At 43.7% G+C, this 60,948-nt stretch overlaps 1 protein-coding gene across 1 annotated transcript; it reads right to left on the bottom strand.

Moving 5' to 3' along the window:
- Nucleotides 1-5,244: 5,244 nt before the first annotated feature.
- On the bottom strand, nt 5,245-36,022 carry SLC1A4 (solute carrier family 1 member 4). Its single transcript, XM_040224030.1, has 8 exons — nt 35,175-36,022; nt 24,740-24,782; nt 22,746-22,808; nt 20,695-20,861; nt 12,018-12,251; nt 10,471-10,665; nt 10,037-10,171; nt 5,245-8,083 (listed from the first exon to the last, which is right to left on the bottom strand). The coding sequence occupies exons 1-8, from the start codon at nt 35,699-35,701 to the stop codon at nt 7,855-7,857; spliced, it is 1,593 nt and encodes a 530-aa protein (XP_040079964.1). The 5' UTR covers nt 35,702-36,022; the 3' UTR covers nt 5,245-7,854.
- Nucleotides 36,023-60,948: the final 24,926 nt, after the last annotated feature.

Below are 60,948 nucleotides of genomic sequence, written 5' to 3'. Positions count from 1 at the left end.
ATATTTTCAGGACAGACAGCCATTGGCCTGTCTGGAGAGGGGCTTCATAGACAATAAGTGGAGGGTTGGCTGCCAGTGTCACCTAGAGCCTGGAGCATAAGTGCAGTCATCTCAACTTGGGCCGCTGGCCACATTTGCCAAATTGTCAACACGTGGACTAGGCTTCTACTCCCTGATCCCCCACATGTGCCAACAGTAAAGTCCCCAACATGTAGGTGGTGACAGTGTAGGCCCTGTGCAGGGATAAGATGTAGCCTCCAGCCAGAGAAGCTGGTGTTGGGAATGGAGTAGGGAACAGGGGCAGGGCCATGTATGACTTTCCACCAGGGGCCCTGTATCAGATACCCATATTAAAGATTACAGTTTGTAACTGTGGTCTTATAAAGATAAATGGAATTCAGGCTGAACTATATGCTTTCCTTCTGTTTTCAAAATAAGTTAAAATATTTTCGTGGGCTCCTAAATGTACTGTGGACCCTAGGCCCTGTGTGTTCTGAGACTAATGGGTGAGCTGGCCCTGACCTGGGTGGATGGGGCCACCGATGCTTAGTCTCCTTGGCTGCTCTTTGTCTGTTGGAGCAATGCCCGAGGCCATACAAAAGCAAGAAGCAGGCTGGCTTTGACCTGGGGGCCACGGTTGGCTGACCCGCTGCTCTAGATGGTCAAGATTCAATTAGCTGAGAGCATTTCCCATGGGCCACAGGACAACTAAAAATAGACACGGTCACCCAGAGAGACTGGGAACCACTACAGAGAGCTGGATCTCCTGCCATGTCATGCCACCAACCCTGTTATTTTTCTTAATGAAGTATTCCTGACAAATGGAAAATGTATAAAACATATTCGGTCAACTTAGTACATTATCACAAAGTAAACACCCATTCAGATCAAGAAGCAGAACATAGCCAGCATTTCTGGAGGCCCCTCTAGTTCCCTTCCAATCATCACCCCTCTTTCCACCTGATCATGGCTACTCAACTGACTTGTAACCCTGGTCACTTTTGTTGATGTAAATGGAATAATGCCACACAGAGCATTGCACTCTTTAATGTCTGGATGGTTTCAGTCCTGGCCATTGTTGCTCTTGTTTCTGGAAGGACTGGATGGAGTGGATCACCACTCACAAGATGTGTTTGTCGTAAGATTGCTTCTCTTACATGGACACAGCTGGAGGTGAGGGGCATCTGGGAGCAACCTAAAAAGGCAGCCCAGGGTGCTCTGTGGCCTAGAGAGAGAAAGGGTACATTGATGCCACAAAGTGCCTGGCCTCAGACCCTGTGAAAGACACACCAACAGGAAAACCAACCTGACCAGGGAAGTTAATTAAGGCCTCTGGGACTCATTAGCCACCATTTACTAAAAAGACAAAAATTTTTACAGGGCAGACATTTTCAACAGGTTTTTTATTTGTTATTGTTCAGCTGCTCAGTTGTGTCCAACTCTTTGCCATCCCATGGACTGCAGCATGCCAGGCTTTCTTGTCCTTCACTATCTCCTGGAGTTTGCTCAAACTCATGCCCATTGAGTCAGTGATGCCATCCAACCATCTCATCCTCTGTCATCCCCTTCTCCTCCCTCCTTCAATCTTCCCCAGCATCAGGGTCTTTTCCAATAAGTCGGCTCTTTGCATCAGGTGGCCAAAGTATTGGATCTTCAGCTTCACCATCAGTCCTTCCAATGAATATTCAGCATTGATTTCCTGTAGAATTGACAGGTTGAATCTCTTTGCTGTTCAAGGGACAGTCTTCACCAGCACCACAGTTCAAAAGCATCCATTCTTCCACCTTCTGAGGTCAGGGCTGCACAATGCACAACTCCAGGGAGCATCGCTCACACAGAACACAGTGTGCACAATATCAGGCATGGAACTGCACAGTGCAGAGACCAGAATGTTAGCAGACTCGGTTGCCTGGATCCAGGCCACACGGTAACTTAGCATGTGGTCTAGACACCTAAACCTTCACCCAGCTACACCTGTGTGGGGAAGAGTTCTGCAAATTAGTTAAGTGTTCTGGTTATCCACTATTAACCTAGAAATTCAATCCCCTCTTCCCCGCCCCCATTAGGCTAAAATGACTGAATCTGTATCTGATGATAAAGAAGATCTTACATGGGACATCCCTGGTAGTCCAGTGGTTAAGAATCTGACTTGCAATGCAGGGTATGTGGGTTCAACCCCTGATTGGGGAGCCAAGATCCCACATGCTGCCGAGTAACTGAGCCTGCACACCACAACTAAGACCAACAAAGCAGTCAGATAAATAAATATTAAAAAAAAAAGAGAGAGAGAAAATATCTTATAGGCTCTCCTGTGGGTGTATGTGGGAAGGTGGGCAATGATTACACTTTTTTTTTTCCAAAGGTAATTTTTTTTTTTTTTTTTTTTGCCATGCCCATCGGCATGTGAGATCTTGGTTTACGGGCTAGGGATTGAACACGCCCCCTGCATCGGAAGTGTGGAGACTTAATCACTGGACCACCATGGAAATCCTAGTGATTTTAAACATCAGTTCTTTTTAATCTGGGGTGTATCTATAAAAGAAAATATCTATATCTACAAATACAAAATATCCAGAATAGGCAAATCCATAGAGATAGAAAATAAATTAGTAGTTGTCAGAGATTCTGGGTTTCTTTTTGAGCTGATGAAAATCTTATGGAATCAGATTGTGGTGATGGCTGCACAACTCTCTAATGTACTAAAAACTACTAAATCTTTAAAGTGAATTTTATGGTGTGTGGATTATTAAAAAAATTTTTTTTAATTCTATTTTTTTTTCCAAAAAATGAAGAGACACTGAATCTTCATTGACCTCAGGACATTTGCTGAAACTATTATGATTATTATTATTTTTAACAAAGAAGGACCACGTCTGAGCTTAATGCATGATTTTCTTTTTCCCCTAAAGGCAGAGCTAGGGGACAGTCATGAAGACCACTAAGAATCCCAAAACTATCATCTCAGTCTTGTGTGTCACTCCAAATAATCCTAAATCTGCTAAAAATCTAGCTCAACACTCTTCTGTATATTGTTTGTAGAAAATAATGTAGGTTTGAGACTCTGATAAGAGAAAATTTAGGATACTCAGTTCCAACTCTTTCAAAAGATGGGAAACAGTGGGGATCATAGTGCTCTTTCTTCCCTTGAGATAGGAAAGTTTTCTTCCAAATGACTCAAGATTTCCCTCTTGTTATATGCTCCCTCATTCTCATTCCCTGAGAGCCTCAAGAAGGGGGCCCAGGGCCCATGGCCCTACAATTGGGAGGTAGACCAGAAGCCTGCCTTTGTGTCCCCTGAACGTGAGGAAAAGGGGCTGAACTTGGGCCAGGAGAGCAACTTCCTGTGTAGAGGACAGGACCCTGCTGGATGCAGCTGTCTGCATTCAGAGTTGCAACTTGGGAGGATAATAGTTGAAGGAAGGAAAGCCTGAGTTTTCCAGATGTGGGCTTCTGTTATGAATAAGGGACATTCACGTGCATTCTGACAATCATTTATAAAGCCTGGTTTCTTTTAGGTAGTTATCCAAATATTTTTAGGACAAATGTTCAAAATGGGCATTTCTCATACCACACAGGCACAGATCTGCAGAAAGGCCCACGAGTTGAACTAGATCTTCTTTTCTGTCTTTCCAAGCCAGACAAGGAAATGCCACTCATTGGGCCTGATGCAAAGGGCCACAGGCTGGTTGGGAAGCTCTCCTGCCAGTGTATCTGACCTGAGAGCCAGCATGACAGAGGAACTTTCCTGGGCCAGGCACTCTTTTGAGCCTCTTAAATGTATCAACTCCTCTACTCTTCACGAGCCTATGCCACTGGCAGGATTATTATCCCCAATTTAAAGACGAATAGGCTGAGGCGCAGAGACGTTATCATGCCCAGGGTCATACAGCAAGAAGTGGCAGAGCTGGGACTGGACCCAGACAGTGCGCCTTCCTCCTTTCCACCTCATTCGTGTGTTCATGGTGTCACCAGATGTTCCTCTGTGCGGGCTTCGGTGACCCAGCAGATCAGCACCCTCTCTTCTCCCCTGGGAAGAGGTGGCTTATGGAACTACCACTCTTGATTTGTCATGAAAAGCTTAATCACTGAGTACTCACCCCAGTCTCCAAATACTGCACCCAGAGAATCAAGGGAGCCACACTCCAAGGTGGGAATCTATATGTCATTAGTAACAAGCCCCATCAGGCACTTGATCTGTGCAGGCTCTCCTCATCCCTTTGGGCCTTGCCCAGAAAGTAAAACTGGCTTCCATATTATGTGGAGGGCTGGATATGCCCAGGTGAGAGCAGGGTTCTCTTCCTTCTGAGGGCCCAGGGTCTGGAAACTAAGGCTGTCATTGGGAGCTGGTGGGATAATCCTATTGTGAAGGTGAAGTCACTCAGTCATGTCCGACTCTTTGCGACCCTGTGGACTGTAACTTACTAGACTCCTCCGTCCATGGGATTCTCCAGGCAAGAATACTGGAGTGGGTTGTCATTTCCTTCTCCAGGGGATCTTCCTGGCCCAGGGATCGAACCCGGGTCTCCCGCATTGGAGGCAGACGCTTTAACCTCTGAGCCACCAGGGAAGCCCCTGAACACGTGTGCTCGGTCATTTTAGTCGTGTCCGACTCTTTGCAACCCCATGGACTGTAGCCCGCCAGTCTCCTCTGTCTATGGGAGAGCCATGCCCTCCTCCAGGGGATCTTCCTGACTCAGGGATTGAACCCGAGTCTTTTACATTTCCTGCGTTGGCAGCCAGGTGCTTTACCCCTACACCACCTGGAAAGCCCCTACTGAACATGAGATGATATGAAAGAAGGTTCTGGGTGTGTTAAGGAGGATGGTAGGCACGGGCAACTGTTTTATGCAGGGACTTTCTCAGTGATTCTACAGACTGGAGCATTCTTCCAGCTTGGCTCTGGGTTTACACTAGATGGTCAATTAATACCTGTCAACCTACTTGTCCTAACAAGGCTTGGCTTAATGGAGGTATGTGGCCAAACCACTCACTGTTTCAAGGGTTCTGCTAGTGTTGAGTGGGAGGAGCCCAGGAGCCTGGAGCTCACCACGGCAAGCCACATCAGTGATGGTTTTGCAGCAGCTCTGCCACCTGAGTGGCCTGCCCTGCTACAGAGGGTCATGCTGGCTAAATGCAGCTAGAAAAATAACCCCTCAGTTTGTCACCCACAGGCCACCCCCCAGAAGAACTCCACCAGTCAATGCAACTTCAAAACACAAGAAAAAAAAATAAAGGAACATCGGATTCTAGTAGAAATCTTGTATTCGTTTTGCACACTGCTATGTTTTAAGGCAAGTGTCACATATTGAAAACAGAGATGAACAGCATTATGACATGTTAGAGCAGGGGACACATCATCAGACAGTGAGAGGGTGGCATTTCTCCCCAGCTGGCTCACTCCCAGTCTGATTCCTCTTTTGGACAGAAAAACAGGGAGAAGCCAGGGAGAGGGGAGTGATCATCACAGGGGTTTTACATGGAAGCACCCTTCCCTAGGCCACATGCTCCCCACACTGCACTCCCAGGTCCCGGAGAGAGTGTGTACAGCCCCTGGGTCAGACTGTCCATGGTGAAATTCACCTTTAGAAACAGGAAAATCAGGATGCCAAAGCCACACAACTTGCAGTTAATTCACCTCTGCCCCCAAATTCAAACTTGTTTGGACTGGAGCTAAAATACACAAACACACATGTAGATATAGATGCTAAACACATGTATGCCCCCCACATGCTACACATATGTGTGTACACACATAGTTACACAGATGTGGAAGAGGGAAAGATCAGATCTAGCGAAGGCTGAAAAATAATGAATGTTCACTTGCAGTTTGGAATCCAGCCATGTGATTATTTCTCCTTTAAAAATAGAAGGCCTCAACAACAAGCCAGAGGGTAAAGGCTTCCATGTACCGCTGAGGCCAGCTCCTGGTCACTCCTGCTTCACAGGAGTGGCTTAGCTTGTTTTAAAGAGGGCTAGAGGGAGGAGGGCCTGCCCACTGGCTGGGTCTTCCCTGTGCCCCTTGGCTCTTCCCCACCACTTCTGCTCAGGCCCATGCCCCGTAATTTTAAAACAGGGGAGCTTCACTGTCTCTGTCCCTCCCCCTATTTTAGCTGTGATGGGACACGTACCATAACGGTGTGCTCCCCTCCTGCAGGGCTTGGGTGATAGCAACAGAGAAAACGGGAATGAGCAAGGCTGAAAGTTTGGGAGTTTGAATAATGGCCAGCGTGTGGTGGCAGAAACGTGCCTGGGTCTGCGAGTCACTGGGAGGCCAGGGACCCAAAAGTGGGCTGGGAGGTTAATTCTCAAAAAGATGAAGGACAATAGGAAGAGGCTGCATTTGATGCTCACAAGAAACTGCCAAGAGCACAAGTGATGTGATAACAGTTGCTCCGGCACACAAAACAAAGCCCTGCTCATAACAGCCGTCATCCCCAGGAGAAGGAGCCTCCCGGAGAACTTAGGCATCGCTTAGGTAACAGTGAGGAAGGTACGGGGTTAAGTGTCAGCACTTAATAGCCAAGATGAGAAATGACCATTTTCCAGATTCACTCAGTTTGCCTCACCAGATTCCTCTGAGGTAGGTAAAAGGCAGGTGATGTCAGCCCCATTTTACTGATGGGGTAGAGTGAGGCCCCAGGACTTGCTGTAGGTCACCCCACACATACACACCAACAACTACATAGAAACAGCAGTCTTGTGCCTTTTAGATATTCCTTCCCTGCCCCTGGCAACACTGGTTCTCTCTATAAAGCCCCCTCTCCAAGGTTCAACCTGAGTCAGTAGGAATCAGGTAGACCATTTGGCTGATAATTTTAAACTCATGTGCTGCAGGAAAGGGAAACCAAGCCTATCAAAATTAGCCAAAGCCAGGACATCTGGCTTCATCCCAGTGAAGGGTGGGTTTGTGGTTTTTTTTTTTTTTAATTTGCTTTAAGGGAGGGTCTAGTTGGATTAAAATCTATTGCTAGACCAGTCAGGGTCCTGAATGCAATGACCATACCACACCTCCCCAGAGGCACAGGCCCCTCTGTGACCTGTTTGCCAAATCAGAGTGGAGGTGGATAAAGCTACAGTGTTGGCAGAAGTCCAGATCATGAAAGCAGAAACTTTCTGGGGCTGGGGCCAGACTGGGGACATTAATATATGTGTGTGTGCGTATGTGTGTGTCCTTACCCGTTGGGCTACTCCCCTTTCCCCTGCAGGCTGCACTCCCTCTCCTTTCTTTGACCTCAGAATGTATTATTTACCTAACGCCACTAACCAGAGACACCAGCAGTGCTAACACCATGGAGTATTTCTAACTTGATGGGCACGCAGTGCCTCCAGCCCAGTGACCCAGAAGCCAGCCATGCCTAGTCAGAGACTCTTAACACCTGAGTCCCAGCTCAGAGAATTCCAGCCAAGGACACGAATTTGGGAATTTTTCCAATTATTCTGGCTTACAAGGTGACAGATGACTGCCACCCGCCCAGGTCTGTCCATGAAGTATCCGAATGCTGAACTTGCCTGGGTGCAATGAAATAACATGTGCATCTTCCAAGCTTTAACTGCCAGGTCTCTATGAGTCTGTTACTCCCCACCCTGGCAGCTCGACGGTGTGTTTCCAGACAGAGCCAGCGTGCACACAGTTGGCCTGGACATGATCGAGTGTCAAATGTCAGAGTGTCTTGGTCCTCAAGAGTCAGTTCCCACTGGGAAACCCAATGCCTGTGCCGAGAAGTAACCCTCAAACTGGTGGCTGGGCCAGGGCATTGCTCGGGAGGCAAAAAGTTGGTGAGGGCGGTGCCAGGGCCAGGTGGCCAGACTGATGGGGTGGGCACCCCCAGTGGGTGAGCTGGAAGCCCAGCCCCATCACAGAACCGACTCCTTGGACTCTGGGGTGCTGGCTGCTGGGCCGGTGGGGTTTGGGTGTGTCACCAAGGGCGACGTCTCCTCCTCCGACTTGCAGTTAGGGATGGCCTCCACTTTGACCTCGCTCAGCTCCTGCTCCCCTCTCTTCATCGCCTTCTGATTCAGGTGGTGGAGGATGCCCGCACCCAGGGCATCACCCTCCACGTTCACCACGGTGGTGGTGCGGTCCCTGCAAGGAGAGAACAGGCAGGCGTTACAGTCGATGCCGCCTGGAGCCACCAGGGGGCGGATGTCACTACGGGCTGAGGTACCAGGAGGCTGTGACCCTGAGGGAGAGCAAGCTAAGGCCATGGGGTGTTGCTTGATGCTAAACTGATTTTCTCCAAATATGTTTCATTCTTATGAAACAGGCCCACTCATTGTAGAAAACTTGGGGAGAAGAGAAGTATAAAGGAAAAAACAAAAGTCACTCCCCCACATCCTCTGCATCCCTGAGTGAACCAGTAGTGACATTTGGATCTGTTTCCTTCCAGAAATCTTCCTATGTGTGCACTTCATGTGTGAGACACCATCGTGTAAAAGTTATAAGTAACTGGGATGACAAGGGCTTCCTGGTGGCTCAGATGGTAAAGAATCTGCCTGCAGTGCAGAAGACCTGGATTTGATCCCTGGGTTGGGAAGATTCCCTGGAGAAGGGAATGACAATCCACTCCAGTGTTCTTGCCTGGAGAATCCTCACGGACAGAGGAGCCTGGCAAGCTACAGCCCACGGGTCGCAAAGAGTCAAACACGACTGAGCGACTAAGTACCCACACACGACTGGTGGGTGGTGCAGATTCGGTCCTGGCTCCAGCTTCCCTCCCACTCACCCTTACCCTGTGGGAACCTCCCTCCTAGTCTCGTGTCCACACTGCATCTCGTGTAAGCTTCATGTGCTTCCCATGGCTGTTGGCAAATACCATCTCAGAGAGAACAGCACTGCCGTTTCCAGAAGCTTTGTCTTCCCAGAGCCCAACAACCAGCACCTCTCCCTGGGGCTCAGAGGAAGTATCATGCTCATTCTGAAGAAGGAGGGAAAATAGGAACTTGCCTGAGGTGCTGGAGAAGCTGAGAGTTGTGGAATCAGAGGTTGTGGGTGGTGGGGGTCTCACTTGGGCAGCTCGCTTGGTGCCTGACCTCCCTCATCCTGACCAATCACCCCTTAAACGCCTGCCTTCCCCATGGAGGGGAGCCGGTGAGGAAGGAGGCGGGGCCTCTGACACTGCCCTGGTCCCTCTTACTTGTCTGAACACTGCATCTCCAAAGCACTTTTCATCCCCAAGGAGCTCAAGGAATTCTGAGAAGTCCCTTCAAGTTTCCAGGGCTTAAAAATAAAGTTGGAACCCAGCACTCCTAACCAGCATGGGCAGATCCACCAGCCCGGGGCCAGGGTCTAGTGGTCAGGGTACCCATGCCCGGCTCTGACCAGCCTGGCCAGGAGTGAGTTCCCCAGGGCTGACTGAAGGCTCTTCCGAGTGCTGTGCATGTGCTAACTCGCTTAGTCTCCACTACACCTCTGCTGTAGGGCTCTGTTCCTATCCTCTTTCCACAGACTGGCAGACTAAATCACAGACAGTTCATATCACACGACTAGTAAATGACGTGAACCCAGGCTCCAGGGCTTCTTTTTTTTTTTCCCAGGGCTCATTTCTTATTCATATGCTCTACCTATTATCCAACATCAGTCCCTCAATGACCTTCCCTATGATTACAGGTATTGTTTGTATCTGAGAAAAGTATCATGGGACTCAAGGCAGCAACAATTAGAAACTGTTCTCCATCTTTACGGGAGCCCTGGTGATGGTTACCCAGATCACAGCTTCTTTCTAACTCTGCCCCTGAGCCCAAGCCCAGGCACTTGCATGAGCAGCACTCATCTTTTCTCCACTTACAGAAATCACTCCTTGGACATTCCAGGCCAAGGACAATCATTCCCGAAGATTCACTCCTCCAATGGTTATGACCCCTATGCAGCCAACAATCTCCACAGACACTTGGGCCTCTGACTTTTCTGAATGTTCTAAGCAAGTTCTCAGTAATGGCATGTTTTAAGTTTCTCTGCATGCCCCGGGCCAGTGCCAAGCTCCTAGGGAGCTCAATACAGACTTTCTTTTATTCAGTGCCCTTAGGACTTGCTACTTACACAATCCAGTCCACAGCCAGGATCAGAGAGAGGTCATGAGTGGGCAGCCCGATGGCCTCTAGGATAATGGCGATGGTGAGGACCCCTCCAGCGGGCACGCCTGCTGCTCCAACACTGGACGCCGTGGCGGTCACTCTAGGGGATGGGACGGCAGGATCAGCCATGAGCCCGGAGCACCGAGGGGACACAGAGACAGGCAGAACATGGCAGCCACGGCTTGGAACTGAAAACCACACAACCCTAGTCTGTCGACTGCACCCTCGAGAGAGGATCCACTTTCTTCAAGTAATGAATTCATGCTGTCCTCATTTACAAATGAGACGCCCGAGTCATGGTAAGATTGTATTCATGAAGTTTTTCAAAGGAAATCGCAATAAAAAAAACCTCAAAGTTTAAACCAGGCCTAGAGATGAAGGAAAGAATATGGAACTTACAGAATGGTGAAAATCTGTCCAGCTCTCAGCTCCACGTTGTTGAGCTGGGCAATGAACACTGCGGCCACGCACTGGAAGATGGCTGCACCATCCATGTTCACAGTGGCCCCGATGGGGAGGATGAACCGGCTGATCCTCTTGTCTACACCATTGTTTTCTTCAATGCACTTCATCATAGAGGGAAGGGTTGCCGAGCTGGGAAATGCAAACCACCAAATAAGAGAATAGTCCTTTGTGACCAGGCTAACCTATTACTCAGCTCAGACCCAGGAACAGAGCAATTAGCACCATCCTAGGTTATGGCACTCTCCCCTTGAAAGAAAAGAAAAATCAGAATTTTTGCAGAGTTTCTGTCACACATGGGGTTTTGTCAATTGCTTTCCCAAAGTGTTCAAAATTGGGCTTTCTAGACTTAGTTATTTTTCCCCTGGATACACCCGTTCCAGATTTCCCAAGAACCACACATTGTCTCACAGTGCAAAGTATTCTCAAGAGAACAGAGAACTATTTCCTCTACACATGCATCTCCTCTCTTGAACATGTTCCCCTCCAAAAAGTAAAAGGCAAACTATGTTTTTTCTTCTACGCCAAGAAGCAGAAATGGTTCTGACAGGATTTCCCTGGTGGTCGAGTGGTTAGGGCTCTGTGCTTCCACTGCAGGGGACATGAGTTCAATCCCTGGTCAGGGAAGTTCCGCATGCTGTGAGAGTGTGGCCAAAAAAAAGAGAGAAAAAAAAAATGGCTCTGAGAGTTTGGAAGGAGGAACTGCATCTCAAGATAATGAAGAATAAGACCTGGTCTCCACAGTGGGTTCTGCAGACTCTGTACATGTGGCTGGCATAGCTGAAGTAGGCTGGTTTCTGCCAAAGCCGGAGAAACTTACCTCCTTCATTCCTCCCACACCACAACCCAGTCATAGACGCTGCAGGGCAGGATGGTGGGAAACAGGCAGCAGAGAGGCAGAAACTAAATGTGTGAATCAAACGATGTGCCGCCATCCTTTCAAAGTTTTCTTTGTGTTTGGAAAGCCCAGTGTTTTTCTGGAAGAATATCAGCCATGACAAGGTCCATCTTTTGTGGTAAATTAGATAATCCCACAATATTGTGTACTCCTAGAGAGCTGAGCATACACCCCTCACCAGGATGCCTTATGTCTTGGTCTTATTTCCTAATTCACCCATCCAAAGGGAGAACTGAAGAGGTATCATTCTAGAAACTTTACTGCAATGCATTTTGAGTCAAGTGGTTGTCTTCTTTTACTCAGGCTGAGGTCTAGTTAGGGTGAGGACCCACAGCTGGGTAAAATTATGATCTAACTGACCTCTAAGAAGCAAGGAGGAGAAGGGAATGAGGCAATCTCTCATTCTGGCAATCCTAAAAATCTACTTCCCTAAGAGCTATGGGGCTGGCAGTGCAAAAAAAATCAGATGAAACCAATTTAGAGCTTTCAAGAAACTAAAATTTGTCAAGATGCTAGTTGTGCATCCACCGCGGGCTTATCTGGTTCCAAGCTCAAGGGCAGCCAAGGGCACCTGCAATCCACTCACCTGGAGCAGGTGGCAAACGCTGTGGCAAACGGTGTGAGGAGGCCCAGGAGGAACCTGAATGGGTTTTTTCTTGTGAAGATAAAATAAATTAGAGGCAGAACAATTCCTCCGTGAATAAAATGGCCCAATATAGACGTGAAGATGTATTTCCCCAGGCTGGTCACCAGCATGATGATGTCCTTCATTTCTACAATCTTGCTTCCAACCAGGAACATGATGCCCACAGGTACATACCTAGGATGTGAGCACAGGGCACAGGTAAGCAAGGGTGAGGATGCTGGGGCTGAGAGATGCAGGCCCTTCCTGGCATGGGACTTGTGGACTCTCAACCAGGTGGTCTTCATCTCTCCCTGGGATGACCCTGAGAAATAGAAAAGGATGGGGGGTATGCCGTGCCTATTTTACAGGCCATGAAACTGAGTAAAATTAACAGGATCACTTATCATGGGTGTGGAGTCAGGACGAGGACCCAGACTTCTTTCCCCTTGGATATTGTATGTTCTTAACAGCTGGATGCTGCCAACCACGTGGGCTCCCAAGTGGAAGGAACTCTGAGATTAAAGCCTCTGCGACTGTGGGCTTGACTTGCAGCTTTGCTCAGGCCTGCTCTGAGAACTCAGAAACACGAAAGACTAACACCTATTTCATTGTGCAGAATTGCTGTGATACAGAATTGAGCCAAAGCTGGGACTTTTGTGAAGTTTCAAATTCCTGGTGGATTGGAAAACACGATTCCATGGGAAAAAGTCACTAACAATGACCTTCTGAGAACACTCTTGGAGCGTGAAGATTTTTTTTAATGGGCAGGTGGGAGGAAGGAAGGGAGGAAATGAACTAGGGGAGCTACAAAGGATAAAAGCCTGCTGTTTTGAGCTTAACTGAGGATGAATTTTAAAAATATTAAAAAGCAGAAACATTGCTGACAAAGGTCCATCTAGTCAAAGCTACGGTTTTTCCAGTAGTCATGTGAGAGCTGGACCATAAAGAAGGCTGATTGCCGAAAAATTGATGCTTTTGAACTGTGGTGTTAGAGAAGACTCTTGAGAGCTCCTTGGACTACAAGGAGATGAAACCAGTCAATCCTGAAGGAAATCAGTCCTGAACATTCATTGGAGGGACTGATGCTGAAGCTCCAATACTTTGGCCACCTGATGTGAAGAACTGACTCATTGGACTGGCTGGTTTGAACTGGCTCATTGAACTGAAAAAAATGATGCTGGGAAAGACTGAAGGCAGGAGAAGAAGGGGACAACAGAGGATGAGATGGTTGGATGGCATCACTGACTCGCTGGACATGAGTTTGAGTCAGCTCTGGGAGCTGGTGATGGACAGGAAATCATGGCATGCTGCAGTCCATGGGGTCGCAGAGTTGGACAGGACTGAGCGACTGGACTGAGCTGAAGATGAATTTTATAACTATTGACTTTATTTATAAATTTTAATTATATAGATCATAATGTCACACAGTTCAAATTTCAAAGGGTACAAAAGGATGCAGTCTACCTGCCACCTCTGTCCTCCCAAGTACCAGGCTTCCTTCCAAGGAGACATTGCCAATGTCACCGGTTTTTTAAGACTTCTTCCCAGAGGTACTCTAAGAAGTATTATTATTTTTAAATCCCATAGTAATACACGAATACATTCTCCTTTCAAAAAATTAAAACATGATAGCTAAGACCAAAATCTTTAGGCCCTATCCTCAAGCCAGCCCCCTCCTCTGGTAACCAGTCCCACTTCCTAGTCTTTTAGATACATGTGTTTAAATCTGCATATTTTTTTAAACTCCCTATTATGTCTTTGAGACCTTTTCATATCAATACATAGACATCTACCTCACTCTGGTCTTGTTTTTTAATCATGGTAAAGTATGCATAACATAAAACTGACCATATTAACCCTTTTAAGCATACAATTTGGTGACTTTAAGTATATTCAAAGTCTTGTGCAACTATCACCACTGTCCATCTCCAGAACTTTCTCATCATCACAAACAGAAACTCTGTATTCAATAAATAATAACCCCATGTTCCCCCTCACTGCTGCTTTCAGAGACCACTGTTCTACTTTCAGTCTCTACGAATTTGACTCTTCAAGGTGCCCTAATACATGGAATAATACAATTTTAGCCCCCTTGTGTCTGGCGTATTTCACTTGTGGCTTCCCTGGTGGCTCAGACAGTAAGAATCCGCCTGCAATGCAGAGACCCGGGTTTGATCCCTGGGTTGGAAAGATCCCCTGAGAGAGAGCATGTCAACCCATTCACGTCTTTAAGGTTCCTCTCTCTATTGGAGCACTTTTCAGAATTTCACTCCTTCTTAAGGCTGAATAATATTCCATTGTATGCATATCCCACATTTTCCTTATCCCTTCAGTCTGTCAATGGACATTTGGGTTGATTCCACCTTTATCTCATTCTTTTAAAATAGCATCCTCGGAACTACACTATAGATTATTTGCATTGCCCTGCTGAGGAGCATTTAAATTATTCCCAGGTTTTCATCACCACACAGAACACTGCAAACAGGCCTCTTTGTGTCCACATGCCTATGTTCTCCAGGTAGAGACACCATGAAGTGGGGCTACTGAGTCATGGGGTGTGTTTTAAAGTTTAGTGAAGTGAAGTTGCTCAGTCGTGTCCAACTCCTTGCGACCCCATGGACTGTAGCCTACAAGGCTCCTCTGTCCATGGACTTTTCCAGGCAAGAGTACTGGAGTGGGTTGGCATTTCCTTCTCCAGGGGATCTTAAAGTTTAGTAGATCCTGACAAATCGTTCTCCAATGTGGCTGTTCTAATTCATATTCCCAATGGCTTCTAGGAGAATAATCCTTTCCCTGCACCACTGCTGCTGCTAAGTTGCTTCAGTCGTGTCCAACTCTTAGTGACCCCATGGACTGCAGCCCACCAGGCTCCTCCATCCATGGGATTTTCCAGGCAAGAGTACTGGAGTGGGGTGCCATTGCCTTCTCCCCCTGCACCACTGGTTCTCATCCAATGATGATTTTGTCCCCAGGGAACATTAAGTAATATCTGGAGACAGTTTTGGTTGTCACAACTTTGGCAGGGGGTGCTACTGGCGTCTAGGGGCTAGAGACCAAGGATATGCCTAAATATGCTAACTATGGTGCACAAGACAGCTTCCCACAAACAAAGAACGTCAATAGTGCTGTTAATAAAGGTACATTGTACAGCACAATAGCCAAAATACTGTAAAGATAGCCAGTATTTTATAGTAACCATACATACTTCCCTGGTGGCTCAGACGGTAAAGCGTCTGTTTACAATACGGGAGACCCAGGTTTGATCCCTGGGTTGGGAAGATCCCCTGGAGAAGGAAACGGCAATCCACTCCAGGACTATTGCCTGGAAAATCCCATGGACAAGAGGAGCCTGGTAGACTACAGTCCATGGGGTCACAAAGAGTTGGACACGACTGAACAACTTCACTTCACTTCACTTCATACATGGAATATAATCTATAAAGACTTTGAATCACCACGTTGTATACCTGAAACTAATATAACATCATAAATCAACTATGGGACTGGAATGCAAAAGTAGGAAGTCAAGAAACACCTGGAGTAACAGGCAAATTTGGCTTTGGAATGCGGAATGAAGCAGGGCAAAGACTAATAGAGTTTTGCCAAGAAAATGCACTGGTCATAGCAAACACCCTCTTCCATCAACACAAGAAAAGACTTTACACATGGACATCACCAGATGGTCAACACCAAAATCAGATTGATTATATTCTTTGCAGCCAAAGATGGAGAAGCTGTATACAGTCAACAAAAACAAGACCAGGAGCTGACTGTGGCTCAGATCATGAACTCCTTATTACCAAATTCAGACTTAAATTGAAGAAAGTAGGGAAAACCGCTAGACCATTCAGGTATGACCTAAATCAAATCCCTTATGATTATACAGTGGAAGTGAGAAATAGATTTAAGGGTCTAGATCTGATAGATAGAGTGCCTGATGAACTATGGAATGAGGTTCATGACATTGTATAGGAGACAGGGATCAAGAACATCCCCATGGAAAAGAAATGCAAAAAAGCAAAATGGCTGTCTGGGGAGGCCTTACAAATAGCTGTGAAAAGAAGAGAGGCAAAAAGCAAAGGAGAAAAGGAAAGATATAAGCATCTGAATACAGAGTTCCAAAGAATAGCAAGAAGAGATAAGAAAGCCTTCTTCAGCGATCAGTGCAAAGAAATAGAGGAAAACAACAGAATGGGAAAGACTAGAGATCTCTTTAAGAAAATTAGAGATACCAAGGGAACATTTCATGCAAAGATGGGCTCAATAAAGGACAGAAATGGTATGGACCTAACAGAAGCAGAAGATATTAAGAAGAGGTGGCAAGAATACACGAAAGAACTGTACAAAAAAGATGTTCACGACCCAGATAATCATGATGATGTGATCACTCATCTAGAGCCAGACATCTTGGAATGTGAAGTCAAGTGGGCCTCACTTGAGCATCACTACGAACAAAGCTAGTGGAGGTGATGGAATTCCAGTTGAGCTGTTTCAAATCCTGAAAGATGATGCTGTGAAAGTGCTGCACTCAATATGCCAGCAAGTTTGGAAAACTCAGCAGTGGCCACAGGACTGGAAAAGGTCAGTTTTCATTCCAATCCCAAAGAAAGGCAATGCCAAAGAATGCTCAAACTACCACACAATTGCACTCATCTCACACACTAGTAAAGTAATGCTCAAAATTCTCTAAGCCAGACTTCAGTAATACGTGAACCGTGAACTTCCAGATGTTCAAGCTGGTTTTAGAAAAGGCAGAGGAACCAGAGATCAAATTGCCAACATCCGCTGGATCAGGGAAAAAGCAAGAGAGTTCCAGAAAAACATCTATTTCTGCTTTATTGACTATGCCAAAGCCTTTGACTGTGTGGATCACAAGAAACTGTGGAAAATTCTGAGAGATGGGAATACCAGACCACCTGACCTGCCTCTTGAGAAATCTGTATGCAGGTCAGGAAGCAACAGTTAGAACTGGACATGGAACAACAGACTGGTTCCAAATAGGAAAGGGAGTACGTCAAGGCTGTATATTGTCACCCTGCTTATTTAACTTCTATGCAGAGTATATCATGAGAAACGCTGGGCTGGAAGAAACACAAGCTGGAATCAAGATTACCAGGAGAAATATCAATAACCTCAGATATGCAGATGACACCACCCTTATGGCAGAAAGTGAAGAGGAGCTAAAAAGCCTCTTGATGAAAGTGAAAGAGGAGAGTGAAAAAGTTGCCTTAAAGCTCAACATTCAGAAAATGAGGATCATGGCATCTGGTCCCATCACTTCATGGGAAATAGATGGGGAAACAGTTGAAACAGTGTCAGACTTTATTTTTGGGGGCTCCAAAATCACTGCAGATGGTGACTGCAGCCATGAAATTAAAAGATGCTTACTCCTTGGAAGAAAAGTTATGACCAACCTAGATAGTATATTCAAAAGCAGAAACATTACTTTGCTGACTAAGGTCCGTCTAGTCAAGGCTATGGTTTTTCCTGTGGTCATGTATGGATGTGAGAGTTGGACTGTGAAGAAGGCTGAGCGCCGAAGAATTGATGCATTTGAACTGTGGTGTTGGAGAAGACTCTTGAGAGTCCCTTGGACTGCAAGGAGATCCAACCAGTCCATTCTGAAGGAGATCAGCCCTGGGATTTCTTTGGAAGGAATGATGCTAAAGCTGAAGCTCCAGTACTTTGGACACCTCATGCGAAGAGTTGACTGATTGGAAAAGACTCTGATGCTGGGAGGGATTGGGGGCAGGAGGAGAAGGGGATGACAGAGGATGAGATGGCTGGATGGCATCACGGACTCGATGGACGTGAGTCTGAGTGAACTCTGGGAGTTGTTGATGGACAGGGAGGCCTGGCGTGCTGCAATTCATGGGGTCGCAAAGAGTTGGACATGACTGAGCGACTGAACTGAACTGAGTGATTAAGTGAAAGTCATTCAGTCGTGCCCAACTCTTTGCAACCCCATGGACTATTCTTCAGACTAGAATCCTGGAGTGGGTAGCTGTTCCCTTCTCCAGGGGATCTTCCCAACCCAGGGATCAAACCCAGGTCTCTTGCATTGCAGGTGGATTCTTTACCAGCTGAGCCACCAGGGAATCAACTATATCTCAATAAAAAAGAAACAGGTTTTTATTGTTGAAAGTGGAAAATGCAGAAAAATGAAAATAAAAATTCCTCAAATTCCAAAGGGAAAAAAAAATAGTGCTGTTGTTGAGAAATCTTAACTTTACCCTTATCAGTGCCTGATAGAAGCAAGCTTTTCATTTCCCTGATTTCTAATAACCTGGCCATCCCTTAAAACATTTATTGGTCATTCAGGTTTCCTCTTCTATGCATTGCCTGTTCATTTCCTTTGTTCATTTTCTAAGAGTTTATTCAGTCTTTTTTTTCTTTTTCAGTAATCAGGGCTCTTTATATTAGTTCTTCTCAAACCATCTTTGGTGAAAGACTGGTTCATTTCTACCTAGTTGGTCATGGACCAGCATTCTTAGAAAACACACACACACACAATAGAACAATGATCATGGCTTGCATGCTGAAGAATATGAAACTGCTATAAAAGATTTTTAACACTGATTCTCCAGTTCTCTATTAATTTCACTGCAGAAAGATGAACCTTTTGTGAACTTGTACCAGTCCTTTCAATCTCAATGCTTTGAGTGTGAGTGTGTTTGTGTATGTGTGTGTGTGTGTATAGATTATATGTAAATATATATCACTTTTTTTCAATAAGTATCTTGTCTTATAACTTCATCCAAGGTATCCTTTGCATGCAAACATTTTTATATTCTGGTAGAATCAAATTTAGCAGCTTTTTATGGCTTTTCCTTTCTGTATTTTGTGTAGGAGGACTTTCTCTACCCCTGTATTTTCTTCTAATACTTTCAGAGGACTCCCTTCCCTCCTTCCTCCTTGGACAGTTTAATGCATGGGTTGGCACCATGAGTTTTACTGGAATACAGCCAAGTTCATTCATTTATAAATTGTCTACAACTGTTTTTGTCCCGTGATGGCAGCATTGGCAGCTATGACAGAGACCATATGGCCTGCAAGGTTTGCTGACCATCTAATGAGAAAGTATTTCTGTGAACAGTACAGGCTACGCAGGTGCCTGATATTATAGTAGGTAATTAGTGAAGGAAAGAAAGAGCTACTACTGAAGATCCCTCCCACACCTGGGGGAGATCCTTTAACCAGTTGTGAGTGTGTACTTGTATATGTTCTAGTTAATAAGTCATGTCAGACTCTTTCAGGATCCCATGGACTGTAGTCTGCCAAGCTCCTCTGTCCATGGAATTTTCCAGGCAAGAATACTGAAGTGGGTTGCCATGGCCTCCTCCAGGGGATCTTCCCGACCCAGGGATCGAACCTGTGTCTCCTGCATTGCAGGCAGATTTTTTACCACTGAACCACCAGGGAAGCCCCTTTAATCAGTTAAGGCATCCTAAACCCCAGTTCCGTGTGGGATGCACTTTCTGGGCAACAGATATCCTACTGCAGTCAAGACTCTCAGCTGGTCTGCCTTTCCAAATGTCTGCTTCTGTAACTAACACGTCATGTTGAAGGAATGACTGTAAATGGGTTTCAGATTGAAAACACATGTTTTCACACAGGAACATCACTTTCCTGCACAGTTTCCTTTAATCCAACCTTTGGGAGGATTTCAGACTAAAAAAAATAAGCCAGGGGAAGAACCTGACGGGATGAAAATGCTTTTTCCTTTCTGGAAATATTTTTCTCCCCAGAACAACAGGAGTCATATGAAGTGTCACGTTTCTGATGCAGACTCAGGCTCTGGAGTTTGGGGCGGGGCAAGAAACCCTGGTTAAGCAGGATAAACACTACTAGTGGAGGCTCTGAACTCGGCTTCCCAACCAATCTCAAGCTTTCCTACCAAATTCCAGGCTCCTCTCTTCAGTCCAGCTGCCATCCCAGTATCATCTGAGAGAGAGACATCTTAGGATATTTAAGGGTTGACAATAAGGATCAAGTTTTGTGCATGAAAAGATAAACTAGTTTCTCAACAACGAGCAGGTAGAAACTAAAACCCACAAAGTCTCGCTTCAGTAAAACAGCAGGATAAAGCTTACTGAAGCATTACCACTGGAATTGGTATGATTTTTGAGAAGTTTGAGAGATCTTGTCAAATTTTTCCTTGTTAGCCAGAAATCAATCTGGTGGTTTTTATTAAACAAGTACCCTTTCACATAAAGAGACATTCATGTAAAGACCATTCCAAGTTTACCTGTACATATGGGGTAAAGATGGATTTGTTCTCCATGTTGTAATACTATAGTAAGGGGCCCTTCTGAAGCTTTAATCTATTCTTTAAAGAGAAGTAAGCCTTATTTTATATGGAATTCATTGCCCCACAAGATGGTGAGACTCATCGATAAATCATCAATGACAGAACCCCAGGGGTCACTGTGGGTGACAAGCAAGTGACTAGTAACCATGGAACATGCTTATTTCTCTGAGATCCTTCAACCCTTCTACCAAGACTGGTTGTGGTACATCATCCACAGACAGTTCTGAGCCGGGTGGCCCCACGAGGTGACCTGGAACAGCTAAGTGAGGTTCTTTTCTGGATAGCAGGAGAAATGAGAGATAGAGTGGGTGGCAGGGTGACACTCACCACATAATCCATGACACCAGCACCATGGTCGCCTCATTGAAGGCATTGAAAAAACGAATGAGCTCTTCTCCTTCAGAGCCGAGTTTCTTCAGGGCCACTCCTAATACCAGGGCAAAAAGGACCAATCCTAAAATGTTCATCCCTTCAATTTCGGTGCCAATGGGGATCTGTAGGATCAGAGGGGACACAGCGTCTAAGTTTACAGCAGATGAGTGAGGACTAAAGAATGCATTTGCTCAGGTCTCCGTCAGACTGAAACAGTGTACCCAGAAAGAGGAAAGGCTCATATTTCCTCTAACACTCAGCGATTTCACAGATCAAGGGGCCGGAAACTCAGAGGGAGATGGAGTCTCAGGATTTGGAAAGTCAACAAACAGGATTTTCACCTACTTGTTAACTGTGAAAGCTTTGGAAATGGGCACAGGTTGAAGCAGCAAGTACTGAGCCTCTCCTCACTGGAAGTGCTCAGGTACAGGTTGGACAATCATTTCAAAGGGTTGCTTTTAAAAGACAGGGCTTCCCTTGTGGCTCAGTTGGTAAAGAATCTGCCTGCAATGTGGGAGACCTGTGTTCGATCCCTGGGTTGGGAAGATCCCCTGGAGAAGGGAAAGGCTACCCACTCCAGTATTCTGGCCTAGAGAATCCCATGGACTGTATAGTCCATGGGGTTGCAAAGAATCAGACATGACTGAGCGACTTTCACTTCACTTTAAAAGACAAGCTGATTGGTGAAAGGTCCTTCAGATCAAGAGTCAATGATTGTAAGGAATTCCCTGATGGCCTAGTGATTAGGATTCACTGCTTTCACTGCTGTAGGCCCCAGTTCAATCCCTGGTCAGGGAACTAAGATCCCATAAGCCTCAAGGGTGTGGCCCCCTCACCAAAAAAAAAAAGCCAGTGATTCTAACTTTGGCTACTAATTCTTTGTTGCTAGGTTCTTACCATAGTCTCCTTACTGACAAATTTCAAAAATGATGTTCAGAAACAACATGGATATTTTCAGGATATTCTTTCCGAAATCACCAACTTAAAATGTATAAATATAATATGTTCTTTATTTTTTTCCCAGCAGTACTGAATCTCACTACTGTAAGCATATATGTTAGACAAACATTTTATTCCATCACAACACATTATGAAATTCTGAATAGGAAACATGTCAGTGTGGTAAAAACTGAAAGAGCAGGTTTACCATCATTCTAGTCTGAGCCCTAGTCCCAGCTTTGATATTAAAATAACTTCTCTGAGCTTCAGGTGCTTCATCTGCAAGATGAAGTGAAAGGGACTAAACTATTAGCTTTCAACTTAAAAAAAAAAAAAAAAAAGTAGAACTTTTCCTTCAATCAAAAACAGGCTGGTAGAACTCAGAGCCACTTAGCCCTGGGGAGGTGTATGGGGGATGGGGGAAGGGCAAAGTTCCTCCTTCTTCCCATGGCAGCTTCATAGCTGGGCTAAATAATCCTTGAGGTCCCTCGTCCCTTTCAGCTCCAGCATAAAGGCTAGGACTTAGCTCAGTGTCTGGTAAACAATAGGTACTCAAGGGACTTCCTTGGTGGTCTAGCGGTTACTCTGTGCTTCAGCTACAAGGGACTCAGGTTCAATCCCTGGTCAGGGAACTAAGATTCCCACATACATGCCTTGTGGTGTGTCCAAAAAAAAAAAAAACAAACCAAAAACCAACACACACACAACAACAAAAGAAACAACAGGTACTCAAAACATACTTGTGAATGAATGATGGTTATAGTGAGTTAAACCCCTAAGACAAATTCTATGTGCAAGGGTAGGTTAAATCACCTATTATTTATATTTCAGAAAAACAGAAGGGATGTTACACAATTTTTTTTAAGAAAGGGAACATTAGTTTCAATTCAATGAAATGGACATTCTAAAGATGGTAAACGGCCCAAAGAGCAAACCTAAACTGTGTGATTCAAACCCCAGCCTTCAGTCCTGCTGAGAAAAAACTAAGCATCATGTATGCTCCTTGAGTTCAGAAGCATTATTTGTGTTACAGGATTTGTCGTAAGTGATCTCACAAAAACCCTTACTTTTTCAACGGTCATGTTTCCAGCGCTTGTGTTGTGGGTCACTTCTCTGTAGTCAGTGGCATACTGTGAGCAAGAGAAAGAAAACCCCATCAGTTCACAGCTGAAGACCTTTCCCAAGAGGAATCCAGAGGACTGCTGGGCCTCTTGCTACTTCGTTGTTCTTCCCTCTAGGTCTGCTGGCATTCCTCACTTGCTTGGCCGGACAGGGGCCTCTGAGGACTGTACCAAAGTCACTTAAGATCAGGGCAACATGCACTCTAGGAGACCGCTGATTATTTAGGAACTCAAGGGGATGGAGAGAATTTCCTCAGTCCCCAGACCCTGGCTTGGAGAAGGTCTGTACAATTTCAAGCTAATATCTTAAACAGCTGAGAATTCATATTATTTGGAGAAACTTGGTCTTCATTCAATAATACTAAAGTTCGTTTTTTTGATGTGCCATTTGATTTTCATTCATTTATTTATGCTCCACTCTGTTCCAAAACTTACTTGAGCTTGACTGCTTTTTAGCATCTAATACACCTTCAGCCCTCTACTCCTCAAAACAAAGGATGTGGGGCAAGATGCTATTTTTTGGCTGAGTCTTCTGGGAGACCCACTCATCAGAGGGGAACTATCTTTCCAACTCTGGTCCTGTGGTTGACTTCACACACTTCTGCCTGACACACACAGGTGTCTCCCTGCAGCAGTGTGCACTGACATTTAGTGGACTCTGTTATATGACACCCCTCCTCACCCTTCTAAGGACATGAACTGTTAAAAAGGGGCCCATTAGGCCCAGAGACCTCTGCTTTGAACCTGTCTTTTAAAGAGCTCTGGTCTCTCTCAGCTCTGACTTATCAAACTTTCAGACAGGCAGAGATGATCAGCTGTCCAGTGATTAAGGGTGGCAGGGGATACAAAACCTACCCCACACCTTCCGTGGCAGGCATTGAAAGCCATGACACTTTTCATTTTTCTCTTATCTTCTATCTCACATTATACATACAAGCCACAGTTGTATTTATACCCAGGGTTTTTTTGTGTGTTTTTTTAAAGAGCAAGACTGAGTGGAAGCTGAAAAGACAGCACGTGAAAAAGGCAATCAGTTTAGTCCATCTAATCTAGACCTTTATATTCCTTCTCTGTGTAAAGCTTGGCTGTAGGAACATTACATTCAGGATTGCTAAAGTTAGGGGAAAACTAGAAACAGCCATCCACATGAGACTGATTGAGTAAAATTATGACATGTTCATACTACAGCCAATAACTTATGCAGAAGGATATTTACTGACATGAGAAAATGTTCACAATAAGAGCTGGTTACTGAAAAATATGTGTATACATAATAACAATGTATGTAGTATAATTATTTTAAAATCTTGTGTGCGTGTTTCTGTGTGCAGGTGCATATGTACATGTATAGAAAAAAGATACCAGAAAGATGTATAACAAAATGTTAATGGGTAGCTCTAGGTAGTGATTATGGGTGATTTTTATTTCCTTCCATTCTTTTGTACTTTAATTTTTTTTGCAAGGAGCATATATTATATTTATAATCAGAAAAAAATATGAAAATGCATTAAAAAAAAATTCTAGGGAATTCCCCTGGCAGTCTAGTGGTTAAGATTTAGCACTTCCACTGCCATGGCCCAGGTTCAATCCCTGGTCTGGGAACTAAGATCCCACAGGCTGTGCAATGCAACCAAAAAACTTAAAAAAGATTTAAAAAAATTAAAATTCTAAAATATTTAAGAGCTCCATAAAACATGATTTGAGGGTACTAGGTGATGTGAAAAGATGCTGGAACTAGTGGGATATTTTGGACAATTTTTTGATTTCTTATTGTTTTGTTTGTTTTCACTCCAGGGGCCCATCTATAAAAATTTAGGCCAATGATACTAAGTGCACAAAACCCTCCTTGTTCCACCTTACCTAACTCTATAGCAGTAATTTATATGCTATAAACATATAACACCCAAAGTTTCCCATTTTTAGCAAAGCATCAAGCTTACCGTCCGGAAAGCTGCAACCACAAGATTTGAAGGAAACAGGTTTCTGTTGGGAAAGAAAGCACTTTGTCAGTATCCTTAAAATTTGTCATTCAACATGTTCACTTTAAGATGCCCACACCTGACAGCCTAACACACAGGGTTCCCTCTCTCCCCACATCCTGCAGTTATTGCCATCTTCTGCTTGATTCAAGCACTCAGCTGTGCCTTGGCTGAAGAGTCACAGCAGAGACTTTGAAGCACTGATCTCTATCCTCATCTCCCTCGTGGTACCCTTGATATTTAGCTGTGTCCAAGCAAACCAGAGTAACTGTATCACTTTCCTTTCCCCTGGTGGCTAGGCCCTAGGGCAGTGGTTTTCAGTGGGAAGTGGTGCTGCCAACTTGTGAAATCCAAGGGAATGCTTTGTTGTTACGATAACTGGGGGGCATTCCTGGAACTGGGGGAGTATGTTTGGGCAGAAGTGCCAGGTCCCAGCTATTTGTTCTGCTAAGTGTGGCAAAGTCCTGTGTAATAAATAGTTTCAAGGCCCTCATACTTCCCAATGTCCTGTACGACACAAAACTGTAGAGGAAAATCTTATTCGTAAGTTATTTGAGCTTAGAAACTAACTTTAAAGCAAGGTATTTTTTGTGCAGTTTGAATATACACTGAATTTTCTAGGACTGAAACTCCTGTGTAAAATGTGGGATGATTTTTCCGTTTTGCTTTGTTCAGAATATTTTCAAGAATCATTCACTATCTGTGAAATCACATCACTAATGAAAAATTGTAGGATCTGGGCCCTTAATCACACATGCTAGTAACTGAGTATCAGTCTGAATTTAAAGCTCTCTCATTAATGGTGACTCTAAACTCAGAAGCAAGCACCTAACCATTTTGTTTTAGAGCATTCACATCTTGAAATACATTATTTTTACTATGAATTACTCTCCTTCAGTATTTAACTTTTAAAGACTTTATTGTATACTTTTTTATTTCTATTTTTTTTTAATATGTAATAATCCCTTCTGCCTATTTATCCCACCCTCCACCATCACCTCTGGCAACCACCAATCTGGTATTTTTTTTATATTACAGTTAAGTCATATTGATGTCTGAGATTATGTGTAGGGTAAGTTCTACTTATGGATTTCATTTCAGGATGAAGGAAATTATAGAATTTTGTTATAAAAGGAGAGCAATAGAACTAATCCAGTTACACTAGATTTTTGAAACCAAAACCTTGGCAGGCAAATAGTTTTTATTGAGCCTCCTTTGGGTCAGATTTTGTACAGATGCTAGACTGATGCGAAGAGCTGACTCATTTGAAAAGACCCTGATGCTGGGAAAAATTGAGGGCAGGAGGAGAAGGGGATGACAGAGGACAAGATGGTTGGATGGCATCACTGACTCAATGGACATGGGGTTGGATGGACTCCGGGAGTTGGTGATGGACAGGGAGGCCTGGCATGCTGCGGATCATGGGGTCGCAAAGAGTCAGACACGACTGAGCAACTGAACTGAGAACTGAGTTGTGATATATGAAAATCCCACTGACAATCCATTTTTCTACTGACCTCCTATAGTAAGTCTGGAGAGTAAAAGCTCATCCTTTACAATCTGTGCCAAACATCCGTAAATTCTTGCTTCTGTGGATGAGTTATTCACAGTGTCAGAATCTCTAGGCAACTATTAGCATGTACTCAGTTTCAGAGGTCAGCAGGTCTGACTGTAGCCCAGCTTGGCAAGCAGAGTCTAAGAGGCCTCCTGGTAGTCACACCTTTGTGTAATACCCTCCCCTTGAGTGTGTGCGTCATGGTGGAGTGAGGGGGTGGGGGCTATGACTTGCTTCTAGTCAAAAGAATGGCACTAGTAGTAAAGAACCTGCCTGTAAATGTAGGAAACGCAAGAGTTGTGGGTTCAGTCCCTGCGTTGGGAAGATCCCCTAGAGGAGGGCATGGCAACCCTCTCCAGTATTCTTGCCTGGAGAATCCCAAGGACAGAGGAATCTGGTGGGCTACAGTCCATGGGTTGCAAAGAGTCAGACATGAATGAAGTGACTTAGCATGAATACAAGCACAAACAAAATACAGTAAGGGTAATGGGATATCCCTCTTGTGATATGCTACATAAACTTGTGGATGCTATCTTGCTAGAAGACACTCTTTATTGCTTTCTGGGCTTCCGTATTGATGAAACAAGCCGCCATGTTAGAAAGACCCATATGACAAGACATGGAGGACGGTCTCTGGCCAATAGCCAGCTAGGAACAGAGGCTCCCAGTGTGAACCTCGAGGAACTGAATTCTGCCAGCAACCATGTGTCCTCAGAGGGGAATCCTTCCTCAGTTTAGCCTTCAGATGAAACCCCAGCTGTGGCTGACACTGACTGCAGCCTTGTAAGAGACTCTGAAGCAGAAAACCCAGCTAAGCCATGCTAGGATTCCTGACACTACAGATTCTGTGGGATAATAAATGTGTGACTTTAAGCTGTTAAATGGTGGCAACTTGTTGTACAAGAGATAATACACCCACCAACAGGGTTAACAAGACACAAAAACGACTTTGTTAGAACACTCAGCCTTCCAAAAGACAGCCAACAGCTAGAGACGGCAGCTCAGCATTTCCTCACTTGCTTGTCTATGAAACCTGAGTTGCTTTCAACGTACTTAAAGAATACCCGAAAGTACATGGCTGTATTTAAACAGACAAAATGTGATCTATGAATTAACCATTGCAAAATGGTGGTCTGAAATTTGATTCCTATTACAAGCATTATTTATTTTAAAAGGAAGGTAGAAACAGACTAGGCATTGGTATTGGTTATTTGTTAATGTACAGATGAATAGCAACTTACTTTTGCCTATGATTTTCGTTACAAAGCACATTTCTCAGTCTTGTTTGGTATCTCATTTCCATTTGCTATACTAGTTAAAAGCAAAAACAGGCCCTGAGCCAAGGTTTCATCCATTCTACATCTACCACAGTAGTTCTCAGACTGAGCTGGCCACCTGCTACTCTCCCTAAAAGGACAGAGAAGTTAAGGAGAGAGCTGGGATAGAAGCCCTCTATCTTCTCCATGGGGGATAATTCCCCCCACAAATAGTTCACATCCTTCAGAAATGAGCTGTTTCCCCACTCGGTGCAAGCACAGCCTCTCCCATCGCCTTGAAACACACTGTCTTCCAAGGGTCACAGACCACTTGTTGAAACCCTACTACCTGGCCAGCCTGGTGTCTTTGGCAAAAGCAATAACCCAATACTGCCTCACCCAGAATGGATTCTAACCCACAACTTCTAGACCAATCTGTTTTCAGATAGTCTACAAAATCCAATGGGAATAGAGGGGTACATTTAATACTAGAGTCAAAGCGGCAACTCCAGCCAAAAGAATCAAATTCCTAAGAAGAACATGATATGTTCTGGCAGTTTCTTATAAAGTTAAACATATACTTACCATATGAGCCAGCATTTCTACTCCTAGATATAAGCTATATGAATAACAGCATTATTCAAAATCGCTCGAGACGGCAATGTCCATTAACTGATGAATGGACAAATAGCATTACGATAAATCCATACAAAGGAACTCTACTTGAAAATAAAAAGGAACCAATCACTAATACACACAACATGGAGAATCTCAACAATACTGTGCTGAGCAAAAGAAGTCAGACAAAGAAAAGTACATACTGAGTGATTCCATTGCCATGAAACTCTAGAAAAAGCAAAACTAATCCATAGTGATAGAAAGCAAAACTTTCTATCCAAAGCTGCCCAGGGCCAGGGATGAAGTGTGGGAACTGCTGAGAAGGATCATGGGAGAAACAAATGTTCACTGTTTGGATTGTGGTAGTGATTAAGTGGTTTATCTATCTGTCAAAACTCATTGAACTGCACCCCTGAAATGGGTGCATCTTTTGTACGTAAATCATATCTCAAAATTCCTTAAAAAGTTAAGACAAAAGATTACCGTGCTAACTGCAAAGGAGATCTGACAACCAAAAAACATACGCACATTCAACCGGATGACTGAACTTTTTAGATTACACAACTCAGCTCTCAAATATTAATCCCTTGGGAGGAAATGCCTGGGGGCAATAAGTTGAACCCACCGAATCACTCTCCTTTAGTTCCCCTCGTTGCCACAGGCCAGGAGCAGGAGTGCCCCCTGCCCCACCTGCCCTCCAAGGGGCAAGGGTGTGAGGCTGCAGGAGTAAGATGCATTGGTTAATAGTTAGCCGCCTGTTGCTCTGGCTAAATGAGAAAGTCACTATGGGAAAAGAATAAAAGCAAAATACAGCAATACAACATAACCCAAATAAAAGTATATTGGGTTGATCAGTTCGGATTGCCATGCCCTGCTTAGCTAAGGAAAAACATAGTATGGACTTTGGAATGCTAGGTCAGCGCAAGTTCAGAACACTGCTTGTGCACACACTAAGATGTTTTCCCAAGGCATATGCGGGTCTGTGAACTCCCACTAGGTGACAGTCCTTGTACAAGAAAATAACAATATAGTTTAAAGTAATCAATAAAATGGGAGATGTGACTAGAGACATAGGAGGCTGATTTCATTGTAACACAACAGATACTTTCTGCTTGCCAAGACACTAAATAAAAGTTATGTGGCTCCAAGGAACAGGGCTCTTGACCCAAGAGGTCTTGAGTCCCCTGGTCCCATCTTTAAAACTTTAATTCTGTCTCCAGTTTCTTTTTCCCAAACTGTGCGTGGACCACTTTCAATCCCTACCTGCTGTTCTGGCCACAGCAATAAGACAAAACATTTTTCTCTACTCTTCATAGATTCTGCTTTGGTGTTGTATCTAAAAAGTCATTGCCATATCAGAGGTCATCTTATGTTATCTTCCAGGAGTTTTATAGTTGTGCATTTTACATTTAGATATGTGATCCATTCTGAGCTGATTTTTGTGAATGGCACAGGGGCTGTGTTTAGATTCACTTTTTTTGCATGTGGATGTCTAGGTGTTCCAACACCATTTGCTGAAAAGATGATTCTTGTGCCATTCTACTGCCTTTACTCTTTTGTCAAAGACCCATTGATCATATTTGAAGTGAAGTGAAGTGAAGTTGCTCAGTCGTGTCCGACTCTGCGACCCCATGGATTGTAGCCTACCAGGCTCCTCTGTCCGTGGGATTTTCCAGGCAATACTGGAGTGGACTGCCATTTCCTTCTCCAGGGGATCTTCCCAACCCAGGGATAGAACCCGGGTCTCCCGCATTATAGACAGACGCTTTACCGTCTGAGCCACCAGGTGGGTTGATTTCTGGGCTCTCTACCCTGTTTCACTGATGTATTTGTCTGTTCTTTTGCCAATATCACACTGTCTTGATCACTGTAGCTTTCTTTTTTTTTTTTTTTTTCACTGTAGCTTTCTTTGTAGTAAGTCTTACCATCAGGTGTGTCAGTTCTTTGATTTTGTTCTCTCTGCACTCTTCTTTCCCCTCTTTCATTGGCTTTTAGACACAGATGCTGCAGTGAATTTGGGCTTTTTCTTACCGCTGAGCTCTCCTGTATTGAGGGATCGTCTGCTCCATCACACAAGCAGTTTTTCCCCCAGAGCTCTCTCTCCAGGCACTTTTCTCAGCTCCTCACATTGACAGAGTAACCTTGGGTGCTTTCAAAATGAGGAACAGGATCTTAGAGTAATCAGTTTAACCCTTCACTGAGCGTCCAGAGATAGGAATTCGCTGTATCCCCCATTCACATTCCATACAGATCAGCACCATCCAACAGCACTTTTCTATATTTATGCTGTCCAGTATGCTAGCTGTGTGGCTACTGAGCACTTGAACAATGGCGAGTGCTACTTAGAGTCTGAATTTCTTATTTTATTTACATTTAAACTAGTTAACTTGAAATAGTTACTTGTGGCTGGTGAGTTGTGGACCTCACAACTCCAGCACAGATTTGATGTTGTAAGATCCACCATCTGGAAACCAGAAGGAGCAAATGCTCCTCAGGCTCACCTCTGCAGAGCACTCAATTTCACTGGGTACTAGCATGCTTCTATACACTGAGTTCTTCATTTTATTCAAATTCTCAAATATGTCCTTTTTTCAGTTATTTGATTCTGAGAAATGTTCTGGAATTACATAATACCAGCTATATTTCCCAGCTCTAAGGAGCACACTATAAAAGATGTAATACATTAGACAGAATATAAAAGAGCAGCGTGCATCAGTACTCAAAATGTGGTTTTGTGGAACTTGTGTTTCAGGTTATCTATGTGGAGGTGGGATGTCTATATGTACATGCTAGCATCTAAAATGTATTTCTCATAGTGTGTCTAAGTCAAAAACATCTGCAAAAGTGCCAAGACTGTATTACTACATCCAGAGACCCGAGTCAGAACAAACTGGGAGAGAATGAATGGACGAGACTTGCCAGTGCTTTAGGAACATTTGGACACATAGTTTAAAGCAAACAGAAAAACTGGTATAAGCCAAGGCCGAACTGGCAAAAGCAGAATACTGTGAGTGGTACTGAACACACTCGAGCACCTCGCACCATGAAAACTTCACAAATGTTCCTTCTTTATACATCTGGTCCTGTTTGTTCTTCTGAGCCTATTGTCAAGGATGGTATGCGTTTCCCTGTTCCATATGAGAAGAATGTAAAGCAATTTATTTTTGCTTAGGTATATTTTTTTTTGTTCCAACAGCATTTCCTTTCATTTAACTTCAAACAGTCGTTAGCGAACTTATGAACATTTCAAAGACTCTTCAGAGCAGGATATGACACTGTATGTACACCTAATAAATATTTATCATCCGTAGTGTGCATTGTTACAGAGTTAGCTAACAGGGGTGTGCACCTTCAGATCTTGGTGTCCCCTACAAGGTCAGGAGCAGAGGGAGAGCTGGGGGTGAGGGGCCCACACTGTGGAGACAGTAGGGGGTGGGGGAGTAACCTATCCTCTTTTTGAGGCCCACATTCAGTTTTAGATTCCTGCTGGAAAGGCTAATGCCGGGCTCCTGGGGTGGGGGGTGTTGGAGGAAACAAGGCTAAGAGGACCACTCATTCTCTGTATCAAGCAGCCTTCAGCTGTCCCCAAGAGGTTGGGACATGCTAGAATATTAGAGAGACACTCATATACTAACTCTTTCAATCCCTGTAACAAGTCTGGGTAGTAGCTACACTATTATTAACCCCATTTTACAGATAAGGAAACTGAGGTACAAACAGGCTAAATGACTGTCCATACAGCTAGTAAGTGGTAGTGAAAGTGAAGTGAAAGTATCAGTTGCTCAGTCGTGTCTGACTCTTTGAGGCCCCCTGACTGTAGCCTGCTCTTCTCTGTCCATGGGATTCTCCAGCAAGAATACTGGAGTGGGTTGCCATGCCCTTCTCCAGGGGATCTTCCCAACCCAAGGGTCAAACCCAGGTCTCCCACATAGCAGGAAATTCTTTACTGTCTGAGCCACTAGGAAAGCCTGTGGTGGTAAAGCTGTATTCAAACTCGGGTAGCTGACCTCAGTGTCTGTACTTCATCACTATCCACACTCTCTCCCTGGATTTATGTTCTTTAGGTCTGGTGTCGAGCTAAAGAAATTAGTTTTAAATTACAAGCTGCCAGTTTCAGTGACTAGGTAGGCTGAGAAATCTCCATTAGTTTGGATCCACGTTTGATTTGCTAGGAGTCTTCATCTAGCCTACAGAAGGGAGAGACGTAGGTCAGATAACCTGCTATGGTCAACATTTAAATAAAAGATTTATCATTTACTCCCTTGACTGTGATCTAGGGACTCATATCAGATCTCAGTCACTGACAATTTTCTTCACATCTACTGAAGAAATGCATTCTTTGCAGGCTGAGAGGCCTCATAGTCACCCAGTTCTTCGGAAAAAAACTAAGGACCTAGAGCCTCCTTCCAGCAGAGGAAAGGCTCCTAACACTGTCCACTGTTGAGAAAATGAGTGCAAGGAAAGCAATAGAGCCTAGAAAACTGGGCAACAGGCAAAATCTCAGTTGTCTTTACCAGGCACACAGCAGCCATGGGTACACTTCTGCAAGACAGTGGCCCAGGGCCATTCTCCAGGCTGCCAGTGCAGACGGTGCCTTAGACCCCTGCCTCCTTGGCACATCAGTGTCTAGTTTTCCATTTGAAAACCACAAATATTAGCACTCAGAGGAAGGTTACCTCAATCCTTTCCATTGACAGGTGAAGAAACCTGAGGTCAACTTTGGAGACCAGACACATGTCATGCAGGGGAAAAAGAAAACAGATGTTGGGGAGAATATGTGAGGATTTCTGCCCCATTTCAGAATGGAAGGCTCTTCTGTGTTTAGTTTTGATTTTCTCCATTTCCCAAATGTTCCACATTGTTGATTCTGTTAGTCCAAAAATAGCCACTGATCACCAGGATTTTTCTCCAGGCTCCACGTGGTTCCCAATAGACCCAAAAAGCTCTATTAACTTCAAGTCATTCTGAGTGCTCCAAACATCTTTTTCTTCCCACCCACTCTCTATTTCAGAGTATGAAAAGAGCCGGGCTTCACAGGTGGTGCTAGTGGTAAAGAAAGTGCCTGCCAATGCAGGAGACTTAAGAGACATGGGTTTGATCCCAGGGTTGGGAAGATCCCCTGGAGGAGGAAATGGCAACCCACTTCAGTATCTTTGCCTGGAGAATTTCATGGACAGAAGAGCCTAGAGAGCTACAGTCCATGGGATTGCACAGAGTCAGACATGACTGAGCCACTTAGTATACACATAAAAAGAGAATCATCCCCATTAACTCATGTGAACTGGAAAAACATCATCACTCATAATCTTGCTCCATTTATAACAAGAGCAAGCATTACTGGGTCAGTCCTATTCTTAGAGCTTTACAAACACAACTCATTCAACCCTCACCACAATCTCAAGATCGTGGCTAATCCCTGTAAAAAAAGACTCCTTTAAGCCCACAATCGTGCTCCCTCACTGATACACTGAAGGTAATAAGTCAAAGGCACATGAAACACTACCTACTTCCAATAAGCCGTGATGAAGTCTCACTTGGCCCTTCTGTGTTTTCAGCCTGAGCCACTGAGAGTCTGCACTTACATTGACCGCTAAGCCATGATGCTTAGCGGTCAGTGTAAGTGACCACTACTCTCAACCTCAGTAGACTTTTTCAGTACCCACCTAAAAGTTAGTCCTCAAAGCGTAACAATCTCTAAAGACTCCAAATAACAAGCTACCAGACTCTAGACAATGGCTATATCTCATCAAAGTTGTAATAGGCCACCTCCACCTATCTTTTTGGTAAGAACTTTTTGGTCCCCCTTATCAGAGAGGTTATGGGTTTTGGTTTTTTTTCCCCGAAGTAAATGCCTTTGACTTTTTTTTGTTGTTATAACTTTAAATGAACACTCTCTCTTAAGTGGCAGTCATCACATTTTCCAGAAGGAGAAATGGAAACAGCAGGAAGTCAAGTCACTTTGCCCAGTGTTTGCTGTTTTTCACAGCCTCAGCAATGAGGAGCTTTGCTTCAGTGACTCAAGACAAAACATATGTCCAAGGCTCTGATTCCAGAATTATTGAAAACCTAGAGAGGGAGCCAGCCAGGCTCTCCCCACTCAACTGAACCTGGCCACATCAGTAAATGCCTCTAGGTTGCAGTTTTCCCATCTGTGAACTCTGGGCTAACAAAGAAACCAAAAGAAGCTGAGGCTTTGGCGAATCCACAAAAACTACACTACATTTCTAGGGATGAAATGCAACTTTAGAGTCCCCAAAAGCAGGCAAAGTTAACTGAAGATTCTTCTTTCTCCTCCCTCTCTAGAATTCACATCTTCCCACAAATAAAGCCCCTTGAAACTCACAATACTCTACAGTGGTCCTGACTATGCAGGTGGAGAGCAACCTGTCCCAAGCCCCCCGAGAGGCATGTTTCTGGGGAATGAGCCCTGCATAACTCGCTCCAGCCTTGTTATTCTTGGGTCCACTGACAGCCCTTCAAAAAACTGCCAGCTTCTTCCCAGCCAAAGGGCTGAAACAGACGCCATAGATTACTGGGGAGAATGGCCCAACAGGCAAAATTTAACCAATGCTCTCGGAAGCTTCTTTGCACCACTTGGGGAGAAAATTAGGTGAGACTATAGGGGTGTGGTTGGAATGTTTTTCCCTAGAGGGCAGCCAAAGTGTATAAGCGAGGTACAGGTGAGACCTCTGCCTCTCTCTAGCACACTCCCATCTAACGGTAGGACAGGTCTTACTAAAAGATGGAGCCCTGGTCCTTGAAAATGCCCGGTGAGACCTGGCTGACGTTTGCACAGGTGTGGTCAACACGCAAAGTCTGTAGACGTTATTTTGACATTTAAAACTGTTAAAGGCCACCAGCAGCCAGTTAAGAATGAATATGGGGGTATATGAACTATAGTGCATTAATGAGCTGGCGTCTCCCACTGAGGCTCAGGAAGGTGGGGTGGAGGTCGCGGGGACATTACCTGGTCAGGTCAAGGAAGGAGTCCACTGTCTCTTTGGGGACCGGTGGGGGCCCCGAATCCTCCAGACCCAGGTCGCTGGACTGAAGGGTCTGCGAGCCAGATCCAGGTTTGATGATGAACGCCAAAGCGACCGCGAGAGCCGAGGCTCCTAGCGTGGTGAGGCCGAAGTAGGCGATGGCTATGCCGCCCAGGCGCCCGAGAGAGCTGGCGTCGAGGGAGGCGGCGCCCGACACCAAGCTGCAGACCACCAGCGGCAGGATGATCATACGCAGCATGCGGAGCAGCATCTCGCCCGGAAAGGCCAGGTAGGTGACCTGTGTGCGATTCAGCTTGAGTCCACGCAGCGCCGCGCCCAGGCCAGCACCCGCCACCACCCCAGACACCGTGAGCAGCACGAGCCCGTGGCGCCGCAGGAAGCCGGCGCAGCGCCCCGCGCGTCTAGCAGTGGTTCCAGGCTCGCCAGGCCCCGCTGCAGGCCCCTCCTGGGCGCTGTCTAGGTAGCCGTTGGTCTCGCTGCTTTTCTCCATGGCGCTGTCCGCCGCTTCGAGCTGGAGGAGGCGGGGGACTCGAGCTCCGGGAAAACACTCGGCTCTCAATGAATGGATCCCGTGGAGGAGGCGAGATCCGCTAGATATCCCTAGCGGGTTGTCGGAGTCGGCCCGCTGGGGTCCTCCGGCCTTGGCGCTGGAGCAGGTGCGGGAAGGGCCAGGACAGACGCGGGAGACCGAACTAGAGCCCCGGCCTCAGTGGATCGCGCCGCGCCCAGCCCTTCACTGCGGCCACTGGCTCAAGATGATGCAATGAGGGAACTCGCAGAAGCCGAGAAAAACCTGAGTGCAGAGCAGCTTGGGCCCGCCCCCTTCACACCCACCGCCCCGCCCCCTGCGGCTCCGGCCAATCAGCATCCGAGAGGCGCCGCCGCGCGCCTCGCTCGGGGCTCCAGGCCACCGGCGCGGGGGGAGGGGCGGCCGCGCCTGGGCCGCCGCCTGAAGCCGCTGGGGCGCGGGGCGAGCCGGCGAGTCCCGGCGCCCACAGCCTCCGAGGCCCCGCTAACCGAGGCGGGCTCCCGGCGACCGCGGGGCAGGCCGCGGCCTGAGGGACGGCCCGGGCTCGTTGGCACCTGCCGGGGCCTCTCGGGCCGGCCGGGGTCTGGGCCCTCGCGGCCAGAGGGTCGGGGAGAACGTGGAACGCCGACGCGTTCCTTGTCCTGGGGATTGGGGGAGGGGCTGCCGGCACCGTGGTACTGTCGCTCCAGTGCCACCCGCCCCTCCTGCGAAGGGGCCTCGCGCGGTGGGGCGGATCCTGGGCGGTCCTCCCACCACATCTTACTCCTGCGTTAAGTAGCCCCTGACGTCCTGTGCGTGCGATAAAGCCTTGCCTGGGCGCAGGCCTTGACGTTGAGACAAAGAATGGATGGATGGATAGGCAAATGCAAAAGCCTTATCACCCTCACAATAAAGGGTCTGACAAAGCTTTATTCATAAGTGAAACGGGGTCCTTAATTGAGCCCCTACACCCCGCCACCTCGCGCACTCGCGTGCTCCTAAGCGCTTGGCCTGAGGACACCGGGATAGGCCCTGGGTCGCCCTGCAGCTGTCTTCCATTATGTGAGCTGAGGACCAAAACTTGGAGAAGAAACAGAGCTCTCACCACCACTTCCAGTTGCGTTTGTTTCTGCCTTGTACTTTCAGCTGAAACAAGCCACTGGCTTTTAACCTTTTCCATCCCCTGATCCCCAGCCATCCCATGAAAGTAGTGCACACAAAGATTAGCCAGCCTGCTGAGATGTTTCCTTAAGGTTCACGTTAGATTCGTTTCCTTTTTATTTATTTATTTATTTTTAATTTTTACTTTACAATTCTGTATTGGTTTTGGCATAGATTGACATGAATCCACCACAGGTGTACATGCGTTCCCAAACATGATCCTTTTTATTTCAAGTTTTATTTAACAACTGCTCTGGTCATGGCAGATATGAGAGAAGTCTATGCAGAGGCATCTTACTGTCACATTTATTAATTAGATTTTCATATTCTCTCATTCTGCTTTTGAAAGGAATTGTCCTTTTAAGACATCTGTGGAAGGGAAGTCTTAGGTGTGGCTAATCTGAATTAAGGAGGAAGATAGATCTCTTGGTGAAAAGGAGTCATCTTTGAACATGTGAGCACTGCTATCTGTGCCAATCATAATGCCTTAGTAAAGAACTTTAAGGAGCTGTCCACATTTTCAGACAGCGAGGATTTCATTGCTTGAAGCAAGACAGCTTGTAGGGTCTTTTGAGGGAGGGGGTATAAATCAAGTGAAGAGCTTACATATTTTTATCTGGTTTTGCAGAGCAGAGTTTATTTCTCTATGTGCACTGAAGAAAGAGGAATCACTATAGACACACTCTTTATTTTGCCAACCAGCCCCTCCCTTCATTTTGACTACCACTTTTATGCAAAGGGCTCTCAAATCAAGCTGCAGAAATGAATTTCCAATGGCCTGCTTTACATCTCCCTCTGGATATCTTGCAGGCATCTCAGCTCAATATGCTCAGGACTGAACTCCTAGTTGCCTTCCTCAAGGATGCCTCCTTATCCTGCTGATTCCCCTATTTCTGTTACCAATATCTTTGACTTCCCAGTCACCTCTGCTTGAAACCTCAGAATGACCTTTGATTCTTCCTGGTGTCTCCTCTCACCTGACCTATTGCCAAGTCCCACAGACTCTCCTTTCGCAATATTTAGCCCATCTACCTTTCCCATCTGTTCCCAAAGCTGCCATTCTGGCTCAGTTCTTATTTCCACAGTTCTTAACTTCACTGTTGTGTTCTCCTAATTAGTCTTCCCACCTCCAATGCTACTCTGTTCCAGCCATCAGGTGTTTTGTCTTGCCCCAGGCCAATCTTCCTAATAAATAATATGCATATTAGGATCTGGTTGGGCTTCCATCCAGAAAGAAAAAATAAGAAGGAGCAAAGCCTTCTCCCTCTGAAACACTTCCTAAAAGTTGCACACACTATTTCATTTCTGTTTCATTCACCAGAATCTAGTTACATGACCACACCTAGTTTCGAGAGAAGTTAGGAAAGCAATCTTAATTTGCATAAACCTGGTTAAAAACTGGGGTTTCTGTTACCAAAGAAGTAGGCAAGAATGATCTTGGAGGGCAACTCCTTCAGATCACTTCTTGTTCAAAAGCTCAGAGCTCCCACTGAAGTAAGAAGATGCTTTCCATCCTACATTCAAAACTTACCATGATCAGGACTCAGCTCACTCTCCAGTCTTGTGCCCTCTATGAGTGCGTGCTCAGTTGCTCAGTCATGTCCAACTCTTTGCACCCCCATGAATTGTAGCCTGCCAGGTTCCTCTGTGCATACAATTTCCCAGGCAAGAACACTGGAGTGGTTAGCCATTTCCTTCTCCAGTGGATCTTCCCAACCCAGGGACTGAACCCACGTCTCCTACATTGGCAAGCGGATTCTTTACTGCTGTGCTCTCTGTACATGCAACAAAATCAGACTGTGCTGCTTCCACATTTTCTGGCTTCTGTACCCAGTCCCAGTTCAGATACCACTTCTCTCCCAAAGCCTTTCCTAATGCCTGTTGCTCTAAGTCTGCCTGCTGCCCATAGCTTTGGGGGCTATTCCCATGCACTTCACAGCTGTGTTAATAGTTAACCCTCCATTGGGAATGGGGAGCTCCCTGCACTGTTAGCACTTTCATTGAGTATAACTGTGATGCTGAGTGAGAGAGCAGTGTTTGTGGGTGCCTTATGCTGTGCCACATGCATCTGTCATTTAACTAGCAAAAGCTCCCTTTAAAGAGGAACTGGTCTGTTGGGACTTCCTACAAAGACTGGCTGCCTAGCAGTAGTACTGCCTACAAATGAAGTAAACCGAGAAACAGGTGTCCACTCATGTCCCCCAACAGCTGATAAAGGGTTTCACTTTCTGCCTTCTTTTTCTCTCCTTACTTCTTTTTTAAATCCCCTCCATTTGTTCACCTATTACATTTATTTTGTCTCTTCATAGTTTTTTAAAATTTATTTTATTTATTCATTTGGCTGTGCTGGGTCTTAGTTGCAGCATGCTGAATCCTTAGTTACGGCATATGGGATCTAGCTCCCCAACCAGGGCTCGAACTTGGTTTCCCTCAAACTTGGTTTCCCTCGAACTTGGTTTCACATGCTGCAACTAAAGACCCCATATTGCACGATGAAGATTGTGCATGCCGCAGCTAAGACCTGATGCAACCAAATAAAAATAACTAATCATAAATATTTTAAATAAATGAACACTTATTATAAATTGATAGAAATTGATAAATAGAAATATTTACTTTGTATCTGATAACAGCATCATATTTTCCACATTGTTTCACTAAAATTGCTAGTGGATCATTAGAATCACATCATCTGGCAAGAATTATTTTCTACTGGATGGAATGAAAAAGTTGTATCCTTCATCACAGGCAAACTTGGGTTCTAGAGGGCTCCTTTTCATTTACTAAGAGACACCAGATATTTTAACAAACATTGAAAAGGTTAAATTTCTGTGTAATTCTTTCTATGGTAGCAAAATATAGCTTTGTGGAAAATCTAATGTGATTTTCAAAAATAGAATATTTGCTTTTCAAATAGATCAGATTACCTAACAAAGAGAGCAAGCAAGTTGAAAAAACAAAATAATAAATAATTTATTTTTCTCCCATGATGAACAACTTAGTTCAAAGTGGCATACTGGAATCAAAGTGCGGGTCACTTCTCAACCTGTAATCATTCCTCTGGGCTCCCCTCTACATGATCTCTACCCACCAAAAAGGAAAAAAAGGGGGGGCGTGAGGGGAAGGGGGCCATAAACATGTCCCTAGAACCAAAAGGTCAGGCACAGACTCAGATAAACAATTTGAGTCAACACTAAAAGGGAATTTGGTCAGAGTGGGAGTAAAAGGCAGAGAGAGCAGAAATAAGATGCTTGTTTCTATGGTTTTAGAGAAATGCTAAGACTCTGTGAATAGATCTGATGAAATAGGAGCATTGAAAGAGGAGTTAAAAGATGGGAAGGTAAATTCATTTGGTGTCTGTGTTTTGTGGACAAGGGTTCTAAGAATGGAGGTTTAATTCAGCAACATAAGCAGAGGTTTACAAAGTTGCTTACCAAGAGTAAATCACTCTAACCGGCCCATATGGTGAAGCACAAAAAAGGGAGTACGGACTATCTAGGGAGCTGATTAAAATGCATACTCCTGTGTCCAGAGGAAGACCTAGGAATCTGCCTTGCAACAAGCCAATCCTTCCCTTCCACACCCCTTTACTCCCATGCTAGATTATTCGATTAAAAGTACTTATAAAGGCAATGAATTAACAGAATTTGGAATTAAAGAGAAGTCTAAGATAAAGTCTAGGGCTAGGCTTTCAAAACCTGCCACTCAAGTTGTGAGTAAAACGTTAAGAGGTGAGAAACAGGTGGGATTTGAGGAGAGGGGCAATGGTTAGGGAAGAGAAGAGATGGATATCAATAATAATGGGGTATAGTTCTCCCAACAGTTTATTACCCCTGGAACAAGAATTCACTGAAGTCTGTTTGGGAAAACAGCCACGGACAGCTGAAAAGATAATTAACTTTCCAAATAGAACTCAGGGATTCCCAAGCTTGATTCTCATCAGTCATCCAGAGAGAATTTTCTTTTTTTTTTTTTTTCTTTAGAAAAAGTTTTTTTTTTTTTTTTTTTTTAAGATTCCTGGGATCTAACCCTGGAAATTTTGTTTCTGTAGCCTTAGGGTATGACCCAGACATCTATTTTTTATTCTTCCTGTTAACAGATTAATGATATATAACAACTAAATGCAAACAAAATAAAAAACAAAAATAACTAAATGCAATGGGATCTGGATTAAAAGAAAACTAAAGCATAATTTTGATACAATTAGGCAAAATTCATGTGAATGGAATGTTGGACTTAATGTTGAGTTTCCCAGGTGTGACAACGGTGTCCTCAGTAACAGGACAATGACCTCATTCTTGGGAAAAGATGGAGAATTGTTTAGGGGTGAAGTGCCATGGTGCCTGCACACCATGCTTGAATGGCTTGGTAAAGGGGAAACGTGTAAATAGTAAGAGAGCACTGTAGTATAGGAGGTAATTTTTTCAAAATTACAAAACATTAATTTGTTTGGTTTTTTTTACAAGAGAGAATAAATGATGGAAAGCGAAGGCTCCATTCTTGATTTTCTTGTACACAGATTGAGCAACCTTAGTAGGAAGGTATGGGCTACAGGAGCTCAGGGCAGAGAAGTCACTCTGGTTCTCCACTCATTCTCTGCTACAACACACATGAAAAATGATGCTTATACACAATGCCCACAGCCACAGGTGCACCTAGGCTTAGAGGTAATTCCTGGCTACTGACCTGTAACACAACAGGTTTTCCTACTCAAGAAAAAATACAAGTAAGTGATATTACCATAGATATAATTTTGAATTATTCAAATTTATTTTTAAAATAATACTGTCTAACCATCTCTACTTTTGTGTGGAAGAGGTTTGAAAATTTAATAAAGCACTCTGAATTACAAAAAAATGTCGGTTATTTGCTATCTATATCTGATCTAATCTTTGTCACGGGCAGTCACAGCCCTGGGTCATTGCAGGGAGGAGAAAATGATTTCAACTCGACAATGAATGTACAGGAAATATTTTCTAGTTTAAATAACCTTGTGTGGATAATTCAGAGTCTTTTGGTAAATACTTAGACTTCCTCTCTATCAATAAGTGGTTCTACAATGATGCGGTTATAATTTTTTAAAAACTCGAGCGGTAGTTCACTAATAACGAAAATGCATGGACACTGTGGTAGATTATTAAAAACAGTCCCATTCTTCACCTTTCCTTGAATCCCGACCGTTTGTCATGTTGCTTTTCAGGGTCCTCTGATTCCATCTGGGGTCAACTATATGATTTTCTTTAGCCAGTGGGTGGGTATAACTTATCCTTTGCTTTTGTTTTTTGTTAAGTTGCTAAGTCATGTCCAACTCTTTGCGACCCTATGGACTGTAGGCCACCAGGTTCTGTCCATGGGATTTTCTGGGCAAGAATACTGGAATGGGTTGCTATTTCCTGCTTCAGGGCCTCTTCTTGACCCAGGGGTCAAACCCAAGTCTCCTGCATTGGGCAATAGATTCTTTACCACTGAGCCACCTGGGAAACCCATAGCTGATCCTAGGTAAGCACCAATTTGAAATAGGCTTATATGTTGGGCTTTTCCCTTGTGCTTGCGCCATTGCCATCAGAACACACTGGGCCTAGCCTACTGGAGGGTGAGAGATACGTGGAGTCCAGCTGAGTCCCCAGTCATCATAGAGGGAGTGACCCTTGATCAGCTACTGGCCAGTCAACCCTGATACAGGAACAAACCCAGCCAAGGTCAATGAGCTGTCTAGTCAGCAGCCCCCAGAAACAGGAGCCATAAGCACCTAGTGTTGTGTGTCATGGAGGCTTATGGTTTTTTGTTACTATGTGGCTCCAAGTCCACTAAGAAGCACATGCCAAGATAGGACAAAATGTACAAAGATTTTACTAGGGTGACATTTAGGAAAGAAAATAGAGAAGGAGCAGAAGGAGCAGAGCTGTCAGAGGGTGATGAGAGGCTGACCCCAAGTGAAGGAAAGAGGGGAGCAGGTTGGATGGAAACATCCTAGCCTGTTGTGCAGCCAAGAAAAGTCAGCGAAGCTCCTGGGGAACCTCAAGGTGCAGTCAGAGGCATCTCAAGCTTTCTAGGAACAAGTTGGCCTTCATATCCCACTGTACTCAGCCATTGGCTGGAGCAACCTTCGGGATGCATGGCCTTGGCATACACTTGGCAGTGGGTTTCAGAGCACACTAGTTAGCCAATTAGATTAATAAGTCTGCAGGGTTTTTTCCTCATGCTTGCCATGGTTACACAGCTTTGTTGGTTAGGACTTAAGCGACAGAGGCAGGGAGACTACTGACTTACGAACAGCAGTTCTTAATGTGGGAGGTACTGCATCCCAGAGGGCATTTTGGAAATATCTGGGGGCATTGCTTGACTGGTGTCATGACTGAGGAGGTACTACTGGCATTTAGTGGGCACAAGCCAAAGAAGCTAGATGTCTTGCAAATCCCTGGACCATCCTGCATGACAAAGCGTCCCACGTGTTCACTAATTTTCGATGCCCTATGGGGGAATAATCTGTTTAAAATGATCTGAGCCAAGAACCTAATTCTGTTTTACACAGAAACATCAAGTATTAGGGGACTTCCCTGGTGGTTCGGTGGCTAAAACTCCACACTCCTGATGCAGAGGGCTCGGATTCAGTCCCTGGTCAGGGAACTAGATCCCACATGCCGCAACCAAGAATTCCTATGCCACAGCGAAAGATGCTGCATGCTGCAACAAAAATGGAAGATCCCACAACTAAGACCAAGAGCAGCCAAATAAAAATGGTTTTTAAAAAAGTATATTTTGCCCAGCACAAATATGCACTGTATTTCTAAGGTTACAATTGCCATGACATTGAAAACCGACTGCTTTGCTTCAAACTTTACTGTGTTGGTTACTCACATTAGGAAGTCATGCCACCAAGCAACACTATTTGTGCTATTCAAATCACCTATACAATGCTCCTGACACATTGTACATTTGTGGCTGTGGTCACCGTGAGCAACATGCAAAAACATTTGATGATTTTGTTCTGTGCCCTGTATGATTGTTCTCAGGTATTTACTCAATGAAATATTTTATTGTACTGATTTTCCTGAAACTGTACAGTAGACAGGCTAAATTGCTTATGAACTTCATTTTAGAATGAGAGAAAGTGCTAGGTCAGACATGGTTAAGAATCACTCTTATAGAAGGAAAGTGTACAGAAGGATTATGAGACAGAAGGGAAACATAACTGTGTTCGCAGCAGGATTGCACACAATAGCCATCTTTGGAAGTGACCCATGTCCAATGACAAAGGAATGGATAAACAAAATGTGGTGTGTGAGTATGTACATTTACATATATGACAGAATCTGATCTGTGTTACAACATGGATGAACACTGTAGACATTCTGCTAAGTGAAATAAGCCAGTCACGAAAGGACAAATCCTGTATGCTTCCACCTACATGAAGTAGCTAGAGTGGCAAATTTGGAGAGACAGAAAGTAGGAGGGTGGCTGCCAGGGCCTGGGGCCAGAGGAGGATTGTGAATTATTGTTTGGTGAGTAGAGTTTTGGTTTTGCAAGATGAAAAGATTTCTGGAGTTTGGTTGTACAACAGTGTGAATATACCTAACACTGTTGAAGTGTATGCTTAAAAATGGTTATGATGGTAAATTTTATATTATGTATATTTTACCACAATAATAGAGAAAGAGAGTAGAAGGGAATGTAATTCCAGCCTAGGTCAGACTCTGAGTAAAATATATATGGATACTAGTAAGTAATAGTGTCCATTAATGTTATATTGATATTTAAGTATATAGGTTTGTATGAATGTGGGTACATACTTATTTAATATATAAAATTGATAAGAAATGATATGACATTTGGAGAAACTAGTAACTCAGTATATACAGTTTATACCAAAACAGGATTTTTTTTTTTTTTAAGAGGACTTAAAGAAGTTGGAGTTTATACAGACACAGAAAACAAACTTATGGTTACCAAAGGGGAAAGGAATGAAGGGGACAAATAAATTAGGAGCTTGAAATTAACAGATACAGACTGCCACTTATAAAGTCAATAAATAATAAGTTCCTACTGTATAGCACAGGGAACTATATTCAGTATCTTTGATAAGCCATAATGGAAAAGAACATGAAGAAGAATATATCTGAATTGCTTTGCTGTATGCCAGAAACTAACACAACATTGTAGATCAACTACAATTCAATTAAGAAAAAGAATTGGAGTTTCCCTGGAAGGTCTGGGTGACCTCATGAACTCTGTGCTGGTTATCCTCTATTATCACCCCCGCCAGGCATCCCTGTCTGTGATCTTGGGGCTGAGCCATACTTCCTACTTTCCCTTGCCAGCTGGCTTCCTATAGGTCTGGAGGCACTGGTGGAAACTGGGAGGGTGGAAGTAGGGAAGAGAAGGCTGTTTTCTTGTTTCTTTCTCCTGTCGGGAGCCCTGGACAGCTCTAGCTCAGCTTCTAACTTCTTTCTGCAGCCCCAGCGCTGGCCTCCAGCAGCCCCTTGGAGGGGCCCCATCAGTGGAGCCACAGACTTCCTCATTATCCAGAGTCCCGTCCTCTGAGCTTTCATCCGGGACTCAGTGCACACAGGTGAGGACAGGTCTGGGTGTCAGGCCTGCCCAGCTTCCTCTGGAATTCTGGTTTCTAGTAATACCTCCTCTTCGCTTCTGCTCCTCAGACCAGTGGCAGCTGTGTCCTCAGCTATTAATCTCTGGTTTACCTCAACATTCCTTGTTTGCTTTTCCCCCAACTACCTAACACTTTTGTTATTAATTGTCTATTTTATATCTTTCTTATTGGAAATTCCTAATGCTGGTGTGATTTCTGTTTTCTTGACTGGATCTTGACTAATGAAATCTTTTAAAGACACACATCTACCTGTCAATAGTGTCTAGTAGTGATGCTATCTCCATCTGTGTTCCTAAGGAACAATCTGGTATCCATCCCTAAAGCAGCCAGTTTTTGGTCTCTATTATTACTTTCTAATAAAAGGAACCAGGGCTCTGTGGAGAGTGACTATTATTCTATGTTCAGAGCAGAGAAAGCAGAAATGTTAGAAAATCTTACTAATTTGAAAAAGCAAAAATGCTTGCAAGGATCTCCGGGACTCCCACTGGCCAGATTGTGAGGACCTGAGCACTGAAGAGGAAAAAAAAAATTCTGTATAAAACATGAGTAAGTAACGATACTCAAAAGGAATAAAAAGAGACTTCCCTGATGGTTCAGTGGCTAAGACTCCACGCTCCCAGTACAGGGGCCCAGATTCAATCCCTGGTCAGGGACTTAGATCCCACATGCCACAACCAAGAGTTCGCACACCACAACTAGAAAGATCCCACATGCTGCAACTAAGACCGGATATAGCCAAATAAATAAATAAAAGTTAAAACAAGTAAAAAGACTTTGGCTTTTGTCAGGAGTAAAATGGGGGGGCTGCTGCAGGATTTGGGATGGAATTTGAATGGTTTAATATGATCTGCTGCATTAAGAATAAGACTCTGAGGAGGTTCTTGAATAAAAGACATGAGACCTGTTGGGAGGCTATTGTATTTATCCCAGTGAGATATGATGGTGACTTAGGCCAACGGGGTGGCACAGGACATGGTGAGAAATGGTTCAATTCTGAATATACTTTGAAAGTAGGGCAAAAGTATTTTCTCATGGATTGCACATAGGACGTGAGAGAAAGAGAAGAGACATGATGGCTCTGAGGTTTCTGGCCTAAGTAATTAGGATAGAATTGACATCCCACTGAGGTGGGGAAGGCTGAATGGACACAGCTTTTAGGGGGAGTTAAGAAATTCAGCTGTGGGCCTCTGGGGTTTGAAATCGCTGTCTTGACATCCCAATGCCATTGAGTTAGTATCTGGAATCTGCATCTGGTGTTCAGGAGAAAGATGTGGGCTGATAAATATTAGAATGGGCAAAGCTAGGCTGCAGTAACAAAAACCACAAACTCTCACTGGGTCAACTCAACAAAAGTGGATATCTTCTGTGAAGGGGCCCTGTTGTTCCATCTCTATGGATTTCTCAAGGCTAATAATGTCCAGCCCATCCCAACTCCTCCACAACTGACACTATTCTGACTGACCTGTCCTCCATCATGATAGATGGATGACTTTTCTGATGGGCTGAAACTGAACTAATTTTCAACATTTTGAACATTGTTAGTTATTTGAGATTATGTTCATGTTCCATGCCTTTTTTTTGTTTGTTTGTTTGGTCTCAAAGTCATTACATGCTGAAATTCTATATCCTGAATCAAGATCTCCTCTAGATAGCCAGCTCTCTCAGTACCACTGAATCTGGACATGGACATGTGGGAATTTCTGGGGAATCCCCAGCATTTCTGGGGAATCCCCAGCACTTCTGGGGATAAGTTAACCAACAGTGAGATCCTTTTGGCCAGGACTCCATTTTATTCATCTTTCTACTCTTGGCACCTTGCAAGTTGCTGGGAGTATTGAAGACACTATTGTATGGCATATGGGCTTGCTGCGTGGGGTAGCAGTATGGTGGGTGGTTAGCTGAACACTGGAGGAGTGGTGTAGTTGTTTTTGAATAGTATAGAAATGTGGTGTAGTGATCTGATCAACTGTGTAGCAGTATGGAGTGAGAAGTCAGACTGTGTTTATAGCCTTCTTGGCCAGTTACTAGGTATGTGATCTTGGGCAAGTTACTTAACTTTTCTATGGCTCACTTTATCCTCTAGAATATGGGGCTAACAAACTCATCAAGTTGTTGAGAATTAAATGAGGTATGTACCTAAAATAATTAGCACAATTCCGGATGCATTGTACAATGTGAATAAATGTTAACTGAAATAATGTTATATAACATACTTTTATTATTATTTTGTGTGATCTAATTCAGTTACTTGAACTAGTCAGTGTGTCAGAATAAAGAGAGGGAAGAAAAACAATGTTCCAAACCCTAACTGTACCCAATGAAAAAGAATTTGATGATATTATATACAGAAAACACTAGAGACTCCACACAAGAACTACTAGAACTGAGGAAGGAATTCAGCAAGGTAGCAGTAAACAAGATTAACATATAGAAATTGGCTGCATTTCTTTACACTAATAATAAAACATCAGAAAGGGAATGTAAGCAAAGCATTCCTTTTAAAATCACATAAAAAAGTACTTAGGAATAACCGTCACCAAGGAGGTGAAAGAATTGTATGCTGAGAACTACAAGATGTTAGGGCTTCCCTAGTGGCTCAGATGGTAAAGAATCTGCCTGCAGGGCAGGAGACACAGGTTCAGTCTCTGGACATGGAAGATCCCCTGGAGAAGGTAATGACTATCCACCCCAGGGTTCTTGCCTGGAGAATTCCATGGGCAGAGGAGCCTGGCAGGGGGTCACAAAGAGTCAGACATAACTGAGGGACTACACTTTCACTTTTCACAAAACATTAACAAAGGAAATTGTAGATGATTCAAAGAAGTGGAAAGATATCCCATGCTCTTGGTTTGGAAGAATTAATATAGTTAAAATGGCCATGCTACCCAAAGCATTCTACATTTAATGTGATTTATTTAATGTGATTCCTATGAAATTACCCATGACATTTTTCACAGAACTAGAACAAATGATCCTAAAATTTATATGGAACCATTAAAGACTTAGAATCACCAAAGCAATCCTGAGGAAAAAGAACAAGGCAAGAGGTATAACCGTCCCAGACTTCAGACAATACCACAAAACTACAGTAATCAAAATAGTATAGTATTGGCACAAAAACAGACATATGGATCAACGGAAAAGAATAGAGAGCCCAAAAGTAAACCCATATTCTTATGGTCAGTTCAGTTCAGTCGCTCAGTCGTGTCTGACTCTTTGTGACCCCATGAATCGCAGCACGCCAGGCCTCCCTGTCCATCACCAACTCCTGGAGTTCACTCAAACTCACGTCCATCGAGTTGGAAATGCCATCCAGCCATCTCATCCTCTGTCGTCCCCTTCTCCTCCCGCCCCCAATCTCTCCCAGCATCAGAGTCTTTTCCAATGAGTCAACTCTTCGCATGAGGTGGCCAAAGTATTGAAGTCTCAGCTTTAGCATCAGTCTTTCCAAAGAACACCCAGGACCGATCTCTTTTAGAATGGACTGGCTGGATCTCCTTGCAGTCCAAGGGACTCTCAAGAGTCTTTAGTCTTCAACAAAAGAGGCAAGAATATACAACGGAGGAAAGACAGTCTCTTCAGCAAGTAGTTTTGGAAAAGTTAGACAGCCACATGTAAATCAATGAAGTTAGAACACACCCTCTTCCCAAACACAAAAATAAACTCAAAATGGCATAAGGATTTAAACACAAGACATGGCACAGTAAAACTCCTAGAAGAGAATGCAGGCAAATAATTCTCTGATATAAATCATACCAATGTTTTCTTAGGTCAGTCTCCTAAGGCAACATCGTTAGGGAATAAAAGCAAAGATACACAAATGGGACCCAATTGGACTTACAAGCTTTTGCATAGCAAAGGAAACCATAAACAAAAACATAGCCTCTGGGCTGAAAGAAAATATTTGCAAAGGATGTGAATGACAAGGGATTCATTTCCAAAATATACAGATCATACAACTCAATAACAAAAAACCAACAACCCAGTCAAAAAATGGGCAGAAGACCTAAACAGACATTTCTCCAGACAAGACATACAAATGGACAACAGGCAAGTGAAAAGATGCTCAACATTGCTAATTATCAGAGAAATGCAAATCACACCTGCAATGAAGTACCACCTCACACTGGTCAGAATAGCTGTCACTAAAAAATATACAAATAACAAATACTGGAGAGGATGTAGAGAAAAGGGAATCATACTACTTTGTTGTAAATTGATATAGCCACTATGGAAAACGATATGGAGTTTCCTCAAAAAAATTAAAAATTTTAAGAGTTGTTGTGTGATCCTGCAATCCCACTCCTAGACATATATCCAGACAAAATTATTATTTGAAAAAATACATGCACCCCTATGTTCATGCAATGTTCATGGCAGTATTATTCACATTAGCCAAGACATGGAAACAGCCTAAATGTGCATTGACAGATGTGTGGATGAAGAAGATATGGTATCTATATACAGTGGAATATTACTCAGCCATAAAAAATAACGAAAGAATGCCATTTGCAGCCACATGGATGGACCTAGACATTCTCATACTAAGCAAAGCAAGTAAGAAAGAGAAAGACAAATATCATACAATACCACTTAAACGTGGCATCTAAAATACGACATGAACGTATCTATGAAGTAGAAACTGTCTCATGGACATAGAGGACAGACTTGTGTTTGCCAGGGTGGGTAGGGAAGAATTAGGAGTCTGGGATTAGCAGATGCATACTGTTATATAAAGAACAGATAAACAAGAAGATCCTACTGTGTAACACAGGGAACTATATGCAATATTCTGTGATAAACCATAATGGGAAACAATATGAAAAAGAGTGTGTGTGTGCATGTGTGCTCAGTTGTGTCCAACTCTTTGCAACCCCATGGAATGTAGCCCACCAGGCTTCTCTGTCCATGGAGTTTTCCAGGCAAGAATACTGGAGGAGGTTGCCATTTCCTACTCCAGGGAATCTTTCTGACCCAGGGATTGACCCACAACTCTTGTACTTCCTGCATTGGCAGGTGGATTCTTTACCACTGTGCTACCTGGGAAGCTCCCCCAAAGAATATATATATAACTAAGTCACTTTGCTGTGCAGCAAAAATTGACACATTGTAAATCAACTATACTTCCATAAAAAAATTGTAAAGACTTTATAAAGTGACTATAAAAGAATCTGAATTCTTGTTCATATGTTTGAATGAAGTAAGGAAGAGTCCAGCAAAAACCTCACAGTGTAAGAGAGAAGCAGGTTAGACTGGTGAACTTGTCAGATCTATTTTGTTGTATTCTTTTCTCTTCCCTTAGTATTCTTGCCCAGCTTTTCTGGACTCTTGCTGCCTCCGAGAGTACTGGGGAATGAGTCACCACCCACAGAAGGCATTTGCAGAAGAGACTGAGTTGAAAATTCCAAGCTGCCCCGTGAAAGGTCAGCACCCGTGGATAGGAAGAAGACTGGGCACTTGGCCCTACTTGGCTGCTGACCTTGGCCCTTGGCAAGCCTCCCAGGTAGGTTTGGCATGTTGTCAAAGTGGGCAGGTCAACCTGACTCTTCTCCACCCGCCTCCCACGCTCAGGGCCAGTGTGAAGGTCACACATTTGTCTTGTGAATCATTTCAGTGTGCAGGCTGCCCAAGTCCAAGCTAACTGGGGATACTGACTATTATGAATTGGAATCAGATCCCCATCTGGACATGAAAGGCAGTGGGATTCCATTTAGCGGTATGTGAGGGATGGTGAAGTCTAACTAGGAGCCAAGGTTAACATCAACAGTGGTAAGTCATACTGATAATTCACCCCTGGTGGCTTCGACGGTAAAGAATCCACGTGCCGATGCAGGAGACGCAGGATTCTTGGGTTCCATCCCTGAGTCTGTTCTACTGGATAACAGAACAGCTACCCACTCCAGTATTCTTGCCTGGAGAATTCCATGGACAGAGGAACCTGGCAGGCTACCATCCATGGGGTCACAGAGTCCGACATGACTGAGCAACTAACACTTTCAGTCTTTTTTCACCCTTAACATGATGGCATCACCAACTTGATGGACGTGAGTTTGAGTGAACTCCGGGAGTTGGTGATGGACTGGGAGGCCTGGCGTGCTGCAGTTCATGGGGTCGCAAAGAGTCGGACATGACTGAGCGACTGAACTGAACTGAACTGAATTGAACATGATGTAAAGAGGGTGGGCATTTTACTTCTATGGTTTTCCATTCAAAAACTCACTACCCTCTTTAGTCATGAATAGAATGCCAGACAAATTCCAATAGGGGGGTAGTCTACAAAATACTGAATCTGTATTCTGCAAAACTGCTAAGGTCATCAAAAGACAAGGAGAGTCTGAGAAATCGTCACAGCTGAGAGGGACTTAAAGAAACATGATGATAACATGTGTGGTGTCCTGGATGGGATCCTGACCAGAACAGGACATTAGGAAATCTGAATAAATAAAGTGTCAGTATTTGTTCATTCATTGTGACAAATGTACTATTCTATAGTAAGTTGTTAAAAACAGGGGAAAGTGGGTATGTGTCTATAGAAACTCTCTGTATTAACTTCATGATTTTTCTGTAAATCTGAGGCTTTTTTAAAATGAAAATTTATTTTTAAAACTTTGTGTAGGAGAGGTCTACAGAGCAACACCTTAGCCCGTTAACCATAGAAAGGGATGTTGAAGCCCTGCTGTGTGCAAGGTAAGCCCTGCTGTGTGCAAGGGATTGGAGAGACAGAGGTCAATGAAACAGGCATGGCTCGTCTTCCAAAGTCTACAGTCCAGCAGGGAGGGACTTTGTGCATTTCCCCACTGTTGGAATTTCTCTCAATGGATGTGACATACTTTCATAATCTGATTTCTTATGAATTAATACAACAAGACGCTGAACAAAAGTAATAATTAGTAGGCTCTCCTTAAGAATGTTAACCTGGATTTCCTAGGCCAAGCCAACTCCTATTCCTGGACTATGATTTTTTAAATTTTTTTTGGTGAGATTAGAGATCTATCAGTTTAGGATGGTGTTTCCCAAACTTACTTAACCTTGACCGAGGTATACATTAAAAATGATAGTGTACTGACAGAACACTAGCAGACATGTATTCACTACAATGAAAACTTGTTTGAAAGAAGGCAAAAGTAAAGGGTCTCACAGGTGTATTTCCTTAAGGAAAAATGTGAAAGCAAAACATCTTTTTATTTTACATGTTCTTATGAAACTTTTAAAGTCGTTTGTACATATTTCATGTCTTTTGTATATCTGTGTTTTTAAATGTTTGTGTGTTTTTGGTCTTTCAGATATTTGTGTTTTGAATATTTTTGTCCTTTTAAAATCCCCTGTCTCTCTATTGGAAACAGTCTTCTGGCTGAGAGGTATTTGCGTGAGACATCAGAGACAGCACTGCATTTTCATTCAGTGCTGTGTGTAATGAAAAGTCCCACTTCCTATATATATACACTGGAGCAAAGAGGCAAATGATGTGAGTTATACGCTGTGTGATACTTGTGTCCTCTTAGTTTAGGCTACTCCATAGAGTGGTCATTGTTTCTTCTTGGGCAACACACATCTAGGGTTTTTGGTTTTTTGGCCATGCCACGAGGAAGCATGCAGGATCTTAGTTCCCCACCAGGAATCAAACTCATGATCCCTGCAGTGGAAGCATGGATTCTTAAACACTGGATTGCTGGGAAAGTCCCCTAGATTTTTTTTTTCCTTTTTGAAAGTTAAAGCTCAGATTATTCATCTTCACTTTAAAGTATTCTAAATTTGTGTTGGTTCAGGTATCATTTAGAACCCCAAGAACTTCTTATCATTTAAATCCTTATCACTTTAGCCATAGATCTAGAGAGAACACATTGCTGCTGCTGCTGCTGCTGCTGCTAAGTGGCTTCAGTCATGTCCGACTCTGTGCAACCCCATAGACGGCATCCCATCAGGCTCCACCGTCCTTGGGATTCTCCAGGCAAGAACACTGGAGTGGGTTGCCATTTCCTTCTCCAATGCATGAAAGTGAAAAGTGAAAGTGAAGTCACTCAGTCGTGTCCAACTCTTAGTGACCCCACGGACTGCAGCCTACCAGGCTCCTCTGTCCATGGGATTTTCCAGGCAAGAGTACTGGAGTGGGGTGCCATTGCCTTCTCCAGAGAGAACATGTTAGTATTGGATAATTATTTAATATTGAATGTTGTGATTCAGTCACTCAGTCATGCCAACTCTTTGTGGCCACATGGTCTGCAGCTTGCCAGGCTTCCCTGTCCTTCACTGTCTCCTGGAGTTGGCTCAAATTCGTGTCCATTGAGTTGATGATCCAACCCTCTCATCCTCTGTTGCCTCCTTCTTTTCTTCCCCTCAATCTTTCCCAGCATCAGGGTCTTTTCTAATGAGTCAGCTCTTCACATCAGGTGGCCAAAGTATTGGATCTTCAGCTTTAGCATCAGTCCTTCCAAGAGATATTCAGAGTTGGTTTCCTTTAGGATTGAGTGGTTTGATCTCCTTGCAGTCCAAGGGATTCTCAAGAGTCTTCTCTAGCACCACAGTTGAAACCATCAATTCTTCGGTGCTCAGCTTCCTTTATGGTCGAACTCTCACATCCGTACATGACTACTGGAAAAACCATAGCTTTGACAATCCAGACTTTTGTCAGCAAAGTGGTGTCTCTGCTTTTTAATATGCTGTCTAGGTTTGTGATAGCTTTTCTTCCAAGGAACAAGCATCTTTTAATTTCATGGCTGCAGTCACAGTCTGCAGTGATTTTGGAGCTCAAGAAAAGAAATTGTCACTATTTCCATTTTTCCCCCATCTATTTGTCATGAAGTGATGGGACTGAATGCCATGATCTTAGTTTTTTTGAATGTTGAGTTTTAAGCCAGTTTTTCACTCTCCCGTTTCACCAAATATTGCTTAACATCATGGACATCTGCTGAAATTATGTGACTAGGTTTGGGACATTTTGGCAATCAATCAAAAGATGATGCACATGGGTGTACAAACCCAGGTGCATTTGGCTGCATGTAACAGGAATTATATTTGGCTATGTATAGTAGGAATCTGACAACAATGGCTTAACTAAATAGCTTTTCCCCCTTTATATCAGGAAATTTCAGTTCAGTTCAGTTCATTCGCTCAGTCATGTCTGACTCTTTGCGACCCCATGAATCGCAGGAGTCAGTGATGCCATCCAGCCATCTCATCCTCTGTCATCCCCTTCTCCTCCTGTCCCCAATCCCTCCCAGCATCAAAGTCTTTTCCAATGAGTCAACTCTTCGCATGAGGTGGCCAAAGTACTGGAGTTTCAGTTTTAGCATCATTCCTTCCAAAGAAATCCCAGGGCTGATCTTCAGAATGGATTGGTTGGATCTCCTTGCAATCCAAGGGACTCTCAAGAGTCTTCTCCAACACCACCGTTCAAAAGCATCAGTTCTTCGGCGCTCAGCCTTCTTCACAGTCCAACTCTCACATCCATACATGACTACTGGAAAAACCATAGCCTTGACTAGATGGACCTTAGAGGTGAGCAATACACCTCTAAACTGGTACAGTAACTCTGTGATGTCATCAAGGACTCCAAGTTTGGCTAGCTCCTTGGGTCACTACATTTAGCTTGTGACTTTTGTCCTCTAGGTCACAAGTTGGTTGCTGCAGCTCCAGATGTCAAATCTGTATCTCATGCAGGGGAAAGGAGGACAAAGACAAACAGCAAAAGGTACTAGGCAGCTGCGTCTTTCCCTTTCACCAGGAAAACATCTTTCTGGAAGTCAATTTAGCAGACATACCCTTACATCTCATGGTCACTACTAGCTGTGAAGAAGCTGAGAAAAATCAAGTCTGTACCTGGCCTTGGGCATCCTGAACAAAATCAGGTTTCTACAGGTAAGGAAGGTGAGGAGAGTGGATATCATGTAGGCACTTTTGGGGCTGGCCACCAGAAGCTTGAAAGTCAGTTGGTGGTAATTGCTGCCCATACATCAAAGCACAGAGCAAATATCCTCCAGGGACTACTCTACCTATTTCTGCTAAAGACAGCTTACTACAGAATTAAAATAATATTTATTTAGTTGATTTTTTACATATATACTTTCATATTTTTCTTTCTTTTATTTTTTTATTTTATTTTTATTTTTTTCTTTCTTTTAAAAAAATATTTATTTTTATTTATTTATTTGGCTCTGCTGGGTCTTAGTTGCAGCACACGGGATCTTTGATGTTCATTGCAGCACGTGAACTCTTACTTTCCCTTAGTGGGATCGAACTCAGGATCAAACCCGGGCCCCCTGCATTGGGAGCATGGAGTCTTAGCCCCTGGACCACCAGGGAAGTCCCCACACACGTTTTTCTAGAAGAAACTTTTGTAGAAAAAAATAACATCAGCATCACTTATTTTCATGGAACACATATTCTATTTCTTCAGAGCACAGTTTAGGAAATTCTGGCCCAAGTCATAGAAATAACCCATTCCAAATGACAGATACATTAAGAAAACCCAATACTTTAAGATTTCTTTCAATCATATTTTCTCTTAGTTAAAAAAATTCTTAATGTAATTAAAATTTTAAAATTGATGTATATATATCTCAGCATAAAACATCCTAGACTACCTCGGTCTACAAATTTTCATTTCCAAATTCCAAATGGATAAATAGGAACACACTGTACACTTCCTGGTTAACATTTCTAGAAACAATTATGCTCACTTGTTAATCTGAATCTGTTTAGTACCTGCTTCAGTGATTTGGTCCCTACTCCCTGCCACTGTTACAAAGTCTTCTTTTGCTCTTTTTACTGACACTGGTTCACTTCCTGAGTGAAATGAATCCTTCTTTCCTGCACTCAATTCTGAATGACTTCATTTAAAACATTTCTTTTCTTGATTGAAGTATAGTTGATTTACAATGGCATCACTTCATTTTTAAATGTAAAAAATAATGCTTTTTACTATTTTTAAATAATACAAGCTCATTGCAAAAAAAATCACAAATGTGTATGTCTTAGCTGGCACAAAGTTCCCTCTCATAGATAGCTGTTAACATTATTTATATTCTTGCAGAGTTTTTGAATGCATGTTAATTTTTAATATGTAAAAATATACGATAGAAGATACTGTTGACTGTTTACGCCACATTCACTCTTGTTCTTTGTTAAACAACTCTATTTTGTTGAAAAAATTCAAGTTATTATTCAAGCCTTTCAATCAAGATGCATGGCTCCAAAGCCTTGGTTCCTTTGTCTGTGAAATGGGCCAAACAAACCTATCCTCTAAAGGTGTTGGAAGGACTGGAAATGATGCCTAAAAGCACTTAGAATAACTCCTGGCACTTAGTGAGCATTGTATAAATATTTGTTATTCCATTTTTGATACGATTCCAAAATAAATTATCTGGTTTCCAAAACTGCACAAAATCATAAAAATAGAAAATTAGAAATTATGCAAGCACTTACAGGCATATTATTGTTTTCAAGTTCCTTCTGAAAGATGGTGGGCAAACGGGCCTCATGGAAATCAAATCTATTTCACAGATGCCACAAAGAATGAGTGCTTCTGGAGTGTGATGTGGGTTGTACCATTGTTTCCCTCCGCTTGGCCATCACTATATTTTCTCGTTTTTTTTTTTTTTTTTTTTTTTAATAAGAGATTCACCTTAGGATGTTTACCATAAAATATAGAGACTGTAGCAGGCTGAATAATGGCCCCCAAATATGTCTGAATCCAAATCCTCAGAACCTGTGAATATGTTATATTACAAGACAAAGGGGAATTGTAGCCGATGGAATGAGGCTGCTAATCAGATCACCTTAAAATAGGGAGATTAGCCTAGATTATCCAGGTGAAAGTGTTGGTTGCTCAGTCACGTCCGACTCTGCAATCTCAAGGAGTGTTGTCCACCAGGCTCCTCTTTCCATGGGATTCTCCAGGCAAGAATACTGGAGTGGGTAGCCCATTCCCTCATCCAGGGGATCTTCCTAACCCAGGAACTGAACCCAGGTTTCTCGAGTTGCAGGCAGATTCTTTACTGTCTGAGCCACCAGAGAAGCCCTTATCCAGGTGTGCCCAGTGTAATCACAACATTCTGCCACAGGGAAGAGGGAGGCAGAAGACAGTGTCATAGTGACGCCCTGTGAGGACTTGACTGGTCATTGCTGGCTGTGAAGCTGGACAGGGATCATAAGGCAAGAAATGCAGGTGCCTCTTAGAAGCTGCGAAAGACAAACGGATTCTCCCCTTAATCTTCCATAAAGGATAATGGCCCTGCCGAAACCTTGATTTTAGTCCACAGAGATTCATTTCAGATTTCTGACCTCCGGAACTGTTGAGTAACATATTTGTGTTTTTCAAGTCACTAACTTTCTGGTAATTTGTGACATCAGCAACAGGAAACATACAGGGAAAGAATGTCATTTCAACTCAGGCAAAAAAGGACATTTGGGAGCCTCAGATACTCTTTCGAGTCAAACCTTGACAAACAAAAAGGCAAACACTAAACAGCTAACACATGTCACAGAGTTGTTATCATGAGATGGCATTCAAAATCAAATCTCACTTCTACACCAGGGTCCAGGAGCCTATTGTGATCCCAACAATGCATCTTCAGTGAAGAAGAATAAAACAAGACATTGCCATTTTATTGAAATATGAAATAAGATGGAGTGAAAGCCAGGGTATTGGTTAAATTAGAAAATAATAACTGGTGGGTGGCAACAAAGGAGGACACAGTAAAATGGCAAGAAGCAGAAGCAAAGGAAAAGGATGTCAGAACCATGAAATGGGGCCATTTCATGCATGGGAAATAGTTGAATAATCTCATTTCTTGTATTGATGGCACGGGCATTCAAGGTAACGCCGCATGCGCATCAATGAGAAACTGCATGAGATCTTTGTGGTGTGTTTAAGATGGCAAGGAAATAGGCAACATAGTCGAGGGGGAAAATTCATCCAAAATGATTATATTTTCTTTTTAAGCTTTAGGACTTTGCAGGGAGTAAACTTGATCACCCAAATTACATCTCACATCATATCCCCTCCCCAAATGAGAGGCAAATTAGGAATGGTGGTGTTGGCAGGAGAGTTGGCTCAGCACAACAGTGAGTTCAGTCTCGTTTGGGGTTCAAGGCTTATCAAGTTTTTGCTTCAGCCCCGGTGCTCTGTACTTTGTGAGCCTTCTAGATGCTTGTGTGGCTTCCTGGTTCAGGCAAATGAAGCCTGCCCAGTGACGGCGGCTTTGTGCAGGAATGGAGAGAAACCTTCCTGTTTTGTTTCAAATAAAGCGTTATCATGTCAGACTCTCTGATGAGGGGATGAGATTCCAAGTGGAGTGTTATGTTGATCAGGCCCTTACTTATATTTCCTTCCACTTTTGATATTTTGGTTGTTGGTCCCTGAGGAACCTCTACTGAGCCATTTCTTAAATATTTTTCAACTATTATCCAGTTATTATCCATCATAATTTAAGATTTTATTAAAGGTCCATCTTAACCTATTTTTCTTACCACCTTCATTATTTCATATTGACATGGTGCTGCCTAAAATAGCAAATCCTTGAACCCTTAACCATTTTTTCAATATGGCCTACATATCAAAGCTATGAATAATGATAACTAGTTTTCACCAGGTCCTTATATTGTACAAAGGACCAAGCTTTACATGACTTAATTTTCGCAGAATTCTGTATGATAGACACCTTTATGATCCTCATGTCACATATGAGAAAACTATGGACTTGTTCAACTCTCAGCAAACAAAGTGACTGTCAATTAATTTTATCAAACAACAAAGTTTTTTGAATGAACACTGGGTTAGCTGGGACCTTCAAGTAAACATGATTTTCTTAACTCTAAAATTATGGGGGAAAAGCAAGTCATCTGACAGTAAACCCAATTAGGAATATAACTAAAATGAATGAACCCCAAAACCAACTCATAGTACTGGCATAGGTCACCACTTCGGCCCATGCTCGTCAACTACACTTACATCATATTGAGGATCTAAACTTACATCATAAGGACACCAATTAAGAAAATGGCAAGAAGTTCTAGAGATTCTTGGTGGTTATGACCGTAGAATAGTGGGGATCACTTAATGTCATAGAATTGTATACTTAAAATGGCTGAAGTGATAAATTTTATGTTACAGATGTTTGACCACAATAAAAAAAGAATATGGTGAGTCACTGACTTTCTTGGCTTGGTATGTATTATTCCTGATGGTTAGTTAAGTCCCTTTGGTTGCTATAGAACCAATAGTAGCTAGCTTGAGCCAAAAAAAGGGACTTGCAAGGATGCAACGGCATATCTCAGAAATCAAGGGCAGGAATACTAAAAGACCTCAGAGGACTAGAGTCAGGAACTGTAAGGCCACTGGGACTCTTCCTTGTCTCTGCTTTTCTCTGTGATTCTTCTTCATCTTCATTCTCTCAACTATCTGGTTTCTCTGTCTGTCTGGCTCACAGGGTGGAATGTACCCACTGCCTTCCTCTCTTCATGACTCCCAACTTTACTTGGCCTGTTGTATTCTTGTGTTGAGAATAACTGGCTGTCTCTTGCTCCTAATTCCACATACCCATGAAAGGGAAACTTCCCTGGTGGCTCAGATGTTAAAGAGTCTGCCTGCAATGCAGGAGACCCAGGTTCGAACCCTGGGTCAGGAAGATACCATGGAGAAGGAAATGGCAATCCACTCCAGTATTTTTGCCTGGAGAATCCCACGGACAGAAGAGCCTGGTGAGCCCCAGTCCATTGGGTTGCAAAGAGTTGGACACAACTGAGCGACTAACATTTTTAACGTGAAAGTGAAGCTGATTGGCACATCCTGGGTCAGGTGACCTTCCCTGGTCCAATCAGCCCTGGTCACAGAGTAATATAAACATGGCTAGTTCTGAGAGACCCGTGACTGAGCACATATCTCAAATAGTACCTTAATATTTGGAAATATCCACCCCACTAACCCAAGCAACGTTCTTCCCTCCAGTTCTCAGCACAGTTGCATTCAGTTTAGTTAAAATGGAAGAATATACAGTAGTACGAGTTATGTAGTTAATAGATGAGTCAGGGTCACTTCCTCCTCCTCTGGAGCCAAATTCTTCATCTTGGGAGAGCCCTGAAGCCGTGGGTGGGTTTTCTGGGGGCGCGGGGGTGAGTGTTCTGTTTCCAGCTGTTGTGCTCCAGCCCTGAGGGAGCACAGCGGATGCTCCAGGTTCGACCCTCACACGCTAAGTCGTGAGTCCACAGTCCTGACCTGTTGCCCTGCTTTCTCTGAACTCACAGACCCCACACAGTACTAACAGACCTTCTTCTGCTAAAGGGCATCCTTTCCATTTTGCCTATTTCCTGGGTGTGTTTCTCTTTGTTTCTGGCCAAGGCATAAGTCTCTTCACCTCTTCAGAGGGCTTTGTTCTTTGAGCCTCTATGGGTCTCTTTCCTGCAATGCATCTGAGTTGCCAGGAAGTTACAGGGTCACTTTTGTCCATAGTCAAGTCTCATAAGT

This window comes from Oryx dammah, unplaced genomic scaffold, assembly GCF_014754425.2.
Source record: "Oryx dammah isolate SB20612 unplaced genomic scaffold, SCBI_Odam_1.1 HiC_scaffold_25, whole genome shotgun sequence".
In the NCBI taxonomy this organism is placed as follows: Eukaryota; Metazoa; Chordata; class Mammalia; order Artiodactyla; family Bovidae; genus Oryx; species Oryx dammah.
Note: the sequence above shows the minus strand (reverse complement) of the source record. Positions and strands in the feature narration are given on the sequence as shown.

Coding starts and splice junctions, on each gene's coding strand:
- SLC1A4 (XM_040224030.1), bottom strand. CDS start 35,701: ATGGAGAAAAGCAGCGAGACCAACGGCTACCTAGACAGCGCCCAGGAG. Junction 20,862..22,745: donor GAAACATGACCGTTGAAAAA/GTAAGGGTTTTT, acceptor CTGATCCTACAG/ATCCCCATTGGCACCGAAAT. Junction 8,084..10,036: donor CTGGCTGTGGACTGGATTGT/GTAAGTAGCAAG, acceptor CTCTCCTTGCAG/GGACCGCACCACCACCGTGG.